We start from the raw sequence: 72089 nt of genomic DNA, 5'->3' as shown, positions 1-72089 counted from the left end.
CAAGTTTTCATAAAAAAGGTATTGGACTAGTAATTACGATCATTTAGGAGTTTAGGACGATAGTCTGAGAAGAAGAGCTAATATCTTATTTTGGTTCAGTGATGATGACAATAGCATCCATTTTATTTTAATATTTACCCTTTCTTCCCCTCTTTAATTTTCTAGATCATGCCCAACCTAATCCCATAATCCGTAATTGAACCTCACATATTCATTTTAAAGCTGGATGCCTGAATTTATCTGAGTTCTACAAAACATTAGTAGTTGCCTGTTTCAATGAACCCTTTATAAACCGGTCAAATCTATGCGACTATAAGTTATTTCTAATTTTTCCAGTTCTACCATATATATGGACTCCATAGGGTGAGGGCTTTGTGCAGTGAGACCTTTTTTTATATTTAGAATTTCCTTACAAGCAGAAATTATCTTCAAAAGTTAACATGCAAAAAATGTGTGTGCATCACAGTGCTCAAATACCACAGAATTTGTTAAATTTCAGTTCAAGACATCCTTGGATCAACATGTGGAGTAGATTATCTTGACTTGAAGCTTCTAAAAATTTGACGATCTGTAGAGGAAGATGGGGAAACATCACAGAAGAGAGTCTATAAAATCTTTGTTTGGAAGTCACATTGATCCTGATAAAGATGAGCAGCTCCGGGGAGCTAAAACAGGTAAAAATCTCTATCCATAATTTCACTTAGATGCACCATGACAGCAGGAATATGACATCAAGGAATATAATAACGAAGAATAATAACTTGGCATGATTTATGTTTATCATGTCACCTTATGATGTTCAAGCAAATGACATGCTTTTTCTCTACCTTTCCTTGCAGAAATTGATGACAAAGTGAAAAGGATGTTGAAACTTATTAAAGATGACAACCTTGAAGAGGATGGTACCCTGGCCGGACTTCCTAAGAAGGAACCACTTGTTGAACTGGTGGAGGATTTCCACAATGAATACCAATCACTTTATGCACAATATGATCATCTAACAGACCTGTTAAGGAAAGGGTTCAATGGCAAGCAAGAAAATGAGAGCTCTTCATCCAGCTCAGATTTGGATTCTTCTTCACAGGACGAAGGCAGCAAAAATGGACAGCTGGAAAATGAATCTCACAAGATAATTGATGACTTAAAGCAAGAACTTGAAATGGCGCACAAGGAATTTGCCGAGTTAAAGCAGACCTTGACAAGTACAGATGAAGAGAAAGAGAATCTAAGTTCAAAATATCTTGAGGCGTTGAGGAAGATAGAAGAAGCAGAGAAAATCAACATGGAGTTGAAAACTGATGCTGAAGCATTGAGTATTCAACAATCAAAAAATTTGGTTGAAAATGAAGAACTAAAGCAGCAACTTGACATTGCTGGTAAGATAGAAGCTGACTTGAGTCAAAAATTGGACGCCTTGAAGACAGAAAAAGACAGTTTGACTGTGGAGAAAGACACAGCTGTCCAACAGATTGACGAGGAAAAGAAGAATGCTGATAGCTTGAGAACCATGGTTGATCAACTGAAAGATGAAAAGCTAGCCATTGGGGAAGAATTACAAGCTTTTGCAGCGGAACATTCCATTCTGAAGCAGCAGCTGGAACTTGCAGAACAGCAACTGACTAATATAAGCCATGCTGTGAAACTAGCTGAGGAAGAAAATGAATCCTTAAAATTGAAAATTTCACAGGCTTCAGATGAGGTTCAACTGGCTCACAACAGAATACAAGAGCTTGAAGCTGAATCTAGTGAATTAAAGGAGAAGCTTGATGATAGAAACAAGGAAGTTTCAACCCTCACTCAGGTGCATGAAGGGTATCAGAATGAATCCTTGAGTAAAATTAAGGAACTAGAGGCACAAGGTGCAAAGCTGGAGCTGGAATTAGAATCACTGCAAAACCAGAAAAAAGACATGGAGGAGCAAATCAAGAGTAGCACAATTGAAGCAAGGGAACTTGGAGAACACAATTTGGGGATACAGAACCAAATTTCAGAACTTGAAACGAAGTCCAAAGAAAGAGAAGAGGAACTATCTGCTCTCTTGAAGAAACTTGAGGATAATGAGAATGATTCATTGTCTAAAGTAGCAGATTTGACATCTCAGATAAACAAGCTGCTCTCTGATAACAGCACACTACATGCTCAGAAAATTGAACTAGAAGAGCATATAATTTTTAAAAGCGACGAAGCATCAGCTCAAGTCAACAGCATTGCAGATGAGGTGAAAAGGTTGCAGCAGGAAGTTGATTCCTTACAACACCAGAAATCTGATTTGGAAGTTCAGTTTGTGGAAAAAGTCCAAGAAAATTCTGAGTATGCAATTCAAATGCAAACTCTGAAAGAGGAGGCTGACCAAAAAGCCCTGGAACAAGAGAGACTAACCGGGGACAGAGACAATTTAACCATTCAGATAAGGAATCTGGAATTAGAGATAAGCACTATAAAGAACCAGAAGAGTGAAGATGAAGAGCAAATAAAGGCTAACAGACACGAGATCAGTCATCTGAGACATGAGATGTTGGAGCTACAAGACAAAATTGCAGAGCTGGAGAAAATATCTGCAGAGAGAGATTCTGAGTTTTCTGCTCTCCATGATCAACTAAAAAAAGTAGAGGAGGAGGGCTCTGCTCAAATAGTAGCCTTCACTGAGCAAATAAAAGCTAACAATGATGAGATCAGTAATCTGAGACAGGAGAAGTTAGAGTTACAAGACAGAATAGCAGAACTTGATAAAAGATTAGCAGAGAGAGATTCTGAATTTTCTGTTCTCCAGGATCAACTCAAGAAAGCAGAGGAAGAGGGGTCAGCTCAAATAGCAGCCTTCACTGAGCAAATAAAAGCTAAAAGCGATGAGATCGGTCATGCGAGTCAGGAGAAGTTAGAGTTACAAGACAAAATAGCAGAGTTGGAGAAAAGATTAGCAGAGAGAGATTCCGAGTTTTCTGTTCTCCAGGATCAACTCAAGAAAGTAGAAGAAGAGGGCTCAGCTCAAATAGCATCCTTCACTGAGCAAATAAAAGCTAAAAGCGATGAAATCGGTCATGCAAGTCAGGAGAAGTTAGAGTTACAAGACAAAATAGCAGAGTTGGATAAAAGATTAGCAGAGAGAGATTCCGTGTTTTCTGTTCTCCAGGATCAACTCAAGAAAGTAGAAGAAGATGGCTCAGCTCAAATAGCAGCCTTCACTGAGCAAATAACAGCTAAAAGCGATGAGATCAATCACGCGAGTCAGGAGAAGTTAGAGTTACAAGACAAAATAGCAGAGTTGGAGAAAAGATTAGCAGAGAGAGATTCCGAGTTTTTTGTTCTCCAGGATCAACTCAAGAAAGTAGGAGAAGAGGGCTCAACTCAAATAGCAGCCTTTACTGAGCAAATAACAGCTAAAGGCCATGAGATTAGTCATTTGAGTCAGGAGAAGTTAGAGTTACATGACAAAATAGCAGAGTTGGAGAAAAGATTAGCAGAGAGAGATTCCGAGTTTTCTGTTCTCCGGGATCAACTCAAGAAAGTAGAAGAAGAGGGCTCAGCTCAAATAGCAGCCTTCACTGAACAAATAAAATCTAAAAGCGATGAGATCGGTCATGCGAGTCAGGAGAAGTTAGAGTTACAAGACAAAATAGCAGAGTTGGAGAAAAGATTAGCAGAGAGAGATTCCGAGTTTTTTGCTCTCCAGGATCAACTCAAGAAAGTAGAAGAAGAGGGCTCAACTCAAATAGCAGCCTTGACTGAGCAAATAACAGCTAAAGGCTATGAGATTAGTCATTTGAGTCAGGAGAAGTTAGAGTTACATGACAAAATACCAGAACTGGAGAAAAGATTAACAGAGAGAGATTCCGAGTTTTCTGTTCTCCAGGATCTACTCAAGAAAGCAGAGGAAGAGGGGTCAGCTCAAATAGCAGCCTTCACTGAACAAATAAAATCTAAAAGCGATGAGATCAGTCATGTGAGTCAGGAGAAGTTAGAGTTACAAGACGAAATAGCAGAATTGGAGAAAAGATTAGCAGAAAGAGATTCCGAATTTTCTGTTCTCCAGGATCAACTCAAGAAAGTAGAAGAAGAGGGCTCAACTCAAATAGCAGCCTTCACTGAGCAAATAACAGCTAAAAGCCATGAGATCAGTCATGTGAGTCAGGAGAAGTTAGTGTTACAAGATAAAATAGCAGAAGTGGAGAAAAGATTAGCAGAGAGAGATTCTGAGTTTTCTATTCTCCAGGATCAACTTAAAAAAGTAGAGGAAGAGGGCTCAACTCAAATAGCAGCCTTCATTGATCAAATAAACAATCTTCAACATGATTTGGTTTCCCTCCAAAATGAGAAACAGGATTTTGCACAAAACTCAAGAAAGTAGAAGAAGAGGGCTCAACTCAAATAGCAGCCTTCACTGAGCAAATAACAGCTAAAAGCCATGAGATCAGTCATGTGAGTCAGGAGAAGTTAGTGTTACAAGATAAAATAGCAGAAGTGGAGAAAAGATTAGCAGAGAGAGATTCTGAGTTTTCTATTCTCCAGGATCAACTTAAAAAAGTAGAGGAAGAGGGCTCAACTCAAATAGCAGCCTTCATTGATCAAATAAACAATCTTCAACATGATTTGGTTTCGCTCCAGAATGAGAAACAGGATTTAGCACAGCAGTGTGAAAGCCTGAAGTTGGAGGTGGATTCCATATACGGCCAGAAGACTGAAGTTGAAGAGCAAACAAAAGCGAAAGAGCACGAGAACAGTGATCTGAGAGAGGAAATTTTGGTATTTCTGGGAACAATTACTGCATTGGAGAAAACATTAGCAGAGAAAGAGGTTGAGATATCCAATTTAGAGGAAAAGCTTCATGAAAAAGAGAATGAGGCTTCAGAGAAAATAATTTCCTTCACAGCCCAAGTAAATAATCTGCAAGAAGAATTGATTTCCTTGCAGAAAAGATTAGCAGAAAGAGATTTTGAGTTTTCTGCTCTCCAGGATCAACTTAAAAAAGTAGAGGATGAGGGCTCAGCTCAAATAGCAGCCTTCACTGAGCAAATAAACAATCTTCAACATGATTTGGTTTCGCTCCAGAATGAGAAACAGGATTTAGCACAGCAGTGTGAAAGCCTGAAGTTGGAGGTGGATTCCATATGCAGCCAGAAGAGCGAAGTTGAAGAGCAAACAAAAGCTAAAGAGCTCGAGAAGAATGATCTGAGAGAAGAAATTTTAGGATTGCTGGGAACAATTACTGCACTGGAGAAAACATTAGCAGAGAAAGAGGTTGAGATCTCCAATTTACAGGAAAAGCTTCATGAAAAAGAGGATGAGGCTTCAGAGAAAATAATTGCCTTCACAGCCCAAGTAAATAATCTGCAAGAAGAATTGATTACATTGCAGAAAACTAAAGAAGAATTGGAGCATCATTGTGAAAAAGTTAGAGAAGGACATGCACAAAGCCTTGTAGCGGTAGAGAATGAAAAGAATGAGATAGCAAGCAGATCTGTGGAACATCAGAGAACATTGGAGGAACAACAAGATGCATACCAGAAGCTAAATGAAGAATATAAACAACTTGATAGTTGGTTTAAGGAATGCAAGGCAAATCTTCAAGTTGCAGAGAAGAGGATTGAAGAAATGAAAGAAGAGTTCCATATAGGTAGTGAGTCCAAAGATAAGATTGTAGTTAATTTGGAACATACAGTAGAAGAACTGAAAAGAGACTTAGAGGAGAAAGGATATGAAATCAGTACTCTGCTTGAGAAAGTCCGCATGCTTGAGGTTAAGCTTCGCCTGTCAAACCAGAAGCTCCGAGTCACCGAACAAGTACTGACCGAGAAGGAGGAGAGCTTCACAAAGACAGAAGAGAAGTTCCAGCAAGAACAGAGAGCACTTGAAGACAGGATTGCTACCTTGTCAGCAACAATTGCTGCTAACACTAAAGCTTTTCTGGAAATCATCTCTAATGTTAAAGAGACTGTTAACAGTGTATTGAGTGGCATAGAAACTGTTAGCTTTAAATTCTCTGATGACTTTAAAAACTATGAAACCTCTATCTCCAACATCTCACATGAGCTTCATGTTGCAAAAACCCGTGTCAGTGAGATCAATAAGGGAAAGGAGGAGTTAAAGAAAGAAAAACAGCATTTATTGGAGCAGCTGAAGGACAAGCATGAACAGCAATTGGCTTTGAGGGAGGTGGTTGAGAAGCTAGAGGCAAAGACAAGCAAGGAGGAATTAGAGAAGACGAATCTGACCGCAACTGTAGTTCAACTTAAGAAGACAGTTGGAGAACTAGAGAAAACAGTGAAAGAAAAAGATGATGGTATGACGGACTTGGTAGAGGAGAAGAGGGAAGCCATCAGGCAGCTATGTTTGTGGACTGATTATCATCTTGGTCGTTATGACTATCTCAAGGACATTCTATCGAAGACTCGCACAGGCCAAAGAGCAGCATAGAATTTTTGTTGCAGCTTGTGCAAAGAAAGAGGTATTGTTTGTGATTAGCTCACTTTTTTCATGTCAAATATTGTTTCCCCCTTTTCTCTTTTGAACATTTGTGTGTTTATAATTCATTTTGTTGCATATCAAGATTCAGGAGAATCATATTTTGTTCTTATTGTGAATTTGTATTGAAGAATCATATTGTGTAGTTTTCTTCAAAAAGAATTTGTTATCCGTAAATGTATTGGTACGCAAGTCCCCTGCTATCAAATATTCTTCATTATTTTTTCCCTTTGGAATGATTTTCTCACATTTCTTGTTTCTGGGTCCATGAAACTACCAAGGTTATCATATTTTACTTTGCTATTTCCATACCTGCACCGTTTTTCCTAGGAAAATGATTCTGTTGTTATTTTATTTTATGAAATTCCACTAGTAATGACAGTAAACTAGTGAGATGCTAAGAAATCCCTTCACAAAATCATCTAAGAATGTCATTGAAATTGATTGCTTTGAAAGTTTGTCTGCAAGTGATGCTAAATAAGTGAATCTTATCTGCAAGTCGAGTGTATGCTCATTATTCATGGAATTCTGTAAAATTCATTTTAGTGTGAAATAGTGGTATAGATGAGTTATTCAAAACTTGATTATGTTTGGGCTGATTTTTAGAATTAATGGAAAAGAAGATTTAAGAATTCTCTCACAAATGTATTTCATGATGATTAAGTTTTCCATTTTTATTCATTTCCTAAGAAAACCAACTTGCAAATAGATTGTAAATAAACGTAGATTGCAATATCTTTCAATCATACATGAACCATCTAGACTGAAGAATTTACTATTAAAATCTTGTTTGAATGTTAATCTGCTTATGCAGTTTTTGAATTTATATTGTATGCCATAGTTTACCAGATAGGTGCATACTATTATCAATGTGCATAAAGCTATTTCAGATGCAGTAAAGGAAGGAGGATAACACAAACTTAAAGAAGGAATTCTTAAAATGTACAGAAAACAAAAAAGTGTGCAAATATCATTTGTTTTAAATTGTTTTAATAGATAAATAATATTCATTTGATGAGAAAAAGTAAACGGATAAGTTTTGGTACAAAAAAGAAAGGGCAAATCATATAAAGAGATACTAAGTCATAGGGATTTATTAATAACTAATTAACTATATAACTTCAGGTGTCATACAATAATTTTATTTTTATATAGCCTTATCACATGATTTCAAAAGGATGGGGTAACTCCGACACTGAGCTCGAGTTTAAAGTTTAAACAATCTACAATCTCATGTCATACGCCAGTTTGGAATTTTGATATTCTCGTAGAGGACATTCCCGTATTTAAATTATGACATTTGCCAAAATTAAAAATATAATAATCATGATTTTAACTTTTTTTTTAAATCTCACTTCCCCATATAATCAAGAAGCATGTCTCTATGGTATGGTTGGTTCTTTCACAATGAGTATAAAATTAAGGGAGAGAGGCCATCTCTCGCTAGTACTTTGGTAGTTTATTGAAGTATTTCCTTTAGAGGGTTGAGAGTTTATTGTTAAGGCTTTTGGTTCAAGATCTTGGATTGGGGCACCATGTTGGTAATTTGCCTTTTTTGTTGAATCAATAAGGAGAAAGCCTTTGAGATGTGAGGAATGAGCTCCATCAACATTATTTGGGATCTTACATGAGCATATTGCTCATTGAGTCCCTTCAAGAACCTTATAACATAGTCTTGATCTTTGTACATCCTTGTATTAGTAAGAACTCCACAATTGCAGGGAGAGAGGCATTTCCCAATGGGTCGAAAATTATCAATTTCATCCCAAATTGTTTTTTGTTGGGTGAAGTAATCAGAAATTTCAAGATTGCCTTGGCTAAAATGATAGAATTCCTCTTGAAGCTCTGCAATACGAAAAATATCTCCTTGAGAGAATATGTCCCTCAAATCTCTCGAAGCTTCTGTAGGTGAGTTGATCTAGAGGATGGACTTCACTATGGACTATTATGCTGAATGTTGGATCCATGAAAGGACCATGTTGTTATGTCTTTTCCAGGGTCCATAGAGAATGTCATATGTGTCAGGTTGTGTTATGCATCCATCAAGGAACATGATCTTGTTATTGGATTCCAAGGCCATAGCTCTGGCCCAAGGATGATAATTCTTGCCTTTAGCAAATGGGTGACCAACACTAATGCTGAATTTTTGTTAGAGTGGAGGAAGAAAGGGTTGTAGGGGTTTGTATTAAAATATGCATAATCTGGATTTGCCATCTTGATGAGGAAGAAGGCAGAAGAGAAGAAGGTTGAGGCAATTGCTTTGAAGAGGATGAAGGATCAGAGCTTAATAAGCTCTGATACCATCTTGGTATCGTGAATTCATTCACAACGAAAAAGAAGAAAGAACTTGGAAGAATGAAAAGAAAGAGGAAATTATCTTGTTGTATTTCATGAAGAACCCAATGGGTTTATATACACCTACTTGCCAAAGAAGGAAAGGAACAAAACTGAAATAACTAACTTAACTACACTGAAGCCTAAAACAGAAAAGGAATGAAAAGACTATAACACCCTTATAACATGTTGGAACATGGTTTGTTGAAAACCATTAGTAAGAACTTTTGGGTGTGAAATCTAAAAAATTTCCATGTCACATAGAAAAGTTATAAAAAAAAGTCTCAAGTCTCACATTGGAGAAATGAGTAACATAGAAAAAATCTCATGTTATAAATAGAGGTTTTCTCCCCTCATTATAACCTGCCCCAAGTTGAATGCGCTTTCATTCAACTTTTTATTTCTTCCTCATATTTTCTGCCGATGCATTTCCTGCAAACATTTCCCCCTTTCTTTCTGTGGTACTAAGAATTGACACATGCGGCCAAATAGTGGGATTTTCGAGAACTGACACTGGTAGTCAGTATTGAGGGAAAATAATTGGCATGGGTAGCCAAATTCTGGGCATTTCGAGAACTGACACTGGTAGTCAGTATCGTGGGAAGAGAGTTGGCACAGGTAGCCATATTGTGGGTATTTAGAGAATTGACATAGGTAGCCATATTGTGGGTATTTCGAGAATTGACATTGTTAGCCATATTGTGGGAATTTTGAAAATTGACACTGGTAGCCATATTGTGGTGGGTGTATTCAAGATCGGTTCTTACAGTGCAGTAAGAATTCGATAACAGAGATCTGGACTTTTTTATCCTAGGCACGGCGTGGTTGATAGTCTGCTTGCACATTTTGGGCAGTGCCACAAAACGTCTTAAAGATAGCGACCTGGTTGTGGCTCAGTCAGTAAGTATTATTTCGTGTCATTTATAATTATTGCAAGCTACGATAACAATAATTAATTTTAAGACGTTTCTATTGCAACAACAATTTTAAGCCGTTTCTACTGCAACAATAATTTTAAGACGTTTCTATTGCAACAACAATTTTAAGACGTTTCTACTGCAATGACATTCGTAGATAATATTACTGGACTAAACAGCTATGACTTGAACAAACCATTTCGATTTGATGGGACAAATTTCAAACGTTAGCAACATAAGATGAAATTTTTCCTCACCATGAGAAAAGTTACACACGTTTTGAAAATCAATATCCTAATGCTGCTGGAGAGAGCTGAAAGAAGAAAGATAAACTAGCTATTAATATAGCTCTCTCGAATGAAAATGATTATTTTTATGAATTTCATTCTGAATGAGTTGTCAGATGATCTGTGTAATTACTACAACTCATATATGTCTGCCAAATTAATTTGGTATGCACTTGAGAAATAAAAAAATATGATATTGAGGAAGTTAAGATAAAAAAAAATATATGACGTTACCACTATCTCAAGTATCATATAACTGATGATAAATCAGTAGAGTCTCAGTCCAATGAGATAAAGAGAATTGCTCATGAAATTATTTATGAAGGTATGTCCCTAGAGTTTTAAACTCGCAAGTAGAACCTATGAATGTATATTCATTGGGTATGTTGTAAATAACAAGGCGTACAGGTTTTACAACCTTAACACAAAAGTGATCATTGACTCTAACGATGTTGGCTTAAATGAAGAGAAATTGCTTTTTAAATTGAGGAATAGTGGGGGCACATCAACTAGTCACATACTTATGGTTAAATATAATGATTGAAAATGAAAGGTTGAAATAAAACCTAGAAGAAGTAAGAGATTAATAATTGTGTATAAACCTGATTATATGGTCTATATATTGGAGGATAATCCATCAACTTTCCAAGAAGTTTTGATTTCTTTGGACGTTGATTTGTGGCGAGAAGCCATAAATGATGAGATGAAATATCTAGAGTCGAACAAGAGATAGACTATGTTAGCTCAATCCACTGTGGAAGTTGAGATATAGCATTAGCAACAGCTAATGAAGACGTAAGTTAGTTGATAAGCTTGTTTGTAGAGATTCTCCTATGGGAAAAACCGATTTCAGATATGTTGGTCCATTGCGATAGTACCGCAGCTATTGCAAAAATTGAGAACCACTTTTATAACGGTAAGAAACGACAAATCCGTCGTAAGCACAGTATCATTAGAGATCATGTACGCACTGAGAATAACTTAGCAGATCCTTTGACGAAAGGACTAGCTAGAGAGAAAGTCCACAATACTTCTAAGAATATGGGACTATTGCCCTTAGAACGAGTATCACTCATGATGGTAACCCGACCTAACTGACTAGAGATCCCAAGAAATAGGTTCAATGGGTAATAACAAGTTGTGAAGTGATATGAGAATGAACATGCTATAAAATTATGAGAAGCATGATTCATGCAGCATATGTAAGGATGAGCTAAATTCTTAATGAGATCTATACTCCAATTGGAGTGGAGTACATAGGCTACATGAGTACTCTTGATAGACTCACCTATGTGAATGTGGAAGTGGGACCACTTCTTATGAAATTTTGGGGCGTAAATTTATAGAGTGCTCACTATACTGGGATAGACGTGCATGACCTTTAACGCACATACTTTACAGAATATATCTTTAGAAAGGTTGTGTGTGGTTTGATGTTGGAGATAGAGTTCAAGACTATGAGTCACTCTAGTAAAATCTGGATCTTATTCACTATGTAAAGGTTCAAGTCGCATGACACATTTGTTTATGCACAATCTTATTGAGAGCACAAATATTCTCAGAAATCGTTTTTTAATTTCAAGTGGGGGATTGTTGGAACATGGATTGTTGAAAACCATTAGTGGGAACTTTTGAGTGTGAAATCTAAAAAATTCTCAAGTCCCACATAGAAAAGTTTTGAAAAAAAACCAAGTCTCAAGTCCCACATTGGAGAGATGAGGAACATGGAAAAAATCTCATGTTATAAATAGAGGTTTTCTCCCCTCATTATAACTTGCCTCAAGTTCAATGCGTTTTCATTCAACTTTTTCTTTCTCTCTCATATTTTTCGCCGATGCATTTCCAGCAAACTTCTCCCCCTTTCTTTCTGTGACACTAAGAATTGGCACAGACAGCCAAATTGTGGGAATTTCGAGAACTAACACTGGTAGTCAGTATTGAGGGAAAAGAATTTGCACGGGTAGCCAAATTCTGGGCATTTCGAGAATTAACATTGATAGTCAGTATCGTGGGAATAGAATTGGCATGGGTAACCATATTGTGGGTATTTAGAGAATTGGCACGGGTAGCCATATTGTGGGTATTTAGAGAATTGGCACAGGTAGCCATATTGTGGATATTTCGAAAATTGACATTGTTAGTCATATTGTGTGAATTTCGAGAAGTGACACTAGTAGCCATATTGTGGTAGGTGTATTCGAGATCGGTTCTTACAGTGGGTGTATTCGAGATTGGTCCCGACAATTTTACACGACATTTTTATCCCCTAAAAATTGAGAAGCTCCAAATTGCTTCTGTTTAAGGATTAAACGTATACAGGAAACTACAACATTTTCAAAATTTCAAAATATTGAATACATTTAGGGTGTGTTTGTTTTGACCATTTTCTGTTTTCATTTTCAATGAAATCAGAAAATGGGGGTGAAAACATGTTTGCTGTGTTGTTTTCATTTCATATTTTTGAAAACATGAGCTTCATTTCCGTAAATTTTGAAAATGAAAAAACATCATTTCAAATATTTTCAATAATAAGACAATTACATTTTATTGAAAATTTTAAGACTTTTATTACTCCATTCGATCTATATCTTTTGATGTTTTAACATTTTCATGTTATTCCAAATCTTTTGATATTTTGAAAACTCAATATACATTTATATTTTACTTTCCAATTATACCCTTATTTATTACTAATATTTTCTCCACATGTTTCTTCATTTCATTTTTAATCCAATTTTTTATGTATATTAAATGTGACTATTTTAGTCAAATTTTATTGAAGTTTAACTTAATTTAATATTTTTTGAAACTATGTGCATAACCTTAAACATCAAAAGATATGGAATAAGGGGAATATTATTTTCAATTACTCTCTTCACTAATCAACAAAATGCTGAAATCAATTGACGAGGGCCTCCCTTGTCTTTACTATCACACATCTTCATAATAAAAATTATTTCTTTATCTCTCAACATAATAACTTTTCTTCGTCTCTCTTATGATATTGTTGAGATAGTTCGATGATGGTTATGATAATATCATGATTTTTGGATGAAAATTGACGCTTCTTGATGTTACTGCAACCTTAATTAAATAGTATAACACTTATACGTTAGTAATTTATTTTAATTTTACTTTTTTTGGAGAGCATCTGCAACTGCATGATGTTCATTATGACTTTTCACACGCTTTTGTAATATCAAATGACCAATTCCAACAACTAAAAATGTTCAACTTATTATTGACATAAAATACATTAGAAAAAATGTAATTATCAAATATGTAGACATTCTATAAAATCATTGGTTTGACTACTTTAGTGATTAAAATTTAGAATTGGATTCATTACAAGAGTAATTATCCTAGTTTATAAAGTTTAGGGTGCACAGTTATGAAAATGAAAATGATAATAACAAACATATTTTCAGGAAATGAAAACATGGAAATGAAAATTGTTTCTTAAAAATAAAAATAGGAAATAGAAATAGAAAATATTTCTTGAAACCAAACACGGTTCATATTTTCTACTTTTCCATCTTTAAACATTTCCCATGAAAGTAATATTTTTTGGAATGAAAATTAGTTGTTCATATTTTGGACCTCATTAATATAAAATTCCTAAGACATATGCTTCAGAAATTATACATTTGCTCTTATGATACCATTTTAGGTGTGAGGATAACTAGTTCATCTAGGTAAGTGGCTGTTGGTGGATCATTAATCAATAATCATTGATCAGCCATTAAGATAATAAGAGCAGTCATGGTGTCCCTAATTGTAATTGTATTATGATGGCTTAAATTGAGTTTGGTCATTTAGTTAGCCAACATATTATCTTACTTGGAAGATAAGAAAAAAATTAGTTTAGTTAAAATTATAATTATTAAATATTTTTTGGTTAATTATATTTTCTGACACATAAAATAACTCAAATGAATGAAACAATATAGGTGAACCCTTGAAAGATATGTTTCAACCCCTTAAACGGAGTTAGTACAATAGTGTTAAGTCTCATTATATAGGCATATATCGTACAACGTTAAAGTTATTAAGAAATGCAGTCGTGCCCCTAAAAAAATTAATATCTTTGATTTAAACAAAAATAATAATGAGAATAAGCTAAAAAACAAATGATTTTAGAGAATCTTTCTAATTTATAAATGAATAAACAGATAATCAACGCATTATTTTTGTTTTTATAGTTTCTCAGTTTCTCTGATGTATTCTCATATATTTAGGATGTGTTAGGATGTGTTTGGATAAGTAATTCAATTAAAAATTTATTGCTAAATTATCTTTAAATAAGCTAAAAATATGTTTTTTTAAGAGACTTAATAAAATAATTTTAAAAAAATCAGACTCATCAGTTTATAGTCTTATAAATTCTTCTAAAAAATAAACCAAACTCTAATTCTGTTAGAAAAATGATATATCAAACTATAAATACTTATAGATACGTAATATCTGTTACAATGTTGCACTCTTCATATTAGTGATTAGCTTAGAAATAACATATGTCACAATCATAATATAGAAAACAATCTATAGAGTGCTTTTGTAAGAGAATTAATCTATTGCTATTTTTTAACTAAGAAACTGAGTTTTGGGTTCTCTTATTTTTTATAAACTCATAATCGAAGTTTTATTCTAAACAAAGTGTATGATGCATTTTCTGTGTCAATCTTAATAATAAGAAATTAATCATTTTATGATTGCCCAATCGTACATTCCAACAAATATTCTTAGTAGAAACTAAACATTAACTTTTGATCTTGTATAATACTTGAAGATCTAACAAAATCATGCTCAATTAAATTGACCTTTTGTTTGTTGTAAGATGCATTTTCCATCAAACATGGTTCATGATAAACTATTTACTTCTTTATTTTTTAAGTGTAACCTATATGCATTATTTATGTAAAGATTTATATATATTATCAATAACTATATCATCTATTATTTATTTGTATTACTTTCTTGAAAAATCAATAATGATTAAAAATGAATGGTGAACTGATAACATATAAAACTCTTACACCGTCAACACATTTATTTTTCTATATTTTTTAAGGCTATTCATTTTGGAAACATTCTTTCTTGAACAATAGTTATCCTACACTAGATGGAGTTAATCCCTCTCGATCAACATAAGACCATTATATGCAGCAAAGGTCTCCCTACCAAGAATAACTACGTTTTCATAGACTCAACTACCGTAGTAAAGTAGAACAACAACCACCAATAATTGATCTACATACTGGCAAGTAAAAAATATTTTTACCATTAAACCTAATTTTATAGTTTAAAAAATGAGAGATATGCACAACAATGCATATTTTTTCAAATTTTTGGTTTAGTCACTTCAGCATGAAATATTACATTCTATCTTAAGATTTACGTATATGTAAAAATATTATTGAAGGTATCCCTAATAAGGCATATGGGTATAAGAATTAATCTTTCACTAACCGGAGAATACTATGAAGAATGGAACGTATATAATTATCTTACGCTATTAGGTACTAATTGTATTTTGATTAGTACTTTGAACAAGATTAATTTCACACAGATTTTTTTTTATAATACTTGGTCCATTAAAACAAAAAGTAGCAAACGTCCAATTCAGTCCCTCATAATTTAGTCTATCAAGAATTAAAAATTAAAGTTTGTCCCTAAACATTCTAAATTTGTCCTTAAACATGTGAAGTTGAGTTGAAGGGCTAATTTGACAACTAATTTAATTCAAATTTAAAATTTGTGAAGATAAATTTGTAATTTCTAAATCTTCAACGACTAAATTAATATAGAAGAATATTTTGATGCACCAAATTATTTAGCCGGGAAGAATTAGAGATATAAAATAAAAAATAGCAGAATACTTCACAACTCCTTGTGATATTTGGAGAATAAAATAAGAAATCATTTAATTTATCTGAAACGTCCTCACTATTATATTTTTAAAAAGGTTAAAAGGATCCACCTACGCAATCGACAAAAGACTTATATATCAAATATGTGACACGCCCAAGCAAAAACTTTCTAAATTAAGTGTGTTTTTTCTACATCTACATCAGAAATTTAATCATGTGTAGTCATTTTCATTTTTTAGTTGAATGGTCTTATAATTAATTGGGATAATTGGGGAGAATCTTGTCTTTTAGTATAAATTAATGATTATTAAACAAAGTGTTTCATCCCAATATACATTGTCTGTCTAGGATAGATCCTTTTCGACCAACCAGAGGCCAAGCAAACACAACTTGGGTGTTTACGTCACTCTCCCGTAAGCCTTATAATTACGCCTGACACTTCATTTAAAGCATTACCAGCTAGACACTATAACGCCGCTTGCAGATCCAGCCTATCTATCTGACAGTACGGTCAGGAGCAAACCTACTATATGGCAGAAACAATACGCCTATGATACCTGCTACCAATTACCATCAACTAGTGGACAAATGTCACGTTACCCATTTCATTTACTATAAACAGGGGTGTCCCATACAGAAAATATATCTATCTCATTCATTTATTCATTAACTCACTCATTTATTACTTTCATTTACTCTCATTTGTTCTTTAATATTTCCTCTAAGTCTCATACTGATTTGATCGATTGTCGGAGAACCTTTTCAAATACCTTCCTAAGCAAATCCAAACTCAGTATCAACTAAACTCAGGAGAAAGTTACCTCAATCGGGCACTAGATCAGATCATCTGACCAACCATTAAACAACACAAGCAAAGTTCACCAGGTGAAAAAATATGGACGTTATTATGTCAAGTACTGTGTAGTCAAAGATTGAATGAGGTTACAATACGTGACAAAAAAAAATTGGTGATTATAATTTTCAGTAAATTTTCAATTAAAATATTTTATTTCTCATTCCAGTACTGAGAAAAATATACAGTCTTAGGAGCATTAATGTACTTAAGTCTCAAGTATGAGTCTTGCAAGTCTTAGATTTGTTTGCTGAAAAAGACCAAGTATCCTTATTCAATGGCTTTCTGAGCAGCAAAGATATCTAAGATTTGAATTACACTTGGTTCCGATTTGTGGAAGCAAACACCACTGAAATAGAGAGAGAGAGAGAGAGAGAGAGAGAGAGAAAGATAACCAAAGAGATGAGGACACTGAGGATTGATTATTTGAAGCATAAATTTGGCTACAATCACAAGAATCTTCTCCTTAATTTGGTTCTTACCATTTTCTTATTTGGACTAGCTTCCAAATTTGTCTTCTTTCCTTCCCTGTCCCCTGAAATTTCTCCAGATTTAGAACACCCTTTTGCTGAGAAAACAAACACTGACCCAGAACCCCAAAACCCACTTGTTTTTTCACAACAAGTAACTGAAAATCAAACAACACTTTCAGAACAAGTTCCCCAACTGGCACCTGTTTTAGAACATGTTTTTCAAAATGAAGATCAAGTGTCTCCCTCAAAAAGTAAGTAGCCAGATTCTGCTCTCTATTTAATTCTGATGTACATTAATTAATTGAAGCATAATGATCTCAACCATATTTACATGTTTAGGTGGTTATGTTATGCATTTGTCACTTCTTTATTAATTTTATGGAACTTCTTTATGACGAAATCAATACGTGATCGACCGTGGGATGAATTATGTACATGGTACACAGGGTTAATGAGAGAATTATGTAACCGTGATCTCAACTATTAATGGTTTAGATTGGTGCACTTTAGAGGAGTCTCTTCCCTTTTTAATATATGAAAGTTTATATTTTTAACTCTTTTATGTACTAATACATACATATTTAGATCTGCTCTCCAAAATATCAATTTTGTCATTTTTTTCATGATTATAGCTTGTACCATATGAAGCTGATTAGTTATGTTACATAGATCAGATTCTGGATACTAATAATTAACCTTAGGAATGTAAATGCATGCTTTCAAGTTACAAATTGTTAATTAGTTTAATTTTTTTTAAATGTAGAGAAATGTGATTACTTTAGTGGGGATTGGGTCCCTAATCCAGTGGGTCCAGTTTATACGAATGAAAGCTGCAACCTCATTGAATCTCCTCAAAATTGCTTGAAAAATGGGAGACCTGACAAAGAGTTTCTATATTGGAAATGGGCTCCAAGAGACTGTGATTTGCCTCCATTTGATCCATTTAAGTTTCTGAATGAAATGCGCAATAAAGCATGGGCACTGATTGGCGATTCCATATCCCGCAACCATGTGCAGTCCCTGTTGTGTATGCTTTCCACGGTATGTATTTGTTCGAAGTGTCAAATAGAATTTTAGCTGTTTGTTCATAAATCTACACCTCATAATTAACCATAAGGAGAAAGCCATAAAACATTGACCAAAAGGTGATGCTTTTAACTAAGGCGAATGTGCATGCTCATGTGTTTGTAGTTTGTCTGTGTCAAATGGTTATTATTGTATTCACGTTTTCGTTGATTGCTTTTCAGTAATTAAGGCTACTGCTTGTCATCAACACTTTAATGAAAGCATTTATTGGATCTTAGTTTGAAAATATGTTAATTGAATAGCAATGATTCTTCTTACTCAGTTGAGATGGGAATACATTAGTTTGTTGTTCTTCATGCTCAGAATTCTTATCCATGTAGCTGCTTGTTGTACATGTGTTTTTATGAGTATGCATTGGACCGCATCTTCTTTTTTGGTCCAATACCAAATGTTGGAAGTTCCTCTTAACAAGAAAATCGAGAATCTGTTGCAATGTGTCTGAGAAAGTTTTTGTTTTGTTAGCTGCATTTGTTTGAATAAATTGTGATAGAGTTGATCTCAGTAATTAATATTAAAGATTTATCAAGTACTATAGCATCAGCCTATGTTTGAAGAATTAATTAAAGCCAATTTTTTATTTCTTAACTATGTGCTTGCTTGAGTTGCATCAGAATCTAGCATGAGCTATAGATACGGTGCACAGATATTTATATGTAACAAGAGCTCCGAGATTTGAAGGCATTGTTCATCAGCCCTTAAGTAATTGAGAACAGCAATGATTTAGTTTACAAGATTTGATGGAATGATGGTTAATTGATAGATGATTGATTTGAACTTGTATTGGAATGACTATAGAAGATGCCAAAAAATGTAAAGAATGGACTAGTAAAAGTTGAAAATTTCTGTATTCAAAGTAGCACAGTTAAAAGGATTAAGATTCCGATGATAATGATGGATATTGACATGAACAAGCTGGAGCTACTTAATAGATAATTTAAAAGAATTGCATGCAGATATAGCTGCTACTAGCCTACTTATGGCCCAAGGCCATAACATTTGCCATCTTTGGCTTCTGTTTCGTTCATGCAGAACTATTCACTGCTTATTTATTCTAAAATCTTTACTTGTAAGAATAATTTCCCAGGGCAACCGTTCTCCGGTCTCGCTGTCCTTTCTTTTTCTTGTTCTTTTATAAACTCATCTCTTCATTATTTTATCAACTTCAGGTTTACATGTACATCACTTATAGCATTAATTTTAGGTTCTAATTGATTGAATGCATATTGATAGCTTGTGACAGATGGACCACCTGTTTGGACCGTCTGTTGAATCATGTTCAATTACAAAATTATTTGTTAAATAAAATTTTACTTAGTCACAAGCTATGCACAATTCTTGTTATGATTTGGCAAATTCTAACTGCCTCCTCTAGTAGTAAGTAAAATTTAAGGTACGAGCCTTGGAAGATGTGGAGTTATTTCAGATTATGAAAAATTGAGATTGTGTTCATCACTTGATTTGTTTTCTTATAAAGTTTAGCTATCACAAATACAAAATCTTATCACAACATGATGGAGGATAATGTATTTTAGAAATTATGATGATCTATATATGGTTGCTACATTTAGGAATCATTGGAAGAGAAGTGGATACTTACTTGAACTATTTTGTCCTGCAGGTGGAACAACCTGTATTGGTCTACCACGACGAGGAGTATAAGTCCAAAAGCTGGCACTTCCCCTCATACAACTTCAATATTTCAGTTATTTGGTCACCATTCCTTGTGGAAGCTGCTATTTTTGAAGACTTTAATGGTGTTTCAAGTTCTGAAGTTGAACTATATCTCGACAAATTGGATAGTAAATGGAAGGATCAGTTCCTGAACTTTGATTATATTATTATTTCATGTGGGAAATGGTTTCTCAAATCTGCAATCTACTATGAGAATGACACCATATTGGGATGCCACTACTGTAATAAAAAGAACCTGACAGAGCTGGGATTTAACTTCGCTTACAGGAAAGCCCTGAAGTTCGTGCTGAACTTCATAGCGTCTTCCAATCACAAGGGCTCAATATTTTTCAGGACATTCACTCCTGATCATTTTGAAAACGGTGAATGGTTTAGTGGGGGAACCTGCAATAGAAAAGCACCAGTTACGGAAGGCGAGATCGAAATGAAGTATTTGAACAAGATGCTTCGCGATATCGAGTTGGAGGAGTTTAGAAAGGCAGCTGCTAAAGCTTCAAGAAGTGGGGTAAATCTTAAACTTGTCGATTTAGCACCACTTTCTCTTTTGAGACCGGATGGACATCCTGGTCCATATAGGGAGTTCCATCCATTTGCCGAGAAAGGTAAGAATGCGAAAGTTCAAAATGATTGTCTGCATTGGTGCTTACCCGGGCCAATAGACTATTGGAATGACATACTAATGGAGATGGTTGTTAATGGCTGAGAATATCAGGTTTGGTAGTGAAATTCCCTTGACAGTTCCCTCAATTAAGCTGTGAATATGGGTGAATTGCTACTTGTTAGGCTTTGGATGCTATGATTCTTAATATTCCTATAGAGTATAATGATGATTCGAGGCAAGCAAATTGAATGCAAAAGAAAGGATTATAAATTTAAGTTTACAGGTAATTTTGTATAGAGTTGCATTATGTGAACAACACAAGTTTACATCTTACTCTCGGAACTAATGAAATTATGCCTATCCCTCACTTTTTGTCTTATATATGTTCGAACGAAGATCCTCAATCCCAAACCCTGTCCGTATTCTTGTTCCAACCAATCAACTTCTGTCAAGCCAAATAAAGTTACACATCACCCTCGTAACTATTCAGACAATTATAATATCGTTTTCACATTTACATTCCTTTTTTTTCTTTCAATCCCATTCTATACTTTCATTGTTGTTCTCTACCCCACTCTTTCTTTCAAATTTATTTTTTCAATGCTACTCCCCTTCTATACACTATTGAAGAGGTGTTTGAGTTTGTTACTATTCTCTCAGAGTTCTTCCTTCCAGACTGGATTCTCTCAATCACAGATTGAAACTCCAAGAATTGACAACCATCATCTTGTTTTGTGATTAGATTTACTCTGCAATTTGTAAAGTAAACACAACTTCGGAAATACAATATCATTATATGAACTTTGATTACATTATTCTCACATGTGGGGTATGGTTTCTCAGATCTGCAATATATTAAGAGAATGATACTGTATTGGGGTGTAACTCCTGTAGTCCTAAAAGAAACCTGAGAGAGCTAGGGTTTACTTTCCGTTACAAAAAAAGCCCTCAAATTCGTTTTGAACTTCATAGCTTCTTTCAATCATGAACGTTTTATTTTAAGGAAAAGTTCATAAACACCCGTAAACTTTATATGTTTTACAAATAGATAGTTTAAACTATTATTTTTTTCCTAATTATTCATTATACTTTAACTAATGTTGAAATTGGTTCCTACATTTATACAATTTTAAATTACTAACAAATAATTTGAATTAACATATGGAGTCTTCTTTCTCTCTTTCAAAACATGCTCGACCAAGAAAATTAAGACTGGACCATTAGTTTTATTGTACCATAACAAGAATACATTTCTTCTACTTCTTATTGGAACTTCATGAATATTTCTCTAGTGTACATTGTAGACAACTACAATTTGAAAGAACATGTAGTCTTTAGTGATGAGTTTGAATTTCTTGATTCAATATCTGCATTAGATTTTTCCTTGTGTTTCTTGTGGAGTGCTAATTCATACTTATCAAGAAAATCCTTCAAAAGAGTTTGTTTGTGTACATATCTATTAGATTTATCTCAACTATCTAATGTGGTAATTCTAATTTCTTTGTTAGTAATTTAATATTATATATATATATATGTAGAGACCAATTTTATCAATATTTAAAGTTTAAGGAGTAATTAGGACGAAAAAATAGTTTATGTTATCTACTTGCAAAAGACATAAAGTTTAAGGGAATTTTGTGAACTTTTCCCTTTATTTTATAAGAACATTCACACCTGATCATTTAAAAGTGTCCTCTCATTCTTATCTTGGGTTCGTCCTAGTTTAATTAAAAATGTTACATAATTAAAAAGTAAAATCATAAAAATAGAAATTAACATTTTTTATATTATTTTGTGAAGTTTGATTGGCTAAAGACAGAAACAAAATTGTCTTGCACAGATGATTTTGTTCTAGATGGATATCCTGGTCCATATATTCAGATTCATTCATTTGCCAATAAAGGCTAAAATGCTAAAGTTCAAAATGATGGATGAGGATTTGCTATCCCCAAGTATTGTTAGAATAGAACAGTGAAGAATGCAATGAATGAGAGTGAGTCGTGAGAGAGAAATCAGAGAGGAAATTAGTTGGAGAATGATTGGAGAATGTATGATATTTTCATTCATCATCACAAGTCCATTTATACAAGTTTCCATATTTGGCCAACTAACATTAATCACCTAACAATAATCAAAACTTCTAACTACCAACCTAACTAACTATTTGATTAGTCTTTCAACACTCTTCCTTAATAAAAGAGTTACAATTCAACAAATACAATCACACAACTAGGAGTTCTCAATTCTGTTTGATGCTATATACATTCAACATATCCCTTAACTTCTTAAACCTTACAAACTTCAAGCCTTTTTGTCAATACATCAGCAATCTGGTTTTTTGTGGCACAATGAATCAACTTCACATTCTCTTTTTCAACTTGATCTCTTAGGAAGTGAAACTTTGTCTCAATATGCTTGTACCTTTCATGACTGACCGGATTCTTGGCTAGATTTATAGTTGATTTGTTGTCCACTCTTAACTCAAACTTACCAATTTCACCACACTTTAATTCTGATATCAGAGATGTTAACCACAAGCCTTGGCATGCAGCATTGCAGGCTGCAATGTACTCTGCTTCACAAGTGGAAATAACCACTACATCTTGTTTCTTGGAACTCCAAGATATAGGGGCATCAAAGATGAAGAACACATACCCAGAAGTGCTCTTTCTATCCTCTTTATCACCACACCAATCTGAGTCTGAATAGCCAACAAAACATGACTCAGTTTTTGCTCTCTGATTCGGGAACAGGATGCCAAAGTGCAGAGTTCCTTTTAAGTATCTCAATATCCTCTTGGCTACAATCATATGTGACAGCTTTGGATTAGCCATATGCATGTTGATCACTCCTACACCATAGCCTATTTCAGGTCTACTATGGCATATAAACCTAAGACAACCTACAATCTGCCTGTATAGAGTTGGACCAGTTGGATTTTCTATTTCAGCATCATTCAATCCCAACTTCCCTTCAATTGGTACTGTCACTAGTTTACAATCACTCATGTGAAATCTCTTCAATATATTTGCAATGTATTTTCCTTGATACATTACCATTCCTGTCTTAGTTTTCAGAAACTCTAATCCCAGAAAATAAGCAAGTTCACCCAAGTCTATCATCTCAAACTCAGATTTGAGCTCTTCTTTTAACTTCAAAATCTCAGCTTCACTGTTTCCTATGATAACTAAGTCATCCACATATAAGCATAGTAGAATTGTTTCTCCTGGAGTTATTAGGTTCACATAAACACCATGTTCAACTTTGCATTTAATGAAGCAAATGGATTTCAGAAAGGAGTCAATCCTTTTGCTCCAAGCTCTTGGAGCTTATTTCAAGCCATAGAGAGCTTTATTCAATTCCAACACTTTGGTTCTATATTCAGTTACTTCAAAGCCAAGGGGTTGAGTAATGTATACTACTTCTTCAAGAGGTCCATTAAGGAATGCACTCTTAACATCAAGCTGCCATAATTTTCATCCAAACTAGTTTGCTAGTGCCACAATTAACCTCATTGTTTCAAATCTTGCTACAGGTGCAAAGACATTTGTGTAGTCAAATCCCTCCTTTTGCATAAAACCCTTAGCAACTAATCTTGCCTTGTACTTTAAGATGCTTCCATATGGTCTTAACTTAACCTTATATACTCATTTTACTGGTATAAGTTGCTTTCCTTCTGACAAGTTGGCTACTTCCCATGTATCATTCCTCTCAATAGCAAGAAGTTCTTCCTGCATTGTACTGAGCCAAACAACTTCCTCCATGGCTTGTTGGAAAGTGATTGGTTCAGTTTCTCTCATTAGTACCAGTTAGATTAGATCTCCTTCTTCAGTGATTGCATCATCGGGGAAGAGTTCATACTCACTAAGCCTCATTGGTGGTTTCCTTATTCTTGTGGGTCTAGTTGCAGCAACATCGGTAATGATTTGTCTTGGAGTAAGATTAACTTCATCTAGGAATTCATGTTCGTCTGGTGTTAGAACCAGTGAGATTGTCTTCTTCTGCTAAATTCTTTTAAGAAGATCTGTCCAGGAGCTCATTTCCTCAAAGTGAACATCTCTGCTAAACACTACTTGATTTGTTTTAGGATTCAAAAGCTTGTATGATCTTGTTGGATGATATCCAACAAATATCACATGTTCACTTTTATCATCCAACTTTTTTCTAATCTGATCTGGTATGTGCTTATAACACATTGAGCCAAACACCTTCAGATGCTTCACTAATGGTCTTTTCCCTGTTCAAACTTCTTCAGGAACTTGATCATTCAGGCTCCGAGTTGGACATCTGTTTAGTACATAGATAGTTGTAGAGACTGCTTCACCCCATAAGTAATGAGGTAGTCACTTGCACTTGAGCATACACCTAACCATATTCATCATAATCATGTTCCTTCTTTCAGCAACTCCATTGTGTTGAGGTGCGTATGGAGTTGTCACCTCATGAACAATACACTGGTCTAAGCAAAAGTTCTCAATTTCTCTTGATGTGAATTCTCCTCCTCCATCAGTTATGATAATCTTCATGTTCTTTCCTGATTATTTTTCAGTCATTGCTTTAAACCTCGTCAGATTTTCAAACACTTCACTTTTGGCTTTAATGAGGTATATCCACATTTTTCTACTAAAGTCATCAATGAAGAAGACAAAGTATTTGTTTCCTCCTAGTAGTGGAACTTCAAAGGGACCACACACATCTGAGTAGACTATATGCAACAGGTCATTAGCCCTTCCTTGAGTATGGTTGCTAAAAGAGGTTCTGGTTTGTTTACTAGTTATGCAGCTATCACATGTTGGCAATTGAGTCTTAATTTCAGGCAATCCAGTGACCAAGTTTCTTTTGTTTAGCAATTTAAGGTCTTTGAAATTAAGATGTCCATACCTCAGGTGCCAAAGCCATGACTCATCTTCATTGATCTCTGCTTTCAGGCATTAGTTTGTTGTTCCTAGCTTTACTTGGAATGTTCTGTTGTTTGACACGGGTGCATTGATGACTCTTCTTTTCAAGTTGTCATAGATCACCATCCAACCATTATGCAACTGCATACTCAGTCCATTTTTATGTAGTTGGCCTATGCTGATGAGGTTTGTTTTCATATTAGGTACAAATAACACATAAGTAATTAAGGCTTTCTTGTCATCTTGCAATCTCAAATGGATGTCTCTTGTGCCTTCTGCTATCACCACCCTATTGTCTGCAAATTTCACCTTGCTTCTTCTGGTTGTATCAAAGTTTATCAGCCAATCCTTCTGCCCAATCATATGGTTAGATCATCCTGAATCAAGATACCAAGTATTTGTTTCATTCTTCATACTATTGGTTGTCATCATCAGACCTTTCATTCTCCTCTTTAACAAGGTTTGCCTCGGGATCTTGTTTTCCTTGATACTTGTTTTTGTTTGGTGCATAGCACTCAGAGGAGAAGTGACCTAGTTTATCACAATTGAAGCATCTTACCTTCCTTTTGTCAATTCTTCTTTTCCAACCTTTTGACTGTTTGTTGTTACTCCTTCTATTGGACTGTTCTTGTTGATCAACCAGTCTCATTGAGTCTCTTTTCGAATCTGACCATTTCCCTTGATTCTTGCTGAAATTCTTCACATAGAGGCTTCCTTTCATTGCTCTTGTTTGTGTTTGATGTGAAGGTTTGTCAACCATTCTCTCATTTATCCTCTATTCATAAGCTTCAAGGGATCCTTGAAGTTCTTCAATCTTCATCTTCTCAATTTTGCCTGATTCTTCAATGGCTACCACTACATGGTCGAACTTGGGGGTCACTGTTCACAAAATTGCAGCATCCTCCATCTTTTCACCACAAGACTTCATTGCATTTGTGTGAGTTATGATTCTTGTGAAGAAGTAAGCCATTCTTTCATTTTCTTCCATCTGCATAAGCTCATATTGTCTTCTCATTGTTTGCAAACGAATTTTCTTCAATTGTCCAGCACTAGCATAGTGTTTTTCCAACACATCCCAAGCTTCCTTTGCAATTGCAGATCCTACAATCTTCTCAAAGTGAACATTGTCCACTGCTTGGTGAAGAAGGCAGATTGCCTTACAATCTCTTTTCTTGTTCTGTTTATGAGCATTCATTTGTGCTTCAGTAGCATTTTCTTCCAAGATTAGTAGTCATTCCTCAACAATGTTAGCTACATATTGATAGCCAAAGATGGCTTTCATTTGAATGTTCCACCTTGTCCAATTCTTGCCATCTAACACAGACAGATTCGTTACATAATTCCCAGCTATTTGAGCCATGATTGCAGCAAAATTTGTTGGATCTTTCTTTGTAGCTCTGATACTAAAATGTTAGAACAGAAAAGTGAATAAGGCAATGAATGAGAGTGAGTCGTGGGAGAGAAATCAGAGAGGAAATTAGTTGGAGAATGTATGATATTTTCATTCATCACACAAGCATATTATACAAATTTCCATATTTGGCTAACTAACATTAACCACCTAACAAAAATAGAAACTTCTAACTATCAACCTAACTAACTATTTCATTAGTCTTTCAACAAGTATGCCTCGAAGCTTGTCCCTAACCAATCATAATGAAGAAAAAATTGATAAAGTTATTAATATTTAATTTTTTAACTGATATGATATAACATTATTGGTTTGGGACATGTTTTGAGACAGAAGATTCTTGTCCCAAAATGATTGTATGCATTGATGCCTAATTACCAAGGCCAATAGAAACTTGTAATAAATTACTGATGGAGATGATTGTGAATGGGTGAATATTAGTTAAATGCTCCTTATGCGTTCCTTCAACCCTCATTGAAGTTGTGGATCCTAGTGAGTTGCTAGTTGCTACTACTCTCTATGCGCTATGATCTGTAACAAACAACTTGAATGTAGATGAAAGAGTTACCAATTTCGGTTCATAATAATTAATTTTGATGATTTTTATATTGACCATATGCAGTGAAAGTAAATATATATTCAAAAGTGCATGCCCGTGGAAAAAAAAAATCGAGGTTTTTTCTTGCATCTTCATTCTTTTTCCGGTTTTTTGTCTTTCATTTCTACTACTGCCTAGTATCTAGTAATATCAGTCATTATGCATTCATAAGTAATCTTTTCTACGAATTTGTAATCTTATTTTCAAACAGTAATTGAGATAAATAGAATTCTCTGTTAATAGAGAGATAAATATTTTAATTTACTTGTGTTTTGAATAATAGGAATATTATTTTATTACACTTAAAAGGAGAAATGTATTATTACTGTTAGATTTTTGTTAGTTTTTCAAGGACTTATTTCTCCATTAATGGAGAGGATGTATACTCATTTAAGATTATAGTTTTTTAGTAAGTATCCTTACTCTTTAGGTAAGTAACTAATTCATATTATAGTTTGAATTAGTTACTTACCTATCTGTCTCCTAGTAAGTAACTAATTCATATTATAGTTTGATTGTAACTTTATGTATTTAGGTTTAATTTTAGTTAAATAATTTGTTTTAAAAGAGATTTAATCTTGATATAATAATGCAAATAACTAAAAATTAAAACCTGTATCTTTAGCGTGTTCTACATATAAGCGTCCTGAATGCAGTAAAAAGTATTTAAAACCAGTCACTTTAGTTTATTTTTTCATATAGATTACCTGCCATATTTTATGAGAAAAAATGTAGATACGTTCAGTGGAATAGTTTTATACATTATTAATCTACAATTTATCATTTATTTTTAATTATTATTAATACTTCAAAATGAATGAATGATAATATATTAATTGTATATGATCTTTATACTAATAACACATAAATATTAACCACAACCTACTGTAGCAAATTTCATTTATTATTGGTGTCCAATCCCTTGCGCTGCATAGTTTTTTCTATGTATCTGAATTTCATAATATTTACATGTGTACTTATTGATAATAAGGTGTAAATATGAATTTAAAATTTAAATATGTGAAACGTACAATTTGAGTTTTTCGTTTAGTATTGTAGAACACAATGAACTGATGAAGTGAATCAAAGGACGAATTTAATTATTTACTTCCTTGTAGACAAATTTTTGTGTTACTCTACATATTTAATTATTTATCATCCTCGTCAAAAAATAGAATCCTCAGTCCTTTTGGGCCTGTAGTAAAAATATAGCTTTTCACAAATATAAGCCCATTATTCACGAACTTCTCTGATTTTTTTGTTTATTCTCTTTTGTTTAACTATATATAAATGGATGGATAACTTAATTCAAATGCCAGATATATCTATAATTTCTCTCTTAAAATCTTAAATAAAATATTTATTTTTAAATATTAATTTCTTACATATACTTTGTTGCATTTAAAACTATCATGTAGTGAATTTTAATTATATAAATTATTCATAAATAAAGATGGCTGAAAAAATATGTTTTTCATTACAATAGAGTAACATAACAATTAAAAAATAATTTTACTTTAGTTTATATATATACATGATTTTGCTCCCAATATGATTAAGGAAGAAAAAATATAGTCTTCTTTTAAGAGATATTTAATAGGGATGATAATTAGTACTGGACCTTTCTGTATATACTTGTAATATATGTAACTATTGGGTATAGATATGTGTTTTTTTTAATAGGTGAGTAATTGGGATTGAAGATTTTAAAAGAAGGTATTGAAGATGTGTGAATAATGTGATACTGGAGCCCACAAGTATCATGTTAATCATAAATTCAATATTATGTTAATGAACATTTTTGACTAAATAAGTTTTCATCATAATATTGAAGTACTTACTTTATTCTTCATGTTCATTTGAGTAAAGTATTTTATCTTTAATTCGGCAATTTAAATTGTATTTAAATTATTATTTTTAGTTTCTTATTGATTTGTCTCATTTTAATCATCTATAATAATAATGTATAAGATTATAAGAAAGAAAAACATAATTGCATAAGTTATTCACAAATATATTTTATATTTTTTGAATTTATGAGTACCCGAATATACAAATAATAAACCTAGGAGATATTTACACAAATCGGGTCCAAAAATGAATGAATAAGATAAATCCGAATAGTATACTATTCAAATCTTTTATCAACTTAATTTCCAACATTCCTATGTGGTGAATCACATGCCATGAGTGCCAATCATGATTATAAGGTTGATGTGAATTTGAGATAAATTAGTTGCTTATGATTATGTGAGTGAACTCTCATTATTGGCACCTTTATTATACTTTTTTACATGTATTACATCCTCGAATAATTATTCTATAATTAAATACTATATTCAAAATATTATATTATTCTCATAAATTTAATAGAGAATAAAGTATCTCTTAATATAAGGAGATATTTTTATCTCTTTAACCATTTAAATTATGACTTATGTTACTCAATTAAATTTTAAATTAAATTTTTTCTATTTAATTATGTCTTAATGGGAAAATGATAAGCCTTTTAGCATTTTCACTCTATTTTCAGCACCATTTAGTAGTTTTGAATCACGGTGGGAAAAGATTAATAGGCCAATTGATTTTAATAGCCCTCATCCATTTTTTAGTTACTTTCCAAATGCTTGAGTTTCCAATAAAGTAATTTCCAACTCACAACAGAAGAAAGTCGTTTAATTTCCCTCTTTCTGTGTTTTCTCATAGTTTCCTTTCAACGATCGTCATTAGGTAAAAAGTTTCACCAATTTATACCTTTCTACGAAGGTTGTGGCGATATCAGATCCTTCTCTAGAGTAAGGATGACATTGAAAATTGATCTCGTGGGTACCGTCCGCTAAGCCGAATTTAACGAAGAAAATTCAATGTAATTGGGTTTGCACTGGGTTCGGGTTTTACCCGAGTTCAATTTTCGGGTTGGATTTGATACAATTCATACCTTACCCTGAACTTGATTAATGTATGTAAAAATACAAAAGTAATCATAAATGCATATATAAAACATATATAGAAACTATATATATATACATGTTTTGAGCGAGTTTAAATCGAGTTTGGGTTAACCGAAACCTGACGGATCTGAGGATGATAGCATTTTTCCAGCCTTGCGTAATTCAGGTTCAAGTTTCGATTTTTAATTTTGGGTTCGAGATTGGATAAACATAAACATCACCCTGATCTGCCATGTTGTTGTTCTTGCTCTGAAGGCTTTGATTGCTATGACTTTTATGTTTCTGGATCTCTTTATATTGGAAAGAGGATAAAGTATCTCTTGATATAAGGAGAAAATTTATTTCCTACAACCACTAAAATCAAGACATTTGTCATATTTAATCATTTTCTACCAAAAATATTTATAAAACTAAACAAAGCAGTATGTGTGTCATACTCTTCCTGACTAGATGAAATAAATTATCTCTTGATATGAAGAGATATTTTATTATCTGTTGGAAAAGTTATTTAATTTTTGGAATATAAAATAAAGAAGTATCTAACAAGAGTAAAAATAGTGAAAGGTTTCTCATATTCTCCTCCAAACACAAATCAATAGAAAACTTTTAAAGTTTAAGTGGTTGAGGATATAAAATTATGTCAACATATACTTTATTCTCAAATCAATATTAACATTTCTCTTTCTACCCTAATTTCCTTTCAAAACTTAATATATGTCATTTTCCATTTCTCAAAGTTTTATACATTATGTGTATTCTACGTAATTCATGTTTAATAATAATTGAATTTTTAAAATAAATTAATACAAATAAATGAAAAATTTAAGTGGTTGAGGATTTAAAGTTATGTCGAAGATATACTTTATTCTCAAATCAATATTAGCATTTCTCTTTCTACCCTAGTTTTCTTTCAAAATCAAATATATGTCATTTTCCATTCCCAAAGTTTTATACATTTGTGTATTATCCATAATAATTAATTTTTTAAAATAAATTAATACAAGTAAATGATATATAATATAATAACTATGTAATTTTTTTCACATATAGTGTATAAATATTATATTCGTTTTCCATTTATATATATTTCTTTCTTATAGAACTTTCAATCAAGCGTTATATAGATAATTGGACAAATCAATGATTCATGAACTTCCCAACAATATACCTTTTAACATTTTTTCCAGCCAAAATATTCATTATTTAATCTCAATCATTAAATAAAAATAAAATGCGGATCCACGTGATTTAATTATTTTCTAAAATTGGCAAAAAAAATTATTTTTTCTGTCAATATACTTATTTTAGTAGGTTTTAAGGAAATTCATAAATAAAAACCATTTATTTATTTATATAGATACAAATCTCAATTCATTTTTCAAAATAATGTTGGTCTAGATGACTGATGTTGTAAGATTCTGGTAAATTTATAAAATGAACAAAATATTAAATTTTTTATTCTTGACAACAATATTTGTTGGAAGAGACAATCACACACCCTTAGAAGATTAGTTCTTTACCATAAATGTCTTTCAAAATTGTCATATATACTATTAGTAATTTTAATAAAAAAATGAGATGAAAGTAGGGATGTCAAAAAACCCGTACCCGTTGGTACCCGCGGGTAAAACCCATATAGGCATGGGTACATGTCATAAATAGGTATCCGTGAATTTTAAAAACGGGTTTTTAAAATACCCGTAGTAGATACAGGCGGGTATGAGTACTTGTTATGTATATGATTACTATATTATATTTAATTAAAATAAAAAATACATTATGATAACCTTCATTACACTATGTACATCTTTTTACCTTGTTTATATTTTTTATAATACCCTACAAATATTATTACATATGTAGAAATACACATGTCTTGCAAAGAAAAATATTTTCCTTTTTTTTGTTAAGTAAATAAGAATAGCAAATTACTGAAACACAAAATTTCAGTAGATTTAACATTTTTGTCAAATATTCATTCAAAATACACAAAAATAATTAAATTTCATCTCATTTAAAATATAATAGAAGTAAGAGATTAGAAATTCAATGAAAATATAAGAAACACATGAGTACCCATTTTATCTGCGGTACACAGAAATACCTACGAAGAACCCACACGCAGGTACCCATATGGGTATGGGGTATAAGTATTGGTCTTCTATTTCAAAATGGGTAGTGGGTAGCTACTACCCGTACCTATCTGTACCCATTGTCATCCTAGATGAAAATGTAATAATTTTTCATATTATGATTGTATTATCTATTATTCATATTTAATTATCAAAATAATATAAAATGATGGATAATAATTATGTAATTTATACTGCTAATATATAAATATTATAATCTAATTATTTTGTGTTAGATTTATCTAAGGTAAATAACTGATTGTGTTTAACTCCCTTAGTTACTAGCAACGGTCATATTTCAATCCTTATCTTTCAAATTTGAAAAATACGACCGTTGCAGTCATCATCCCTATAAAACACTCTTCTCTCTCCGTTTCTTTCAAGAATACTCTTTCTTGTTTTCTCTCATTTCTTGAATTCCCTCTCTCCTTGCAGCATCAATGGCTGACATAATTGCCCAAATTCCCACCAAGAGAGCAAGGGGAAACAGAAAGGCACTGAAAGAGAAAATCCCATCAACTAGTGAGGCCAACATCTTAGCTGCTGCTAAGGTTTCTGAGTCCTCTGTAGCACCACTTTCGCTTCCCTCCGATGCGGCGAAGGAGAATTACAATGAAAGCAGCCTTTCTCATCCGAAGAAGGGAAAGGCTGCCTCGAAGAAACAGCAACAATCTTTTGAGAAAGACTTGCTTGAAATGCAGGAGAAGCTTCAACAATTGCGTCTCGAGAAGGAGAAGACTGAAGAGCTATTGAAGGTTAAAGATGAAGCTTTGAAGCAGAAGGAGGAAGAGCTTGAATGCCGTGACCGCGAGCAGGAGAAGCTTCAGATTGAGCTCAAGAAGTTGCATAAGTTGAAGGAGTTCAAACCCACCATGGTTAGTTCCAAATTTGTTCTAAACATTTAATTAGATGATTGGCATGTCTTTTTCCCCCAATTAAGATGCAAATTACCTCACATTGCACAATTTTAATAATCTACAACATACATTAATTCAGATTGCGGCTTGAATTATTATGTGAGCAAAAATATAACTATCTAAGTTATGAAACAGTTCTTTTGAACTTTTTTTCCTCACTATTTCAAATCTTGTGGGGCTTATCATTTTGCATATGTTTGTTAGAATTTGCCTGTGGTGAAAGACAAAGAACAAGAAAAGAAGGACAAGAAGAATGGGTGCTCTGAGACTAAAAGGCCTTCTACACCCTACATTTTATGGTGCAAAGAACAATGGAATGAGGTATAACAAGAAATCTTTGAGATAATTAACAAAATTTTGTTTTTTCCTTCATTTTATTTAACTTTTATGCATTGATGGGTTAACGCAGATTAAGAAAGAGAATCCAGAGGCAGAATTTAAGGAAATTTCAAACATGTTGGGGGCTAAATGGAAGACAGTGAGTGCAGAAGAAAAGAGGCCTTATGAAGAGAAGTACCATGCTGAGAGAGAAGTTTATTTGCAAGTAATGGCTAAGGAAAGGCGTGAGACTGAGGCAATGAAGCTTTTGGAAGAGGAACAGAAGAACAAAACTGCATTGGAACTGCTTGAACAATATATCCAGTACAAACAAGAGACAGAAAAAGAGACCAAGAAGAATAAGTAAATAATTATACCATATCTCTTCTTCTAGCTTCTGCTATGATATGTGTGTGTTTGTGTTACCATTTCATGACATTATTATTGATGTTTGTCGTTTACTTATGTTTTCATAGGAAAGAGAAGGATCCATTGAAACCAAAGCATCCCATGTCAGCTTATTTCTTGTTCACGAATGATAGGAGGCCAGCTCTTCTTGCTGAGAACAAAAAGGTCTTGGAGGTAATTCACCAACATCATATGCTTTTTGTAACTTTTTTGAGTCAATGTGAATTTGTTGTTGATCAACAACATATCCTTATTTGTGACTTTTTTGAGTCAATATTGAACATCAATTACTTAATGGTGTGTGTCAATTTCAGGTTTCTAAGATCACAGCTGAAGAGTGGAAAAACATGACAGAGAAACAAAAGAAGCCTTATGAAGAGGTTTGCAAACATTTGGTCCCATCCTTCAAATGATTATGTCCCCTTTTTAGTAGTTACTTATCTTTATGTTGTAATGACCAGATTGCAAAGAAGAACAAGGAGAAATACATGCATGAAATGGAGGCATATAAACAGAAAAAAGATGAGGAGGCTGCAAATCTCATGAAGGAAGAAGAGGAGCATGTTAAACTTCAAAAACAGGAAGCCATGCAACTACTGAAGAAGAAGGAGAAAACTGAAAATCTGATCAAGGTTTTTCTTTTTTGCATTTACTACTTCCCCCTTGACACATTGGCATTATTTGTAGCTAATCCACCTAAAAACACGTGCAGAAAACAAAAAAGAACAACCAGAAGAAGAAGCAAAGCAAGGAAGATAAGAATTCTGATCCTAATAAGCCAAAGAGGCCTGCATCCTCATTCATCCTATTCAGGTAACTTCAATTAAGTTACAAGTGATTTAAATTGCGGTGACCGCCGGAACTGCATCACACTGCAACTCCGAATCACAATGGGCCGCAATCGCTACGTCACATTCAAAAATATTTTTTTAATTTCAAAATAGTTCTCCTAAATGTGACAATTAATACAAATTATTTGGGTGTGCAGCAAAGATTCAAGGAAAACTTTACAGGAGCAAAGACCAGGAGTTAGTACCTCTACCCTTAATGCACTGATTTCATTGAAGTGGAAGGAACTGAGTGAGGAAGAGAGAAAATTCTGGAATGGAAAAGCATCTGAAGCAATGGAAGCATACAAGAACGAATTGGAGAAATATAACGAGTTCATTGCTGCAACTGCAACCCAGGAGAGTAACATTGATGAATGATAAAAGACTGGTGCCTGTTCAAATGTATTGAACATGTTTATGCTAATTTAGTCTCTTTTATGCAACTTGGAACGAACAAAGTCCCGAGAAATTCCTCTCCTCCGTGTCTGAATTAATCACATTGCATCAATTAATATGCAAGTTATTTTCTATTTTATGGTTTTTCTTTCTAATTATCTCATAATTTTTAATTGGATTGAGACACAAAATACCTAAAATAAAACAGGTGATTTCTATCTATGTGAACTACATTTTATCTGCTAGTGAGGATGATGAATTTTCAATTGCCATTGTTTCAGTTGATTTCCAATTGCCATTATTCGATATTATAAAACTAAGTAGTTGTACTGTTTAAATTGTAATAAACAATCAAGAGAATATAGGATCTTATCTTGTCACTAAAATCAGGATATTTGAGACTTTACTACAAGAGTATTATTTGGGTTTGCACTTCCAGCTTCTAAATCTAAATAGTTGTATTTAAATAGAAATTCAAGTTGTATTTCCAATTTCAATTGTAATAAATAATTAAGTTTGAAGAATAAAATGTCTTTTATGAGATAAATTATTTTCTTTAGCCACTAAAATTATGACATGTATTATTCTGTTTTAGCATTTTCTACAAAATAATTCTAAAATCCAAAAGAAAATTAAAATGTGTCACAATTTTAGTGGCTAAAAGAGATAATTTATCTCATGATTTGAGGGTTTAATGAGATACTTTATCATCAATAATGGGTCATTATAATTTATACAATAATGAGAGTTAATATTAAAGCATAATATATTATATTATAAAAAGTGTAATATTTATGTGTTAATGGTGTAAAAAATTATGAGTGTAAAATGTATATATTGACAGTGTAAGGATTTATACACATGCACTTCATCATCAGAATTTAAGGAAATTTCAAACATGTTGGGGGCTAAATGGAAGACAGTGAGTGCAGAAGAAAAGAGGCCTTATGAAGAGAAGTACCATGCTGAGAGAGAAGTTTATTTGCAAGTAATGGCTAAGGAAAGGCGTGAGACTGAGGCAATGAAGCTTTTGGAAGAGGAACAGAAGAACAAAACTGCATTGGAACTGCTTGAACAATATATCCAGTACAAACAAGAGACAGAAAAAGAGACCAAGAAGAATAAGTAAATAATTATACCATATCTCTTCTTCTAGCTTCTGCTATGATATGTGTGTGTTTGTGTTACCATTTCATGACATTATTATTGATGTTTGTCGTTTACTTATGTTTTCATAGGAAAGAGAAGGATCCATTGAAACCAAAGCATCCCATGTCAGCTTATTTCTTGTTCACGAATGATAGGAGGCCAGCTCTTCTTGCTGAGAACAAAAAGGTCTTGGAGGTAATTCACCAACATCATATGCTTTTTGTAACTTTTTTGAGTCAATGTGAATTTGTTGTTGATCAACAACATATCCTTATTTGTGACTTTTTTGAGTCAATATTGAACATCAATTACTTAATGGTGTGTGTCAATTTCAGGTTTCTAAGATCACAGCTGAAGAGTGGAAAAACATGACAGAGAAACAAAAGAAGCCTTATGAAGAGGTTTGCAAACATTTGGTCCCATCCTTCAAATGATTATGTCCCCTTTTTAGTAGTTACTTATCTTTATGTTGTAATGACCAGATTGCAAAGAAGAACAAGGAGAAATACATGCATGAAATGGAGGCATATAAACAGAAAAAAGATGAGGAGGCTGCAAATCTCATGAAGGAAGAAGAGGAGCATGTTAAACTTCAAAAACAGGAAGCCATGCAACTACTGAAGAAGAAGGAGAAAACTGAAAATCTGATCAAGGTTTTTCTTTTTTGCATTTACTACTTCCCCCTTGACACATTGGCATTATTTGTAGCTAATCCACCTAAAAACACGTGCAGAAAACAAAAAAGAACAACCAGAAGAAGAAGCAAAGCAAGGAAGATAAGAATTCTGATCCTAATAAGCCAAAGAGGCCTGCATCCTCATTCATCCTATTCAGGTAACTTCAATTAAGTTACAAGTGATTTAAATTGCGGTGACCGCCGGAACTGCATCACACTGCAACTCCGAATCACAATGGGCCGCAATCGCTACGTCACATTCAAAAATATTTTTTTAATTTCAAAATAGTTCTCCTAAATGTGACAATTAATACAAATTATTTGGGTGTGCAGCAAAGATTCAAGGAAAACTTTACAGGAGCAAAGACCAGGAGTTAGTACCTCTACCCTTAATGCACTGATTTCATTGAAGTGGAAGGAACTGAGTGAGGAAGAGAGAAAATTCTGGAATGGAAAAGCATCTGAAGCAATGGAAGCATACAAGAACGAATTGGAGAAATATAACGAGTTCATTGCTGCAACTGCAACCCAGGAGAGTAACATTGATGAATGATAAAAGACTGGTGCCTGTTCAAATGTATTGAACATGTTTATGCTAATTTAGTCTCTTTTATGCAACTTGGAACGAACAAAGTCCCGAGAAATTCCTCTCCTCCGTGTCTGAATTAATCACATTGCATCAATTAATATGCAAGTTATTTTCTATTTTATGGTTTTTCTTTCTAATTATCTCATAATTTTTAATTGGATTGAGACACAAAATACCTAAAATAAAACAGGTGATTTCTATCTATGTGAACTACATTTTATCTGCTAGTGAGGATGATGAATTTTCAATTGCCATTGTTTCAGTTGATTTCCAATTGCCATTATTCGATATTATAAAACTAAGTAGTTGTACTGTTTAAATTGTAATAAACAATCAAGAGAATATAGGATCTTATCTTGTCACTAAAATCAGGATATTTGAGACTTTACTACAAGAGTATTATTTGGGTTTGCACTTCCAGCTTCTAAATCTAAATAGTTGTATTTAAATAGAAATTCAAGTTGTATTTCCAATTTCAATTGTAATAAATAATTAAGTTTGAAGAATAAAATGTCTTTTATGAGATAAATTATTTTCTTTAGCCACTAAAATTATGACATGTATTATTCTGTTTTAGCATTTTCTACAAAATAATTCTAAAATCCAAAAGAAAATTAAAATGTGTCACAATTTTAGTGGCTAAAAGAGATAATTTATCTCATGATTTGAGGGTTTAATGAGATACTTTATCATCAATAATGGGTCATTATAATTTATACAATAATGAGAGTTAATATTAAAGCATAATATATTATATTATAAAAAGTGTAATATTTATGTGTTAATGGTGTAAAAAATTATGAGTGTAAAATGTATATATTGACAGTGTAAGGATTTATACACATGCACTTCATCATCAACCGTTCATTTGGATTACTTTTTCTGAAAAGTCAACAATAATAAAAAATCAATAATGAATATATAATGATAGTGTATATACACTGTCAGTGCATACATTTTTTTTTCTTTCAAAATTTATACATAGTCAATTCATGTCTCCATTCATTTCAATTTCAATTATTTTTATTTAAAAGTTAATGATAATTGAAAATGAATAGTAAATAATGCAGTAATAATATAATTTTTTTTACAATTTAAGTGTATATTTTTTTTCTATTATAAAAAATATGTTCATACAATAATGAGTTAAGCAAGTAAGAATATTTTCCATTATAAAATATCCTCTCTCACCCTTTATTAGACATCTTGTAAGCAAGTAAGAGTATTTTCTATAATAAAATATCACATTTGCTATTAAAAATACATAATAAAAAAATAAGTATTTGTAAGTTATCCAAAAATGAAGTGTATTCCATTTTTAAGGAGGATCCTTTGTCCCTAAAATATATTATCATTATGTATTAAACAATCAAATTTCACCATATAACATAAAAAATTATTTTATATTTTTATGATTTTTTTTAAATAGATAATGACTTCTAATTGAATTGAGACGCCCTGAAACATAAAAAATGGGACAAGTGTTCCTCATTCATTCCCTTCTCACTTGACTAGTCATATAGAATGTTGGTCTGCAATCCAGACTTATAAGCTCATATAAAAGGACACACAGATATTTATTGATTATTTAATTATATGGACTCCAATATATATTAGTTTACAGATTATTTAATTATATATTAAATAAAATGCAAATATTTGTTTTGCTCTTATATAATTACGAAGTGAATACTACATAGTTTTTTTGAATAGAAAAAATGCTTGTTTAATTGTATGGATTTTAATTTATTTAAAGAACATAATTGACTCATCACCCCCATTTAAAGAATGACTCCTAGAAAAGATTTTAACTAATAAAGTGGGCACCTGACTCTTCAAAGGATGATTTTGAGGAAAACAAGTATTTCATCATGATTTTTCATCTATCCTTATATATAAAAGAGTTTAAAAAAACAAAAGTGATATATTACAAAAATGCAAATAATAATTTGAGGAAAAGAATTGACTTATAAGTTATCACGATCCTTATGACAAATTAAACTTTGATGTAAAAGGGGGTGTATATTTTTTCCTAGATCCATATTTTTTGTTCTAAAAAAGAATGTTTCTTTGCCATGTTGTTTATAAACCGAGCCTCCTATTTATTCACTAGATTACCATTGATCTTATTCTTTATTTGCATTAATAAATTTAAAATGTCTGATTCTTTTTCTAAAAAAAAATAGAAAATAAATTAAAATTATATTTTACTTTTCAAACAACCATTATTATTTGATTTGATTTTATTTTTTAAATTCAAAATGTTGAGTTAAATAGGGAAATAGGTTATTGATTTTAAAATAAATACTAGTAATGAATGATATGTATCTAACTTTAAAAGGACAACTATTCTTATTCTCCTTTTTTTTATAAATCTATCAATTTTCTTCAAAAAATCAAAACATAAATGTCCTTATAATTCACTCTTACAGCTAAACTTATTTATTATTTTTCACTTTTTTTTAATTTTTCTAATAAATTAGAGCATGCGATGGTATATTAAAAATATGATGTCTTTTTTGTTTTGAATTGAATATTACAAATATTATTTAATTTAAAAAATAATAAAAAGTAACAATATTTTTAATATGAAATAAATTCAGTTGAACGTTTAAATATTTATTTATAGGAAAAAATGAATTTGTATTTCTATAGACTTATTTAAATTTAAAAGTAAATATTCATTTTAGTCCCTCCTATTTTTCAATTTTACTAATTTAATCCTTAAAAAAAGACCTAAAATTGTCTCCCAAACTTTCAAATGTTGATCAAATTAGTATTTTTAACATATTTTACAACACTTTGTAGAGACTAATGTGACCCCAAAAGGACTAATTTAACTCAAATTTGAAAATAAGGGACTAAAATGAGTAATTTACTCTAAATTTAATGATGTGTATCATTAATATTTTAAGAGTATAATATTTATGCGCTATCACTTTAAAGATTTGTACACAATTGTTATATCATTCAACATCCATTTAATTTTTTTGATCAATCAATGATGATTAAATATGAATAATAAATAATGCAATAATAATGTATAGAAGTATATATATTTTTTTTTCTTTTCTTTTAAATGTACTATTATATTTTAGTTTTTCACATGTATCCTTCAACTAGAGACAATCTTGTCCGAGCTCGAACTATCCTGTTACTACTGTGATGGAGGATTTTTGTTTCAAAATAAATATATCCCACATCATCATGCATATATCATAATATATTGAAATTCAAGGACTTCACACAAATTTTTTTGGGTAATATAGCTCACATTTTAGATAAAGAATTAATCTCTTTTGGTGTGTGATTATATTTCCTTATAAATGTTGTTCATATGAATTGATATTTTGACTGTCTAATCATTCTGAAGATCTAGTTAAGTTTTATATCACTAGACCAAAACAAATAAATATAAAAATAAATAAATATGACAATAATTAAAGAAATAAAAACGGAAACATATTCATATGAAGTTAAGATCTTCTTCTCTACTGGACAGTTCAATATAAAAATATGTGGCCAAAATTATTTGAAAATTTAAAAATAAACTTCAATTAAAAATAATTTAATATTTGAATCCGTGAAACTTTTTAAATAATAAATGTGTCATCTCATCTGGAGCCCATCCAGATTGATTCATATGACACAAATCTGAAGTGGAAATGTGGACACATAAAAGCACGTGTCCAATCCTAAACAAAAAGAAAACAGTAGTGTTAGTAGCGTTTGTTACAGAACACAAATGTCCAACACAACAAACATGATAAAATAACAATAGTGTTTGGTACAACAAAGTTATAAGATAGCAAAGAATAGTGGAATTAACACTTGTTCTTTCTTAGTGAACTCATCAACCCCTTGTATCCATGTCGGAACCACTTAAGGAGGATGCTGGTGCCGCTTTTGTCCTCGAGTCCAGAGGTAATCATCAAATTCACAATGAATTATCAATCTATCACTCATTATAGTGCCAATAATTTTATTTATGTTCTTCTCAATTAGTCAAATTTCGTCATCCTGCAAATTATCAGTTAAATGAGTCTGCTATTGCAATTGAGATTCTGGTGTTATCAGTTTTCGCAATTTCCATAACTATGCTGTAATTATATTCATTGGTACATTTGCCATATATTTTTATATTTTCTGATTGGTGGAGACTAACTTCCGAACCCTAAGTTAGTTCGCATCCAAGCGAATTATTTTTTAGCCATCGGATCGGATGGTTCATAATCTCATCCGTCAAAATCGTGATTGACTATATTTGTTGCGTAGAAATTGGAATACTAAAGTATGACTTTTATGAGACATTTGATTACGGTTTAAAAGTTGTGATAACAAATTACGACTTATGTGAATTATTTTGTATAGTTCAGAAGTCCTGATGTTGAAATACGACTTCTGTGGGTAGTCAAGTTGACATAGAACGACTTCTATATTGACCAAATGTCATTATAGGTCATCCAGAAGTTGTATTATACCGTCACGACTTCCATTAAGAAATCGCTATGTGTCATCTTGACTTCTATACTAGCCAAAAGTTGTATTACACTATCACGACTTCTATACTGTAAAAAATTAAATTACTTCATCACGACTTTTATACTGATATCATATAATGTTACCATGACATTTTAAAGGTGCACAAAATGGTAACCGATGACCAATTTTTTTCATCTAACGACTATAAAGCAGTTCGCTTCCAAACAAACTAATATGCAGTTCACATATTAGTTTTGACCTTTCTTATTAAATAAACACAACATGATTATAATTTAAATTCATGATCATGATTATGTTGAGAATTCTTCCTTAATTGATGAGAGATTGTATTATTAAATCTTAGTAAATGATTAATTGAATATATTTAATCATGATTTTTTTAAATCTTAAAATTGCTTTTGGACTATTGAAGATTATAAAGTCCAACCTAAAAATCATCAACTATTTTTTATGAAAAATTCTTCCCACTTCATTATATAAAAGAATAAGTGAGAAGATCCACAATAGTGTGAGACTATATTATTTATAGTAAGAGACTATAGAAATATAGTATTTTGTCATAGTTGAATGAGATTGAAGAGACTATTGAAATATAATATTTTTCATAATTCAGGGAAATGGTGGCATGCGGGGTTTCATTTAACGACGGCGATAGTGGGGCCAACAATACTAACTCTTCCATTTGCATTCAGAGGATTGGGGTGGGTGCTTGGGTTCTTTTCCCTAACTGCGATGGGTGTTGTCACTTTCTACTCTTATTATCTTATGTCTAGAGTGCTTGAACATTGTGAGAGATCTGGTCGCCGTTACTTACGTTTCAGAGATCTCGCCGCAAATATCTTAGGTGATGATCATTACAATGCTTAATTACTATCATGCTTAACTTCATTTCTTTCTTACTCCATTTGGTATCAGTTATAACTATAATGTTTTAACTGCAATCAAAATCACTCCTCAAATCAAATACAAATTTATCCTCTTCCCAGCTATTTTGATCAACATCAACTATAATAAAACAAAAACAATGATATCATAAATGTTTAAATTTTGTAATTAATATGATATGTTTTTATTTATGTGAGACATATGTGTACCAACCTATTTCTATTTCCTAAATGATGGTCATTTTGAATTTTTAGTTGCCCCAAAAGCATATCTCTAATTATGTCTTAGTAATGTAATTTTGACACTTAAAAAAATTGAATATTGGAAACAAAATTGAAGTGGTGTATTATTTTTTTGTTAATTGTCGAAATTTTATTGGATGAGACATATAATTGTGGACAAACTTTTGGGACAACTATGAATTTTGGATATAGATCTGATTTTTTTCTTGTTCAATGGCCTAATCCAAAGGCAAACAATAAGATTTTGTCACGTCTTATAAGGAGGTAAACAAAGACTTATTCTATTGTTGCATCATTACATGACTCCTCTAGACTGGGAAAATTGAACTTTTATTTTATTTATTTATTAGTAAGGTCAATGTTTGTAGAATAACATGTGCCAGAATGTAGAGCTTCTTTCTTCCTAGAATCCTAGTCGTCTTACCTCACCATAAAAGCTAAAAATAATCGTGGCCCAAATTTGTGACATTTCTTATTCTACTTTTGGTGTTATCCAAATTTGAACAATCACTCACTGATTATTCTCATTGCCGTTGAGTGAGGTGGGATGTATAGCATCAGCTGGGTTAGTTAAAAGTTTATCTTTTACCTTGTTATAAATGTTGATTATGTTATTTTTTGAACCTTGAATGGATCCAAGACTCAAAGGTAACTAGATTCTAAATGATGACTAGATCATCTTTTGAATTTGGATCCAGCCCTAGTCCTGATTAAATATAATGCATGTATATTCTAGATAAAAATTTCCCATTATTACTTATTATTATATATATATATATATATATATATATTGTTATCATTTATTTATAATAAAAAAGTTAGAGAATTAATGATATTTTTTATTAAAGATGTGTCATTACTTTGTATACGTGAGTGACCATGGAACAAGTCGATTGATTTATGTTTGTCTCGTACTCACCCCTAAATATTGATTGAGTCTAATTTTTGAACTTGACTCCTAGACTCAGTGAGATCAAACTCTATTTGAACCCGATCATAATTGAATCAAACCAAGTAAGCGGATAGAGACGACTCCTGCTCACCCCTATCATGAGTATATCTATTCATAAAGATATTATAAACACATGAGAATTGAATACTTATCTTTATAAATTAAGTAGTAAAAAGTCATGCATGCATTACATAAGAGTTTTTTAGATTAGCCCATTATCCATAGTTAAATATCATATGAATGTCCTTTAAAAATTCTGAGTTACTGTATGTTTTGTAAAAATCAATAATCCTTATGATTTTCTTTTGAGAATTAGTCTGGAATTTAGAGATGAATTTATTAAAATATATAATTAATAAACTTAATATCTATGTATTGTTATTGTGAATATTTTTGAATTTTTAATATTTTATTTATCATTCATATGTTAATTATCAGTTACTCTTAATCCGATTAAAGCTTATAAAACATTGTCTTGGACAGGGTCTGGATGGATCTTCTATTTTGTAATATTTATTCAAACGATGATCAACATAGGAATTAGCATTGGGACAATCTTGTTTGCTGGGGAATGCCTTCAGGTTAGATTTCGGTTTTTTATATTTTTATTTGCGTTAATTAAGTTTTTAGTTTTTGAGAAGGAAAGTGATTCACTTACTTCAAGTCCTAACCACTGATTTTAGGAAAATATAATAATTTGAATTGATGACTAAATTTAAACCATTAAATTTATTAAAATGTGGAATAAGTTTAATTTCCTCTTCTTTTGAGAAAGTTAGATTTTATTCCTCCACAAAGGTGTATTTTTTTGCTTAATTAATTGGTTTTTGCTTTTGTGTTGTTGAAGCTCCTATACTCCAATATTTCACCTCATGGATCGTTGAAATTGTACCAGTTCATAGCAATGGTGACAGTGGTGATGATGATTTTATCTCAGCTTCCTACTTTTCATTCCCTGCGCCACCTTAACTTTCTTGCGCTGCTTCTCAGCCTGGGCTACACCATGCTGCTGGTTGGTGCATGCGTTTATGCAGGTATTACTAACTCATCATAATTATCCCATATTTACATTTGCACTACAAATACTCATATGGCCGACCTTGATTTCCTTTATCTTTTTGTGTCCTATAGTATGGATACACGGCTAATAATGAGATAAGTATATTTGTCTTTATGTTTCGTACTAATGAAAATATATTATGTTAATTCAAAAATTAAATGTTCATTATTTTTTCTATTTTTATTTTTATGTCCATAATATTAGTTAGGGATGACTTGGGATACAGCGTACGATAATAGATCTTTATCTCATAACATAAATTATGATTCTGCAACTCAAATTGCTGATGATTATTAATTTGTCTCCACTATTATTCTCTTGGATTTTAAGTACATAATCAGTCAAATTAAATATTGTTTTGTATACACAATTACATAAGTTTTAACATTATACTAATCAGTCTAATTAAATATAGCATTATACTCTTTCAAAGAAAATTTTTTCTTACTGGTGTTCAAATCCAGACCGGTTCAAAAATAAAACCAAAAACCAATCTAAAATAGACCGAAACTGTAAAAACTGAATGTGTTTGGATCGTGTTGGACTTATTTTTTAAAGATCGATAGGTCCGGTCTGGATTTTGGTTTCACCTCTTGCATCCAGATCGGACCGAATTAATATGTAAAGTTAAGTGTGTAATTCTTTAAGTGTCTTCCAAACTTAATCTTAAGTCTCAACTCCAAAATTTAACTATATTTTATTTGTTATATTCTATAATACACATATATATGTTGCTATATTTTAAATTATATTGATTATATTTGATACATTTTTTTAAAACTTAAATCAATCCTACAACCAAATGACGAAGATTCAAGTGTTGATTTTGATTAGGTGTTTTATTATCAATTTTATTGTTGTGAAAATATTATTGTTATTAATCATCAGTATAACATATCTCGTTGTTTTGTTGTCTTGATATTATTGATGTCTTATTGTTGTTGTCATTTTTTGCTTTTATTATTATTGTTTTATTGTTTATTTACTTATATTATTGTTGCATGTAGTTTAATGTTGTTGAAAAATATTTTTATTGTTGCTTTATGTTTAATATTTAGTCTTTTTATGAGTTTTGAATGTAAGTGCAATTTCAATATTTTATAAAAAAAACAATCCAAATCGAACTGAAACCACATATAATATTTGGACTGAATTGGATCGGACATCTTAATATAAACAAATCAGACCACGTCACACCACATGTTAATTATTTACTTGAATCAGATCATTCTTTTTTGCCAACTGATACAAATGGAGGTCCATGAATTTACTAATTCGATTCTGAATAAGACAGAAATGGGTACCTTGTACAATTGGTAAAGTTCTATTAAGTACCGGGAAATGCTTAACAATTTAAGCAAGGTCGAATTTTTTGTTGCAGGTTTATCAAAAAATGCCCCTCCAAAGGACTATTCCTTGGAATCTAAGGATTCTGCTAGGGTCTTCAGCGCTTTCACTGCCATCTCCATAATTGCTTCAATATATGGGAATGGCATATTACCCGAAATACAGGTACCCAAAGTTCTTCTTTCTAAGGTGAAATAAATTAATTTTAACTTCCTTAAAAAAAGATAAGTTTATTATAGTGTCTAGTTATTTACTTAAGATGTATGTAAAACACTCCTACTAACTTAGGTGGAAGAGGAGATTGTAAGTTCAATACACTATTTAGCCTGAGCAACTAAAGACCGAGTTGGTAATGCTGTGTATAGAGCTATAGAAACCCTATTGAATATATTCATAACATACCATGTACTCGTACTCGTATGAAAGAGAACTACATCATTCGCATATGATGTGGTTATGTGTTGGGTTCATAAATTCACACTTAAGTTAGAAATTATTATTTAACAGAAAATAGCTATAAGCTTTAAGATATTCAATAAAACTATCTTGAGTTGAAAAATGACTTGACTATGTGATAATGAATACAGGCAACTCTAGCACCCCCTGCCACTGGGAAGATGGTAAAAGGTCTTGCTCTGTGTTATGCAGTAATATTTGTGACTTTCTACTCTGCTGCAATTTCGGGATATTGGGCATTTGGAAATAATTCCAATTCAATCGTTTTAATGAATTTGCTACCTGATGAAGGACCTGCTTTGGCTCCAACTTGGGTCATTGGCCTTGCAGCCATCTTTATTCTTCTTCAACTCTTTGCCATTGGCCAGGTAAGCTTGCAAGTTTTACAAGTTTTATTTATTCTTCTTCAAGAGTATCCCTCACCCTATGGGTAAGGAACTGATCCTTTCGGGTGTGTGGCTGTCCCTCTCAACAAATATCGCTATCATGAATTGAACATACCTTTTCGTCATCCTGCATGTCTAGCAATACCTTACACTACCAGATCAACGCGTTGGTATCATTGTCGTAATTAAAATGAATACACATTTGTTGTGTAAAGATAGCTCATTTTATAATATTTTGTTCCATATTGTGATGGAGTTGGGGATCATAAGTAAGACTTATTCCTCATTGAAAACTCTACTTTGAAATAAACTTCCAACATTTTTATCCAAACATATTACAGGTTTATTCCCAAGTTGCCTATGAAGTAATGGAGAAAAAATCAGCAGATGTGAAACAAGGATTGTTTTCGAAAAGAAATCTTATTCCTCGCATAATTCTTCGATCGATTTACATGGCAATCTGTGGGTTTATGGCTGCAATGCTGCCATTTTTTGGAGACATCAATGCTATAGTTGGTGCTATTGGTTTCATCCCTCTGGATTTTATTCTGCCTATGCTTATGTACAATACGACATACAAGCCTTCAAAGACATCCTTAATTTATTGGGTCAACATGTTAATTATGGTTGTCTTCACGGGTACAGGAATGCTGGGAGCATTCTCTGCCATAAGAAAATTGGTGCTTGATGCTGGTAAATTTAAGCTCTTTAGCGATAATGTTGTTGGTTAAAAAAGTACATGCACAAACCATGATAAAATCATATAAGTGTATCTGAATATGGTATGCAGCTAGGCTTAGATTATTTTTCATTTGTAAGATAAAAACACTGTCCCTGGCATTAATGTTGTACGATAACACTACATTCACTACACTGAACTCATGAGTACGTGTAATCTGTAATTTCCAATACAAAATAAGGTGATTCTTTGTGATTATAGATTTTAGGAGACTAAGGTATCATGATACCAAAGTTAAAGTTTGATACACAATTCAACTTTATAATTTAAAGAGGTTGAGAGAGTGTTTGGTGTGAGATTCATTGGAAAAGAAATATGATAAGATATGATAGTTGATTATTTAGATTTAACTAAGTAATTAATATTATATTAATATTTTTAGAATGTTTTTATATTATAAGATGATAACATCTTTGAATTTCTTTATTCTCTTTAAATAATATCATGTTCATTCATTAAATAAAACAATGAAATATGAAGAATTTACTCTATATCATCTCTATATCATCTTCATACTTTATCCATTTTCTTTTCACTAGAATAATTCTATAGTGTCATTAATAGATTAATATTAGCATTATATCAATTGATATTTTCATTAAAAGTTGTATTACGAAAATGACTAACTATAGACTGAATTAAGACATATTACTGAATACTGTTAGGTAAGTGAAGCTGTCAAAAAGAGAAAGGCTTATCGTTGGGTCAGTGCCGATATATTGAAAGCCGCCATGGACGTTAGTCCTTAAAGGGGTGACAATGTTAGGAGTCCTATACAGGGTAGGATAGCAAATCCAATGTGTTACTTAAGGCATGAGACTCTCTCATCTAATAGACTAGTCTCTTGGGTTTGACTCACCTCATGTGCTTAAATCATAACAATTGGTGCTTTTATTGATAAATTGGAATTGGAAATATTTAATGGAGAAGGAAGGAGGGTGAGGCATATGGTGAAAGTGGTGTTGATTATAGGGATTTGACATGTGAGGATGTGGTTGTTAGGAGGGACATGCACGAATACAGGAAGATATTATTTCATATCCAAAATGGTATGTGGATACCCTTTAATTAATAACTACATAGAGATAAATTATAGAATTAATATTTATATATTGTGAATGTAAAGATTTATACACAATTAGTATATTATTCACTATTTTTTTGTATTATTTTTTGAAGAATCAATAATAATTAAATATGAATAGTAAACGGGGTAAGAATAGTGTATATAACTCATACATTATCAAAATTTACATTTTTCTCTAAATTATATTAGAAAAAAATACATATGAATATCATACATCAAGCAAAAAACAAAATAAGTATTAGGTGTTCCACATATTAATTTTTTTCCATCTATATCTAAGTATTAATTACTTCACACTTCAATGGGGGCACATTTTTAAGTTTTTCTATTTGAATAAACTTCGACTGGGGTTTTTTGTTCGAATAAACTTCAACAAATTTAGAGACTAGAGAGATAAAAATATAGACATATCAAAAACTTATTTTGAATGAATATTATTTTAATAAAAGAAAATTAAAAATCAATAAATTTATCATTATTTGTAATATTGAACTCTCTATTATGGAAGAATAACCAACTCAACTTCTAAGGGGTACTTGAATACGGATGGGGATCACATGTCCCCATTCATGTCCCATTTGGTGTACCAAGCCTATCATAGAACTTCATTCATTTAAAAAGAAAAATTATAAAAACAGAAATTAATATTTTAATATTATTTTGTAATGTTTGATTGGTCCGGGACAAGGAGATAGAAAAATTATGGGACATATGATCCTTTTCCCTTGAATACCACGTTCCAATATCATTATCCCACCGTCTTACACCTCTTCTCATTTATTTCCTTACATATCTCTATATTTCATTGATATCGATTCACACCAATTAATTAATTATGGGATGAAGATTGTTCCTTAAAGTCTATTAAATTAAAGCTGACCTTTACTGAATAATATATATGTGCCCAACAATGAGAAAGCAGTTGGCACACACGGATTTAATGCTAATGAGTCAATATATCTTTGGTACGTGAAACTCTTATAACCCTTCAACCCTTTTTAGGTCATCATCACAACTTGTAAGTCATAACTAACGCGTTTGATTCTTCACCAACCATTACAAAAGCTCTCACAAATTTAACGTCACCCTCAAAACCTCACTAACTCTACTCATTCTCAAACCTTCTCCTACACACATCAAAAAAAATACAACCCCACAAGAAATTAGTTATAGCATATGGAGAAATCTAAAATTTCAAAGGCAAATACTAGTGTTTGGGATTGTGGGAGCACACTATATGACTCATACGAACTCAACTCCTTCAAAAGTCAACTTAGTTCAGCTATAGCTAATTCTCCAAGATCACTTTCCATGCCTCATTTACCTCAACGTTATCATCATCATCATCAACACGATCTCTCACCAGTTCAACAACAACCATCACCAACACCTTCCTCTCATCATTGCATGTTTAATAACAAGTCTTTCAAGATCTCACGATCCTTCCAGAAACTCCTTCGCTTTATTTTCAAGGGTAATAAACACCCCAATAATTCTAATAGTTTACATAAAGCGAAAGATAACTATTCGAGAGAAGGGTGTTTCTATGTGGTTTATGATAAGTCTGATCAACCCGTTCTCTCTACAATTCCAGAACTTCCAGAGTTCGAGATCGGTGGGCTTTCGCCGGAGACTAGTTCCTTGGTGAGAAAGTCAGCTTCAGAGAGGTTTTCAGCCATTTCAACCGGTATTTCATGTGCTTAACATAAAGTAGTACGTAATTATAGGAAAATTTGATTATAGTAATTGTGGTAATATTATTATGGAAGCTTCCAAACCACATAATTAAAATTACTATTGTTGCTTAGGGATAACTCATGACATAGCAATTAGGTATGGTGTGTGCTAGAATTCTGTTTTTATTAAAATATATTATATATTATGATATGTTTTCATGAGCTACAATTCTATTTGTTTATTATTTTATTGTATGTTTTAATGATTCACGATGCCAGTTTTTAATCTTTATTTTATGTGATCTCACTCGATCGTGGAGAAATATGCCATTCTGACTATCACCGGACTTATTATAATACTATTAATAAAATAATGCAAAGTTATATTGAATGTCATAGACAAAAATCTGTTGTCCCAAAGTCTATCTCAAACCAATTATATTATGTTATATTAGTTAAAAAATTAAATATTTATGACTTTAACAATTTTTACTTTATTATAATTGGTTAGATACAAGGTTGAGGACAACAGATCTCATTTATCAAATTACAAGAAAAATGATTGCTAAGAACGTGTGATTAGGGTTCAGGGTTGAGTAACACGTACATTTCGGGTGAACACCATGTACTATTTTAAAGAAATACGTTAAATATGTTATGAATAGAACCTCCACTACCAAAGTTAGTTTAAAGTGTAAGGTCATCTACAACAATATGATAGAGTTTGATAGGAGATTTTGATAGAATTTTAACTACCTAATTGCCATTTGTTCAACTCGAGCTAGGGAGAAAATGTTAATTGATATGTGTTTTTTTAACATACATTTATAGTGTAAGAGTTTTTATAATATTAGTCTATCATTTATAATTAATTATCGTTGGCTCTTAAATATAAGTAATAATGCTGATATAATATCAAACCGGTAAAAATATTTGTATAGTAATATAATACCGCATATCAAATAAGTTTTAAATATTATTATTTGTATTACATAATTGAATTAAGGAATGTTATAATGGCTTATCATGTTGCAGATAATGAAAACTAATCCTAAAATTTTATAGGTTTGATAGAAAAAATAACTGAAATTTTTATGCCCAAGTTTCAACAAAATTGAGGATTTAAAATAAATTGTTGAGTGTAAAATAAGAATGAATGTTCATTATCTATCAAAACAATTTAATTAAATAATATTTTTATAATAAATTTAGAACAAAAATATCTCATGCAAGTAATGATGACATAAGATATATTTTCTTTTTCGACTTGATTATTGTTACTAATTGAACGCTTGAGTCGAATTAATTTTTTGGGTCAACTTCCTAATAAGCCTTAAGTGATCTCATATTTGAATTATTGTAAGTAGAACCATTATGTTAACCATACATTAGCTTATGATAATATAATTCATTAATCATTGTGACGATCAAAGTATTGAATAAATTCGTATATAGAGTGATAATAATAATAATAATAAATAACACAACAAATTTATTTAGAAAAGAATAACAGCAAGAGGGAGTTTTTTTATTTGATTTTTATAAGAATTGTGAAGGTAAATTACTTTAGTAAAAACTAGGAGTACATTTTATGTGTTACAAATTTTATGTGTTACAAAGTGTACCACTTGATGTAGTCAATTAGAAAAACACTGAATTTTTAAACTTTTAACTTAAATATATATATTTTAATCAACCATATTAAATGACATACTTTATGATATATAGAGTGATAATAACAATAATAAATAACACAACAAATTTATAAAAGAATATGTTTTTCTATTTGATTTTTATAAGAATTGTGAAGGTAAAAAAAACTGGGAGTACATTTTATGTCTTACAAAGTGTGCCACTTGATGTAGTTAAAAAACACTTCATTCTTAAACTTTTAACTTAAATATATATATTTTAATCAATCATATTAAGTGTGCTCCAAAAAAAAATGGGCCCCATTAATTGTGTTCCTGATATGGCTCGCTTTTGGCACCCTTACAGGGACAACCATGCAAACAACCTGATATGGTTTGAATTTTTGATGTTTTGTTTTGCAAAAATATGAAATCTTTTCATGCTTAAACTAATTTTGACCAAGAATGATATGATTAGACCAGTATAATGCGATACAATTTCATAAATATAGTAGGATATAGTTTTGACTAATATTTTTATTTTTGACCGGTTTAATAGCATGTATAATATAATTACTTTGCGTTTTCAATTCAACTAATATATTATTGATAATTATTTACAAAATGTCAGTATAAACCTATGGGGAGTGAAATGACAAATTCAATTATGATGAAATGAATGTAAATTTGCCAACAATTTAACATCTACCAAAAGGTACCAAATGTATCTAATGATCCAATGAATTTGATGAAAGGTATTAGATAATAATACATAGAGAATGCCAATTTCAAAAAATGTGTATGAAATGTTTTGTTCCAAAATTACTCATTCTGTAACCACAACACAAAGCTAACACTTAAATCAATTTCTAAAAAACTATTTTAAATAAATCCAGTTAGAGGGTTTTATGAAATACTCATATTTATCAGCAGTTTCCTTAAAATTAACTGTAGACGGTATATTATAAATTAAAAATAAAACAAGGCTAAATTTTAAGTAAAAGATAAATGACATCTTCCTATAAAATTAACTAACTTCCTAATAAAATATTGATCTAATAGTTTAAAACTCAACTAAATTATTAAAATGATTAAAATATCAAAATTTTAATTCCTAAAAATTATACTCGTTGAAAGAGATAATTGTTACTTATCACAAAAAGATTAGTTCTACTAGGGATAATACATTTGTACCCAAAAAAACTAAGGCATCGAATCGTTATATGCAAAGATAATATATATCATAAAATAGAGGTGGGCTGGCCCAAAGTGAACGGCCCGACATTGAAAAAAATGATGAGAAGATTAAGTGAAATGAAAGTGACAAACATCTGCAAAAAAAATGGCAGCTACCACAAACTTTCCCATTCTATCCCTTTCGAAACCCCCAAAGTTTCATAACCCTTCAACTTCAACTTTTCTAAGTTCTTCTTCATTTTCCCAATCTAAACCAAACAGGGAATTAGTGAGTTACAAGGTTCATAGAAAAAAGACAGTTATTGTGTGTGGTTTGCCACTGTTAGTTGATCCATGGGCACCAACCATTGATTCACAGAGCATTGCTACACAGTTATTTGCATTTTCATTGTTCCCTTATATTGGTTTCTTGTACTTCATTACTAAGTCCAAAACTGCTCCTAACCTCACCCTTTTTGGATTCTATTTTTTACTTGCATTTGTTGGTGCTACAAGTTAGTTTAATCTCTTTCTATTTCTTAATCACTTATTTTTATTTACTATTGTAGTTTATGTTGTAATTGTTTTACCAGATTTGCTAATGTTCTTTGTTTTGATTACACGATTGAGCAGTACCAGCTGGTATTTATGGTAAGTCAGGTTTACTTTCTGAAACATACATATAAATTAATATGAAACAGTGTTTTAAATTGCGGTTACTGCTATTGCGGTCATTGCAATGTGGATTGCTGCCGTTGTGGCCTGATCGGCCCAAATGCGGTCTAATGCGGCTGTGTTGCGACCCGTTGCGGTTGCATCATTGATTTGGTGTCACATTGCAATTGCAATATTGCGGCTGCATCATGTGATGCCGGTCCGCAATTTGAAAAGATATTATTCTCTACTTGGAGTTTAGCTTCAGTTTTTAAGAGTTTCTCACAAAAACTTTCTGCTAAAAACACATTTTTGGCCTAAAGCCCTAAACAAATGGGACGTTAATTATGTGAAAAGGTTAGTCACTGAATTTATAAAGCTTATATCACGCAGGTCCTTTTTGTTTCTCACTTTTATCCCGAATAGGGATTGTTGAAAAGTGTTTTGTAAATTCATGGACTAACTAATGCATATAATTAAACTTAGGAGTAAATTGCAGGTAGTGAATAATTCATGGACTAAGTATCTAATTTACACTGTTATAAGTTTAATTAGATTATATTACATGAGTGCAAATATTTGATTTCTGTTTACATATGGCATGGCAGCAAAGGTGCATTATGGGACTTCTTTGTCGAATGTGGATTGGTTACACGGTGGGGCAGAGTCCCTTCTCACTATCACCAACTTGTTCATTGTACTGGGACTGAGAATGGGCCTCCGGAAAGCTGGAAATGCTGAACAAAGCACATCCACTCCTAACTCCGAGTTGAAAGAGAAGTAACTACGAATGAAGGTGTAATATTTAAGGTCATTCTTTGTATTATTGTTAGTCTCCGGATTTGCTCTACAGGGTCTGATGTAGCTTCAGATTTTGGCTGGAATTTGTGATCCTCTCCTTAAATCTGTGACGGTCCATGCAAGCCTTGGTGCAATAAACTATACTATTTGTACCATTCTGTTAATAAACTGGATATATATTTGAATCTTTTGTAAACTGTATGATTAAATGGAATGAAACCTTACAGAACTTTAGTCTGCTCAATGCTCATTCAATATCGGCTGTGTCTTACTTAATATGTTTAATTTGTTCATGATTGCCTATCCACCCTCCTTACTAACTAATTATAACTTCAATTGTTATGAAATTATGAGTGGTTAAGGGGGAGTGTGGATAAGCAATTGAGAGTGACAGTCTCACCCTAATTTGAGGTGCAATTTTTTATCTGTTGTTCCCCTTGTTTCTGCAAGAATAATAGCTTCCCGTCAATAATGTTGTAAAAGCGATCTTTAATTTTGATCCTTTTTTATTAAGATGATGCAATCACGTCATATAATATATCTAAGTTGATTACTCTCTATTTATGATTGCTATGTTCTTCTACTAAGCATTTGGATTATACTTGTACCAAAGAAATCACTACTTAATGGTGCCAAAAATTGTAATTCTAATATTAACTACAGGTTTCTTGCCTTGTGACCCAGAGATCATGAGTTCAAATCTTGGAAACAATTTTTTCACTTGTAGGGGTGAAGTTGTGTACATCTACCTCACTATGTGGGAACCTCGGGCACTGAGCCGCCCTTTTTAATACCAACTACATGGACTTTCATATGTGCTATTATTGTTGAGTGCTGATTCATTGTTTTGCAGCTCAACTATTGTCCGAAGTTGTCCTAATTGTAATGACTTTATACATATACCATTTATTATTAAGTACAATCAGGAGAAGAATCCTGGGGAATTGAAAGGGAAATTTGGATTAATTTCCACTGGATCAAGTGGGAAATTGAACTCGGGAATTGGAGAATTGGTGACTGATGTGTTGGTGGAAATGATCTCAGTAATATCAGATTCTGAATGTGGCATGTTATAGACCCAATCAAACTCATTCATCTGGAAAGACGGAGAAGGGAAATAGTTTGACTCTGGTATAGTTGAAGATAATAAGTGTGTTTGGAAAAGGCTGCTCAAGAAGGGATCATTGTCTACTGCCAAAGGAAGTAAGCTTTGATTTTCTTGTGTCATGCATCCAAATGAAGTCGATGGAAAAGTGAAAGAATATGGTATTTCTTCATTTCCTAGATTATCTGTCTTGACAGTTAAGTTGTTTCTGAGCATGGTAAGGCTTTCTTGTGGTTGCTTTGCATGATGAATATTACTATTATGACTACGTGGTTTCTCTTGTTCTTCTGGTGACTTAGGTAGCAGAGAGGCATTACTTCCCTGAGAACAGGTATGCTTTCCTCTGTAAGTTATGTCAAATATAGTGGGATCCTCATCTGATCTCTGTACTTGCTTCGTGGCCCAGCAGCCCTGCGTGTTGCGGAAGGTGCACCTATAGTAACTTCTGAAAATGTCATAAAGTATTGTTAATTAGATGTGTTGTTTTCACTTGAAAAATTGAAAATTCTTGTGATTCTTGTCTCCAGAAGAATAATGGAAAGTCCTCTCACCTTGGATATTTGGCACCAAGGATGTCTTTCTGCCCATATTTTCTCCAGTTGTAGCCATCTTCATGTGATCCTTCAAGGCCATTCTCTGAACTCACTCTAATTTGATCCATCCATTTGGTCATTGTCTTTCTGAAATCAAATTTCAAAACACAAATCACTACAAACATTAGTATAACATACATAGCTGATGTTTCTGTGACAGAAAAGTACTACCAAGTTTGTCTAGTAAATTTCACCTTTTCTTTGAGTCATGTTTAATCTCCTTGTCACTCTTGATGGCCCCATAAATACCATCCCCCGTAGGATTTCCATCCAAAGATATTGTCGACTCTGGTAACGAAGTCACTGTTGTTGGACTCGTGGTCCTCGACATCGATGCTGATGCATTTAGAATCTGTAGGGCCTTTTCATATGAAGATAATATCCTCTGTACCAACATTTCCCTTGTGTCCACTGAATATGGCGTCTTCAAGTCTGCCTTCAACTTTCTTGCTACCTCCATTCCTTGAATTAACTCATTGATGAGTGTGTTCTGCTCCCAGCTCAAGTCACTCTCCATTTTTATTCTCTATCACTTCAACAATGATCGAGTTATGTGGTGCTTGTTATCAAGTACTTGCCCAAGAGAATACACTTTTATCTAGAACCAATATATTCAAAAATGAAGATAATTTAGTAGACCATCGGAATGAAGTGTAGTATGTTAGGCTGAAGGAGCAAAGTTGAATGATGTAAGGTTTTTTTTTTGCTGAGTGGAGAAATTGAAGGCCTTGTATTTAAAGGGTTCTTGATTTGGAAAATAAGAGCAAAAAAAGAAGGATTGGGGGTTTGAAAGTCCAAGTTTGACTAAGAAAGCGAGTTTTTCTTTGCAATGACTAAGTCAGTATAGTGAACAGTAAGTGATCTCTAGAATACTGACCGAGTCCACTTCAACTATTTGATAAGTAATTATTGGTAAGTGGTAGGTCCATGTTCTTTGATGGCATGATTAAATTGAAGATTGGAATATCAATAGTAATTCTAATGAAGAGAGAGATTCAAATCTCACTCCGCGTTGTCACTATGGTCTCATTATTATTTTTATCCTTTCTTATGGAAAGAGATATATAAAGGTGATGACTTGTACTTATGGTTGTTGTCATCAACCATGTTTCCTAGTTCATTTCGCTCACTCTTCATCGAAGTTAACATAAGACTTATAGATACTTTTTTCTTGCTACTAGACCCACTATTTTTCGGGAGCACATTTGTTGTTCCACTACATGTACTATTAGTTTATGATTGATTGAAAAAATATATTGAAGTTAAAAAATTAATAATTAACTAATTTTCTGACTAATCATGGTTGATGATATATGCAGTGGTACAATTTGTGAGACAACAAATATATACCCCTATTTTTCATGACAAAAGTGAGTATGAAAAACAACATATTTTGTGGATGGAGGAGCTAATTTTAGTGGTCATTTAGTTTTTTTTTAATTAAATTAAAATGCCATGTTTAGAACTTATATTAGTATAGGATTTACTCAAAAAATAGTGTACTGTTTTCATAGAGACCTTATAAAATGGAGAGGGGCAAAGTGTAACGTGACTGTTAAACCTGTGCATTAATTCATTCCCCCATACCTTAATCAGCTGAGAGCTACTTTAATGGACAAAGATAAAGTTAAGAGCATTATTATTTTAACAAGAATAGACCTTAAACATGGTTCTCTCCTCTCTTTTTAATGAGGAAAGTGTCTCTCTTTACTGTCCCATATTGGTGTTCATTAAGACATCACTCTAACGTTAACTGAGATTTATATAATAAACATTTAATATTTATTTTGCATATATAAAATCAAACTAGTTATGTGGAAGCTTCACTGCTTAATTGCATTGAAGTATAACAGGATTGGGATTGCTTCTATTACGTGATTGTAATTCCTCGAAGTGGGTTCACAAATCGGTCAATTAATTAATTAATTGAGTTAACACTCATTTAAGTTTCACAAGATTTTCATATAATTTATTTTTTCCAAAAAAATATTTATCAAATTAGTCGTCATTTTCATTATGTGATTCATATTAATCTCTTTTTGGTGTAACAATAATCATTTGTTCTTGAATCTCAGGAGTAAGGCAGAATTAAAGCAGTTAGGGATTACATTAGGAGATAAACCCAGTATCCTTCCGCACACCTTTTCAAGTTTACGTTTTTGTAGTTAGAGGTAGGGCTGTACCATGTAGAGTTTGAATAACACAGCATTGTGGTAGGATGGCTTAAAACATAATTCAATAGCCCAAGCAACATAGTAGGAATCCATGAGTTATGTCTTTGTTACATCCATTTGTATTAGCTCAATGTAAGAAATTGGCATGGGTTGTCCTTGTTCTAAAGGAACTGAAAATAGGAAGAATTGGTCTGTTTGAAACAACAAATCAAGGGGATCCAATTCATCAAAAGGGTAAAAAACTAGCTTCTGGACTCTTGCCCAAGTATTTACGACCCACATCAGTTTCATTCCATGGGCTAGATTATTTAGGCGACTATCATTTGCCATCCAGAGCTTGAGCAGGGAATGGGTTGGGATGGATACCCGCACTGCTAACTATACTCATACCTATTTACGAGTACCCATATGGATAGGGCTATCAATTAGTACTCAGTGGTTTTTCATGTTTACTTGTTTTTTACTATAGTTCTATTGCTAAAATTCATCATAAATTAGATTATATAATCTCAAGATAATTAAAATTATCATGTTTAATATTTAATTTAAAAATAAAATTAAGATATGTTATTATCTATGTGGTGGATAACACAATACTCATCTTCACTTATAATATATTATTATGGATATTCAGTGAGGATATTTTGATATATTATAGGTGTTAATATTTTTGTCATTCCTAATCTGAACCATTAAGATAGGTTGAGTATGCATGGTTGTTTTGTCCTCTATCATTTATTTTCTTAACTCAAATTGGATTGATCAAAATACTCTTTCTCAAATCGAAGGATGTAGAATCTCTAGTAGGCTACATTGTTAGGGATTTGCAATTGACCAACAACAACTACATTAGATAAAGAAGACAACCCAGTGTTGATGACAAATTTTCTTAAGCACAAGCCAGCATTATAGAGTAGATTTTGTTAGCAACCTTGCAACTTGCAAGTATTATTACATCATGCAATCAAACCTCCAACCAAATATAAGTTTCATGCATTAATAACTATTCATACACTGATAATATAAAGATTTATACACTATTAGTATATCATTCATCATTTATTTTCATTACTTTTATTTAAAAAATCAATAATGATTAAAAATGAATGATGTATAATACAATAATAGTATAAAAAACGCATACACTATCAATTTATACATTTCTTTCTCTAATAACAATTGGAACATGGTATCTCCTATGCATAAACTCTTAATATTGAATACTAAACACACCCATTTGGGAAGACAAAAGATGAAATTATGTTTCTGTTTTATTTGGGGATTTTGGCTTAATAATTGCGGAAGTCTTCAGTTATACAAAAATTAATTATTCATTTAACCATTGAATGTGTGAATTAGCTGACAGAATTTGAACCAACTTAATCAATGATCTTAAAAAATAAATAATATATATATATATATATATATTGCTTGTAAAAAATCCAGTAAACTCTAGTTTTGGATAAGCAACTTGAAAATGATTTTTTAATGGATGCTAATAGTTCCGGTGGAAAATAACATTCATGAAAAAACAATTAATAGAGAAAAGTCCAACATCATCTTTGAATTTGTTCACTGCAATTTAGTTCATAAACTTTAAAAATGTGAATAGAAAAAAAAGACTATAAATTCAGGATATGATGCAAATTGGGCCATGAGCCCATGACCATCAATCATAATTGTTCTAGAATTAAACAAATCATGGTATACATGTTTCATTTGGAATCTATTACCTTTCCTCTGATTGAAATATTGAATTATATATAATGTGCGTTGCCTTGGTTAACTCATGTTATTGGGCTTTCAATAAATATGCCATATGAGCTTTTTATTTTCTTAAATTAAATATATTTTCCGCAAAATCCTATTAGTGCATGTTTGATATAGCTTTTTTTGAGTAGATTATGCTTATTTTTTTAAAAATAAGTTAAAAATATAAATTATATATGTTTGATAACCAAATGAAATTATAAACTCGGTTTTTTTTCAAAAACAAGCAAAAAAGTATAAGCCTTTGTTTTGATTGTCAAACATATATAGTTTATAGAAGTTATTTTGTGAATTGTTAATTCAAATTTAACAACTTTTATTTATTTATGTGTCATGTAATTTTTTAATATTGATATTAGATTTTATATTTATTTTATTTTAATATTTTTTTAGCCTTTGTTATGCAATATTAAAAATTTATAGCAAACATATATATATATATATATATAATGATAAATAATAAAAAATGTATATTTAAAAAATTATAAAAGATAACTAAAATAATAATAACATAAACAAATAACTTCATACCATTTTCTGTTATTTACTATGTAAAAAAATAATTTTACCATATAAACAAAACAAATTAGTTTATGTTCAATTTTAAGTTAAGTTACATAAACATAAAAAAATTATAATATTGACAGATTATAATCTCACATTCTATAAAATGAAACTAAAAACATAATTTATAATAGCCGCCATAAAGTGACAGTATAATAATATCATTTTCCCAACAAAAAAAAAACCCCACTCATTTGGCCAAACCAATTATGGATTAACCAAAACCCAGATCAAAGTTATTGTGGTTTAAGCTCAGATCACTGAGCGTATGAGAACCTTGTCTCTTATCCTTATGGCACAACAAGGACATGCTTTTGGTCTCATGCCATGAAAAAATGGTGAGGTTAACAATGATAGGAATTTGTTCAGGACGATTAAGAATCGCATATCCCACCATAATAATGAAAAAAACAGTAACAGTTAGAGCAATATTGACAATGAGAAAGGTTCAAAGAACAAGGTAGGTGATAAGAAGTGCCCAAAGAGCAAGACAAGAGATGAGAGATGCCCAAAGTACATGGCAAGTGCACTAAGATGCAGAGTTCTCATCTCTCATGTCTATCCTAAACAATAATCTCATGGAAAAGGAGATCTTTAACACTATATACATGCATCTTAGGTCAGAAGTGGATTTCAATTGTTTGACCGATGTCAGAATGGTAGGGCCATGTGTGAATCTTGATAAAGCAACAAAGAAATAATGAGAAAATCCATGAAAAGAAAGCTTATTGATAAATCAAGAAGTATGAGAGAAAATCATGAATTTGAAAATGGAAACTTTCTATATTGAATTGAGTTACAAAGAATAAGAGAATCACCATTTATATACTACAATGTTTAACTAATAACTAACTAGTTAAACGATTAATTAAACACTTAATCGATTAACGAAAACAATATTACAATTAACATAAATCAACTAACAACTTTAACATCCTATCAAGTTGGAATGTGTAAGCATTTCAAGCTTAAAATGATTGTGATGAAAATCGCATATACTCTAATACCTCATCTTGCTGGTGAGCGAATATTCGTCTCTCAGTCTGGAAAATTGAACGTGAAACAATACTGATGCTTAACTACCATTTGGAAGAAACAATTTCATCTAACGCTTAACCATCTTTTTGATATAAGCAAACCAATCATAACGGATGAAAGAGAGAAATGAGATAGACCTTAATTTTTATTCTTATATGTTATTTCAATGAAGAAAAATGTACACACTATAATGCTGTGTGTTTAACGAGAGAGTTAAAGAAACTAGAGTAATAAAAAAATGAAAAATAATTTGGGATAATAGATTAAAGAATAAGAAAAGAACATAAATGTAAAATGTACACAAAATCTTGGGTTATAACAACCCAAATTTTTAGAGGATGGATCAAACTCAACACTATTAGTATTTTGGTTGAACCTTGGAGCAATGTTGAAGTGTGATGCATAAGACTCTTTGATTGCAAATCATAGATGCAGTCACTAATGGATCATCTTGGTAGTAACCTTTTGGCTGCACTTTTTCAATCTTCCATAATGACACTGAAAAAATTCTTCCTGATGGTGATAATGCATGTTGATCTCTCCGATTGTGCAATAATGCTTTTGAGTAGTATTCATGCTTTTGGCTGCACTTTCTGTTTCTGCGACCGCGGCAGAGTGATATTTCTTGATGATCAACATGACATAGCTCTCGATGGAGACAAAGAAGATGGGAGAATGATGATTCTTTGTTGAATCTTTATAAGTGGAAGTCATCAACACAATAATTATTGCTCTGATACTATGTTAGAACGGTAGAGTCATGCATGAATCTTGATAACACAAGAAAGAAATAATAAGAAAATCCATGAAAAGAAAGCTTATTGATGAATTAAGAAGTATGAGAGAAAATCATGAATGAGAAAATGGAAACTTTCTATACTCAATTGAGTTACAAAGAATAAGGGAATCACCCTTTATATACTACAATGTCTAATTAATAACTAACTAGTTAAATGATTAATTAAACTTTTAATCAATTAACGAAAACAATTTTACAATTAACAAAAATCAACTAACAACTTTAACAACTATTGAATAGTTTAATTTCTCTTTATTTTTTCATTGGGTCAGCTGAAATGATGAGAAGAACAGCTGCAAGTTTGTGTGAAAAAAGGAAAGACGAGCCATCTTTTAACAATAGTGTGTTTTTGGTTTCGCACATGTATCCTTGTATCGGGAGCAATCCTGTCCGAGTTGGGAACATCTACAAGTATGTGTGGGTAACTCTCCCAGTAGACATTTTTTATCCACAAGAAACCCGATATATTACTTAACATGAATCAAACATATATCACTTCAACCAACGCCCATTGGTACAAATAATGTGTTTATGATTTGATTATGCTATTCTTGTGCCCAAAATAAATGCCAATGTTCCACTTGGCTGTGAGTGCCTAATGACTAATAATATAGATGTTGAAATTTGCCTGCTATTACAAGTCTGTTCCACGATCAGAGAGCAACTTTGTTGGGAAAATTTACTTGTCTATTGTACTTTTGACTTCTTTATTACAGTTTTCAGTATTCGTGTAACTTTTGAAAATATTACTCACTAAAGTCAAAGTACGTAAATTTTCACCTTTGTTGCCTGGAATAATAGGGATTTGTAAAACTGCGTTTAATTAAACTAACACTCCTCACTAAGTTAAATTTCTCAATTCTGTAGGCGAAGAATTAATACGCTCCTACTCTCCAAGAGGGGAAAATAAGGACCAAATTAACAAAAAAAATAATTACAGCCCCTGCCTCACAAACACAGGGACTAGATTCCCACCAAGCATGATAATTATATATGCAGTACTTGATAAATTACAGAAGCAACAAATATAGGGGAAATCATCATTATTGGAGGGAGTTTGAAATGAAAGCTGCAATGGACTGCAGAGCAACAACTTCAGCTGTATCCTGGGTGGAAAGATTTGCTTCCAGATGCTTCTTAGCAATCTTGGATGAGTGAACATCCCATCAATGACATGGAGCTCATTGGGGGCTTTCATCTTCTTGGGAGTGGCTTAATTTTGTGAAATTTAGAACCAATTTTTCTATCATGTATGATGTAAAACCAGCCCGTGTGAAAGCGATAAGTAGATAAATAAAATAAAATAAAATTAGATAAATAATATCAAAAATTTTAACATGGGAAAAGAAACAACCATAGAACTAGTCCAAAAAATGTCTCTATGTGTAAAGTATAATTACAATGTTTTTATTTCTCTCACTCTATGAGGACAACATTCAAGTTCACCCAAGAAGGATAGAATACAAACTTTCTCTAATATCTTACTAGGAATAATAGTCTCGCATATTATGGTGGATATCAATTATCTCACTTTCTTTCTATGTTTCTCTTTTCACATGGTTGTTCTTCTCTTCCTCACAAGTTCTTTATATAGTGAATGAAAGTAACACTTCTTCGTAAAGACATGTTGGATGATTAACTTTTGTCGTACTTTCAAGATAGCTTCAAAATGCTACTCAAACTTTCTAAGTTGGACTTCATAATTTTCAGTAGTCAATAACTAATTCCAAGACTTTGGAATGAGCATCATTGAATGTATTCAATGGATCATCTATCAAGGTTCATTGGTCAAGCTATCCCATCAAAGTATTCCCAACAATTTCTCTCTTCCTTAATTGTTGAGGGGTATCAGTAATGGTGAACTCTATACTTGTATGTTAGCTTCAAGACTAAAAGTGTCTTAATCAACATCTCAAATTAATTATCATTTGTATGAATTTCTTCTCATTTCAACTCACCATCCTTCAAAACATTTTATATCTGATAATGAGTATATTTTGTGTGAAAATGTCTTTGAAAACATGGAGAACATCATAATGATTTTAATTTGTGTAAGCTATCACGCTATATGAAATGCATTAACATGTTTAGTTAACATCTCCCCAAAGATATCCTTGTTTTTATACCTCTTGTAGGGTGTATGTACTTGACTTGGAATAATATTTTGTGCAAATATAATGGGAGATGAAGGGCATAAATAATATAAGTATTCGCTTAGTTTGGTAGATTTATATTAAGAAATTCGATCAAAATTGATCCAAAATTATTGAGTTTTGATCATATTTGGTTCATATTTTTTTAATAAAAAACATTAAATCTAACACACTTTCAAAGTTTCAAGTTCATGTAAAAACATGACTATCTTAAAATGATAAGTTGAGTACATTTTAAAAGTGTGAAGTTTATTTAAAAAATCAGTAAGTTTACTTCAAGACTCATGGTACCAAGTATGATACACTCAATTATTTAATTGAACTAATAATACTCATTTCAACTAAAAATAAAAATGACAATAAAAATACAAACAACATGAATAACAAACAACATAATTCTAGCAATAAGAAAATATTCACTAATAAGTAATAACACTTTCAACAACTATAAAATATGAAAAATATACATTTTAAATTATATATTCAAAGGCCAATTAAATTGTAAGTGAAATAATCTTCAATTTTTATGTATATGTAATTAGTATTGATTAGGTCTGTTTATGTAATTGGAATAAAAAATTGATTAGTTTTCTAAAAAATAGTCCAACACAATCCAACCAATTTTAGTTTTTTTGAGGTCTCAGTGTTTTGGAATGATTTTTGGTTTTTCTTTGGATGGATTTGCATCTGAACACCTCTAAACTCAAGACTGATGAAGAAGTTTCATTAGTGTTACGATTTTATCATTTTATATAAACAAATAAACATCTCGTTTGAAATCAAATATTGTATATGTTTTACAACATTCTTTAGCATCACATGAATTCAAGTATTATTTCTCTTCATGACGTGATGTCACATATACTGACTGATATGAAATGGAAATTCATTATTACAATACTCATATATATTATTACTCATAAATATTATTACATATATATTACAAATAATTCGTTAATGAATAATGAGAACCAAAGTACAAAGAAGTGAATTAATCACGTGTATAATTATTTTAAATCAATAATTGATTACACGTTTGACAAGGGAATAAACATTCAATTAATAAATAATTATGAAATCAAATAATAATTACTATTTGCAATCAATTATATCGCATTCAATGATGGAGAAAATAAAATTGGTTCACAAATATAAAAAATAAAAGTGCAAAAATATAATTAACAACATAGGATTATTTGGTTGATTTTCTATCATAAATATTATAGTTGATTGATTTATCAAATTCTGTTTGAGAATTGATTAAATTTAGATTTTGGAATCATATTGCTTTTGTTGTCTCATTCAAATATTCAAACTTTTTATCTGTTTTTCTAATCAAATTTGATCAATGTGATTATCCTTCGATTCTTATTTAAATTTAAAAGCACATTGATTAAAAATAAAGGTACCAGTTTCAAATAAATATTAACTTATCCTTTAGAATTTTTTTAATTTTTAAGTATAAAATATAAAAAACAACAATTATGCCCTTCGCATTGCACAAATTTAAAGCTAGTTTTTAACAAACTTTGATGCAATCAAGTTTCATTATACATTTTATTAAACAATGCTTAACCAAAAATGTGCTCTTAAAAACATCACAAAGACATGTATCCCCAACAATTTTGTAATAACATCACTAGAATCACTCAACTTTCGATCATACGAGTAGGTATAAAAGAGATAACCTCACGTTGTCAAAAAAATTGATTAAATTGTCATGCCATAAAAGTAGGTACACAGTAGAAGAGATACCTAAATATTGTAGCGACGTGTCACATTCACAGAAACATGGAAATCGAAGATGAGCTAAGGAGCACGTGCATGGAGTTAAGGATCACGTGGTGGGGCCCACACAAAAAAGACAGCAACGCACGAGCACCCACATGACGAAGTGATGAATGGTTGAGTTTGATAGGGCCACGCGTATCATGTTCCTGAAATCGCGGCCGTGAAAATCACCGTTGATCGTGAACACACTGGCATAGGTCGCTGTCAATGTGTGGGTCCCACAACATCAACTTTAATCACGGATGGATTGACGGCTAGGATTCGCGAACATTTGCATGAACATGAAACATGGACATTCCCGTCGTATTCTTGTAACAACCGTGGCCCATTAATATTTTCATCTCCGCCGACGATACGTGTAAATTTATTTCATACTTACAATTTTTAGCATGTAGGGAATAACAGGAAAAGTATTAGTTTAGTAATCAGAGATGCTAAAAAAATCAAAATAAACTCTCTTACGCATTAATATGTACGAAGAAAATTTAGTTATAAAAAATGTTACAAGTATTTGACACATATTTAATATTTTTAGTATCATTTTAAATTTTTAAATTTTTAGAGACCAAATTAGTAGATGTCAAAATTTTCAAGACCAAAATGAATATGCTCTTTTCATTTTATATTTATTTTAAGTTCTAAATTGTTCCTATGTCAAGTTATCAACTGTTGTCCAGAATCCTAACATAGGTGTCTCAAAATGGCTTAGTTTTGGGGTGATGAACAGTGATTTGGGAAAACAACGTAGTTTTGAGATACTTTCTTGTTTTGAGAAAATATCAATGTCAAGTAGTGGGTTTAAGGATAAGAGTGATAAGAAGGTTAATAGCTTAAATTATATTCACTACAAAATATTTATATTTGTCTATAAATAAGAATTATAGTTGATGGAGGTACCAAATTGAAAATATCTTGAAAAAATAAACATTAAATAAAATGAATGTCCTTACCATAATTCATTAGAGCACCCATAATAGTTGTTCTTAAAGATGTTTTAATAAAATAAGAAAATTCTTATTCTGTTCTTCAATGTATTACTCTTATTCCTTGTTTTTGTTTTGAATAAAAACAAAAAGTGCTAAATAAGAACACTCCTTGCAGAGAACAGAAATGTAATAAAAATATAAAATTCATGAATAAATACAAACATAAGCATATCTAGAAAGATTAAAATTTTCATAAACATTTATAAAATCTAGTAGCATTACAAAAATTTTTTTTTTTGCAGAAACGAAAATTTTAAAAAATCAAAGAATCCAATAAGTATTTTAGTTAATGTAATATTTTGTTTTATTTATTCATATCCACATAATTTAATTTTATAATTTACAATAACAAAATTACTTTTTTATTTATAATTAGTTTCTAATTTTTACAATAATTATAACTATTTTTAATTTATTAATAAATAAATAATTAATTATTTTTAATATTTTGCTATATTTATTGTAAAATATAAAAGTATGAGGTAGATTTTAATACCTAAATAAGAACAAAAATGATATTTACTATTGTAAGAAAAAAGTAGATAATATTCTTATTTTATTGGGAGTTGTAATAAATTATAAAATAATGTGTGATATACAAATAAGAATAAAAATTTTATTCTCCATTATAGATGTTCTTATTACATTTAACTTCGAATTTACTTTTTTTCACCACTAAGCAATTGATTTGATTAAGCTGAAACATTCTTTCTCCTTGTGCAGAAGAAAATGGTCATAGACATAGTGACAATTTTGTAGAGATGAATAATTTGGTCATATTTCCTTCTACAAAATTATGTACAAAAATTTAAAGACTAGAATCCTTGCTTGTCAAAATTGGATGGTTTAATCAGAAAATTAATCCTCATATCAATATTGAACAATTGTACAATCATATAACCATATCATTTAAACTAACTGCTTTTTATTTAAATCATACCTGTAATGATTCATTTAAAATTATAATTTTTTTTATGAAAATAACATATTCTTTATCAAAATGTTGTTCTGGAAGGTCAAAACACAACCACTATATTTGTTTATACTTTTAAAATATTGTTACAACTAGGAATGACAACAGAGCAGATCAGGATTGCGTTTGTACATACCCAAATTCGAATCCAAAATTCAAAACTCGAGCCCAAACTCAATGAGGTTGAAAATAAAGGTATCGCCCCCAAACTCAACGAGTTTCGGGTAACCCGAATTCGATGGAAAAGCCGAAAATAATAAATATACTTAAAGAGAGTTATGGTATCATTTTATTTCATTTATATTTTATTTTTCTCTAGCATTTCTATTTTCTCTTATATTATTTCATTTCTTTTATGTTTGAAGAGTCAATAATATATAAAGTAAAATTAGAAATTAAGAAAATTGACATATGATAGAACTTTCAATTTTAAATAGAATTACATTACTTCGGGGCGGGTTCAGGATAAAGTCTTTGCTCTACCAAACCTGAAAATTAAACTCGGGTAAAACTCAAACTCAATCACATCGTATTTTCCCCGTGAAATTCGATTTGGGTTCGGGCGAGTGCCCACATATTCGGTTTTCATTTTCATCCATACCTACATCTAAGTCACACATTTAATATAAATATACACAGTAATTAAATTTTTAAATTTATGTTTAAAGTTTGCTGCTAAATATGTATAACAATGGTATAAAGTTTATATTTGAATATCTATTTTTTCATTAAATGTATCACTTTTTAATATAAACTATTAATTTTTCCTTGCAATGTGCAAATACAAATATTGTTTTGTTGATATTTATATTTAATAATCAGGAAAAACATTTTTAAATTTATTGATAGGTAAAGTATACTGTATAATCCCTAAGATTTAAACTAAAAAATTAAGAGGGTAAGCATATTATTATAGGAAAATAATTAATTCATTTCTTAATCATAATTGATATTTTGTGTATTTAAATTGAAATGAGTTTAACTTAGTCCTATATTTAGTTGACTAGTAGGTATTTTAACAATCATATACATGGATATTTTAACAATAAAATATTTTATGATAACAATATCACATGATACTTTTTTAGTGATTTTGCACTCCGAAATTTGCATATAGGGCAATAGGCAGTTGATTTATTGTTTTAACCATTACAAAATTAGAAACTTTTAATCATAAATTTACCTGTGTAACTTGCCAATATTGTTTGTATAGGTTTTTAATTGTTAAATGAATATTTTGTTTCAAATAGTGATGATTACATAATTAAATAGATTATGTCTCATTGTCTCGAATAAATCTTACTTGGTGAGGAGTGCAAATCTCATGAAATTGCCACTACATCTAACTATATTCTATTCTTAGTCATTTCTCATTTGGCATTAACCATATGAATTGTTTTTCGTTTTGTTTTTTATATGAGAACAAATGAATTGTTGTGTCACTTGTGTGTGAATCACTTCTAGTGCACAAATGAAAAATAGTATATTAAGTTCGTCCAAAAAAAGTTGCATTTGTCACATAACAATAGAGAAAATCTAGAAAAGACTGAGCCTGAAATCCAATACAGTTAGTGGGGACCTTTGGTAGTTAGGATTTTAGTGTCGGCTATTGGAGATTCACTACTTATATTGCAAGTTGCACTCTTCACTTCTATAATCAATTATTCCATACTTCCAAGTTATAAGGTCCCAAAAGGATCGTAATCCTATCATATCTTATCTTTCTTCCTTTTATTTTTCTTTTACCTCATTTTGTATATTGCGTCTTCGATTTCTTAAACCTTGATGCTCAATTTTATATACCCACTAGGGAAGGAAAAAAGCACTTAAATTTTTTGGGTCCATTCTTTTAATTTGGGTATGTCCCCTTGCATTACTCAAGTAATATAAGGGGATTATACAATTGAACACTCCATTCCTCATACTTACCAATTAGTACCGTGGCACTGCGAGCCATAAAAAAATGAAGTGATAAGATGCAGTTGATGGACATAGAATTACGTATTGCTAGAAATGATCAACGAATTAATGAATCAATTCATGAAAGTCACGTCAGAAAATCATTTTCATAGGAATTGAAAGGTTTTACGGTTTACGTGCGTTGTATAACAGAATAATGACAAATTTCCTCTATGATGATATGTGTGGTATCTTGCCCGTGTAAGAAACATTATCTATAACGAAAATGACGTTTTCAACTTTAACTTCATTGTGTTACATCTTCTATTCTATAATGTGTGAAACTTCTATTGAGTTATGATTAGTTAAAAAATATTTAACAATTAACCTTTTAATTCAAAATATATATTTTTAATCAATCATAACTCTTGACATATAAAGTGAGATATACGTGTTCCCTTTATTTTAGGATCTTAGATTGCTTGGGTGATATATAGATGTTGAATCAACCCTCGGCAATAAAATAGCATTAAAAAATTACATGGTTTTTGTTTTTGCTTTTATGGGAAAACATGTGTCTTATTTCATGTCATGATTTTCTTTTCATTATTTTTTTGTTTGGCATATTTGATCTTGAATTTGATTGTTCTTTTATCCAACATTCAGTTTGTTACGGGTAACGTAAATAATAATAAAAAACTGATTAATGGAAAAATTAGTACAGAAGGTACACTCACGTATCTTATATAAGGGGTGTTAGGATAATTAAGCCAGTTCTTTTAAGGGTAAGTGTAAATGATAATT

At 31.5% G+C, this 72089-nt stretch overlaps 8 protein-coding genes across 12 annotated transcripts; 6 read left to right on the top strand and 2 right to left on the bottom strand.

Annotated features, from left to right (window-relative positions):
• On the top strand, positions 514 to 6687 carry LOC109349924 (myosin-11-like; the record flags this gene model as incomplete). Its single annotated transcript, XM_019590993.1, is given in 3 exon segments — positions 514 to 674; positions 840 to 3529; positions 4366 to 6687. Coding segments are annotated over 3 exon segments (4830 nt in total). The 3' UTR covers positions 6412 to 6687.
• LOC109349923 (protein trichome birefringence-like 23) lies at positions 16902 to 20713 on the top strand. Its single transcript, XM_019590992.1, has 3 exons — positions 16902 to 17444; positions 17957 to 18234; positions 19898 to 20713. Exons 1-3 carry the CDS (start codon positions 17123 to 17125, stop codon positions 20672 to 20674), a joined length of 1377 nt encoding a protein of 458 aa, XP_019446537.1. The 5' UTR covers positions 16902 to 17122; the 3' UTR covers positions 20675 to 20713.
• On the bottom strand, positions 22858 to 24372 carry LOC109350471 (uncharacterized mitochondrial protein AtMg00810-like). The gene is made up of 3 exons (XM_019591705.1): positions 24229 to 24372; positions 23913 to 24036; positions 22858 to 23798 (listed from the first exon to the last, which is right to left on the bottom strand). Exons 1-3 carry the CDS (start codon positions 24370 to 24372, stop codon positions 22858 to 22860), a joined length of 1209 nt encoding a protein of 402 aa, XP_019447250.1.
• LOC109349922 (high mobility group B protein 6) lies at positions 32933 to 37902 on the top strand. Of its 4 annotated transcripts, none has more exons than XM_019590989.1 (9): positions 32933 to 33437; positions 33684 to 33800; positions 33889 to 33933; positions 36330 to 36555; positions 36666 to 36775; positions 36916 to 36981; positions 37063 to 37233; positions 37314 to 37414; positions 37590 to 37902. In XM_019590989.1, exons 1-9 carry the CDS (start codon positions 33003 to 33005, stop codon positions 37807 to 37809), a joined length of 1491 nt encoding a protein of 496 aa, XP_019446534.1. In that variant the 5' UTR covers positions 32933 to 33002; the 3' UTR covers positions 37810 to 37902. The 4 variants fall into 4 exon arrangements, with proteins under 4 accessions (XP_019446534.1, XP_019446536.1, XP_019446532.1 ...); XM_019590991.1 differs by having other exon boundaries at positions 36330 to 36556; positions 36670 to 36775; XM_019590987.1 differs by lacking the exons at positions 36330 to 36555; positions 36666 to 36775; positions 36916 to 36981; ... (1 more) ...; positions 37314 to 37414; positions 37590 to 37902 and adding exons at positions 34270 to 34379; positions 34520 to 34585; positions 34667 to 34837; positions 34918 to 35018; positions 35194 to 35505 and having other exon boundaries at positions 32934 to 33437; positions 33889 to 34159.
• Positions 41679 to 48551, top strand: LOC109349921 (probable GABA transporter 2). The gene is made up of 8 exons (XM_019590986.1): positions 41679 to 41769; positions 42962 to 43192; positions 44911 to 45008; positions 45275 to 45461; positions 46869 to 46999; positions 47422 to 47658; positions 48018 to 48404; positions 48441 to 48551. The coding sequence occupies exons 1-8, from the start codon at positions 41715 to 41717 to the stop codon at positions 48441 to 48443; spliced, it is 1329 nt and encodes a 442-aa protein (XP_019446531.1). The 5' UTR covers positions 41679 to 41714; the 3' UTR covers positions 48444 to 48551.
• Positions 50430 to 51378, top strand: LOC109349920. Its single transcript, XM_019590985.1, has one exon. The coding sequence runs from the start codon at positions 50679 to 50681 to the stop codon at positions 51204 to 51206; it is 528 nt and encodes a 175-aa protein (XP_019446530.1). The 5' UTR covers positions 50430 to 50678; the 3' UTR covers positions 51207 to 51378.
• On the top strand, positions 54114 to 55718 carry LOC109349918. 2 transcript variants are annotated; one of them, XM_019590983.1, is made up of 3 exons: positions 54114 to 54500; positions 54619 to 54636; positions 55248 to 55718. In XM_019590983.1, exons 1-3 carry the CDS (start codon positions 54152 to 54154, stop codon positions 55421 to 55423), a joined length of 543 nt encoding a protein of 180 aa, XP_019446528.1. In that variant the 5' UTR covers positions 54114 to 54151; the 3' UTR covers positions 55424 to 55718. The 2 variants fall into 2 exon arrangements, with proteins under 2 accessions (XP_019446528.1, XP_019446529.1); XM_019590984.1 differs by lacking the exon at positions 54619 to 54636 and having other exon boundaries at positions 54119 to 54500.
• On the bottom strand, positions 55927 to 58020 carry LOC109349917 (probable WRKY transcription factor 41). Its single transcript, XM_019590982.1, has 3 exons — positions 57333 to 58020; positions 57097 to 57225; positions 55927 to 56990 (listed from the first exon to the last, which is right to left on the bottom strand). Exons 1-3 carry the CDS (start codon positions 57653 to 57655, stop codon positions 56363 to 56365), a joined length of 1080 nt encoding a protein of 359 aa, XP_019446527.1. The 5' UTR covers positions 57656 to 58020; the 3' UTR covers positions 55927 to 56362.

This window comes from Lupinus angustifolius, chromosome LG06 (genome assembly GCF_001865875.1).
Source record: "Lupinus angustifolius cultivar Tanjil chromosome LG06, LupAngTanjil_v1.0, whole genome shotgun sequence".
Taxonomy (NCBI): domain Eukaryota; kingdom Viridiplantae; phylum Streptophyta; class Magnoliopsida; order Fabales; family Fabaceae; genus Lupinus; species Lupinus angustifolius.
This window is presented reverse-complemented; position numbering and strand designations above follow the sequence as displayed.

Coding starts and splice junctions, on each gene's coding strand:
- LOC109349920 (XM_019590985.1), top strand. CDS start 50,679: ATGGAGAAATCTAAAATTTCAAAGGCAAATACTAGTGTTTGGGATTGT.
- LOC109349921 (XM_019590986.1), top strand. CDS start 41,715: ATGTCGGAACCACTTAAGGAGGATGCTGGTGCCGCTTTTGTCCTCGAG. Junction 43,193..44,910: donor TCTCGCCGCAAATATCTTAG/GTGATGATCATT, acceptor TGTCTTGGACAG/GGTCTGGATGGATCTTCTAT. Junction 47,659..48,017: donor AACTCTTTGCCATTGGCCAG/GTAAGCTTGCAA, acceptor AACATATTACAG/GTTTATTCCCAAGTTGCCTA.
- LOC109350471 (XM_019591705.1), bottom strand. CDS start 24,372: ATGAGAGAAACTGAACCAATCACTTTCCAACAAGCCATGGAGGAAGTT. Junction 24,037..24,228: donor AAGGAAAGCAACTTATACCA/GTAAAATGAGTA, acceptor AAATTATGGCAG/CTTGATGTTAAGAGTGCATT. Junction 23,799..23,912: donor ATTGAATAAAGCTCTCTATG/GCTTGAAATAAG, acceptor TAATAACTCCAG/GAGAAACAATTCTACTATGC.
- LOC109349918 (XM_019590983.1), top strand. CDS start 54,152: ATGGCAGCTACCACAAACTTTCCCATTCTATCCCTTTCGAAACCCCCA.
- LOC109349923 (XM_019590992.1), top strand. CDS start 17,123: ATGAGGACACTGAGGATTGATTATTTGAAGCATAAATTTGGCTACAAT. Junction 17,445..17,956: donor TCAAGTGTCTCCCTCAAAAA/GTAAGTAGCCAG, acceptor TTTTAAATGTAG/AGAAATGTGATTACTTTAGT. Junction 18,235..19,897: donor TGTTGTGTATGCTTTCCACG/GTATGTATTTGT, acceptor TTTGTCCTGCAG/GTGGAACAACCTGTATTGGT.
- LOC109349922 (XM_019590989.1), top strand. CDS start 33,003: ATGGCTGACATAATTGCCCAAATTCCCACCAAGAGAGCAAGGGGAAAC. Junction 33,934..36,329: donor AATTTAAGGAAATTTCAAAC/ATGTTGGGGGCT, acceptor GAAATTTCAAAC/ATGTTGGGGGCTAAATGGAA. Junction 36,982..37,062: donor AAAAGAAGCCTTATGAAGAG/GTTTGCAAACAT, acceptor TGTAATGACCAG/ATTGCAAAGAAGAACAAGGA.
- LOC109349917 (XM_019590982.1), bottom strand. CDS start 57,655: ATGGAGAGTGACTTGAGCTGGGAGCAGAACACACTCATCAATGAGTTA. Junction 57,226..57,332: donor AAACATGACTCAAAGAAAAG/GTGAAATTTACT, acceptor ATTTGATTTCAG/AAAGACAATGACCAAATGGA. Junction 56,991..57,096: donor CTTGGTGCCAAATATCCAAG/GTGAGAGGACTT, acceptor TGACATTTTCAG/AAGTTACTATAGGTGCACCT.